General features: G+C 43.1%; 1 protein-coding gene and 1 non-coding gene across 2 annotated transcripts; one reads left to right on the top strand and one right to left on the bottom strand.

Moving 5' to 3' along the window:
• The first annotated feature begins 10,579 nt into the window (after window positions 1-10,579).
• On the top strand, window positions 10,580-10,651 carry TRNAR-CCU (transfer RNA arginine (anticodon CCU)). Its single transcript has one exon. It is a non-coding gene; the product is annotated as a tRNA-Arg (tRNA).
• Window positions 10,652-22,429: 11,778 nt separating this feature from the next.
• TEKT3 (tektin 3) lies at window positions 22,430-57,384 on the bottom strand. The gene is made up of 8 exons (XM_055396609.2): window positions 57,270-57,384; window positions 47,484-48,091; window positions 43,992-44,075; window positions 38,269-38,339; window positions 33,856-33,999; window positions 31,712-31,934; window positions 29,447-29,601; window positions 22,430-22,928 (listed from the first exon to the last, which is right to left on the bottom strand). Exons 2-8 carry the CDS (start codon window positions 48,060-48,062, stop codon window positions 22,712-22,714), a joined length of 1,473 nt encoding a protein of 490 aa, XP_055252584.2. The 5' UTR covers window positions 48,063-48,091; window positions 57,270-57,384; the 3' UTR covers window positions 22,430-22,711.
• Between the last annotated feature and the right edge of the window lie 14,705 nt (window positions 57,385-72,089).

A 72,089-nucleotide genomic window follows, 5' to 3' on the forward strand; every position in this document is an offset into this window, starting at 1 on the left:
AGTGCTTAGAAAAGACCTTTATCCACTGACCGAACAATGCCCAGCTGTTCCCAGATGCCAGACCTGTCCTCGAACCTCTCCATTTCCATTTCAGCAGACATGCGGCAGCATGTTTAAATGATCATTGTTTCCTTGTTCTTCTGGTCCCCCAACATCTCCTTCAGGAAAACAATGGCTAACATGGGGAGACTGTATCTTCAAACCAGGCTATAAAACCTACTTAACAGAGAACATGGCTTCCCTGGTGGCTCAGAGGTTAAAGCGTCTGCCTCCAATGCGGAAGACCCGGGTTTGATCCCTGGGTTGGAAAGATCCCTGGAGAAGGAAATGGCAACCCACTCCAGTACTCTTGCCTGGAGAATCCCACGGATGGAGGAGCCTGGTAGGCAACAGAGAATATAGTTGAAATTCCCTCATGTGGAGGAAACAGGCTTTTGTGCATCAGCCAGGAATGAAAATGTCACTTAAAACTGATTCCATGGGGGAAGATATATCAAGGACAAACAACCAGCTTATGAACTTTTCTTGCCATGATCACTTTGGGTTGTTTCTGGTCAGAGGGTAAATCCCTACCACCCTCCTTGGCCAGAAATAGAAGTCCCTTTGTTTGGTTTTTGCCCAGTATTTTCCAAACAGGCAAGGGTCTTTCTGAACTTTTGATCTTAGTCACATGGTCAGTGCATGACTTGTCTTCCAAGAATCTGCTGCAAGTCACTCCCTTCAAGAAGCCTCTAACACTTTCTGTCTACCATCACATACTTCATATAGAACAGAGCCTTTCTATTCATAAGGAAAACAATCTGAGCATTGGAAAGAACCTATTTTAGTTAACTAGCACCAAAATGCCCACCAGGCTCCTCTGTCCATGGAATTCTCCAGGCAGGAATACTGGAGTGTGGGTAGCCATTTCCTTCTCCAGGGAATCTTCCTGACCCAGGGATCAAACCCACATCTCTTGCATTGCCGGCAGATTCTTTACCTTCAAGCCACCAGGGAAGCCCCAAAACCCCGGTAAGTGTTCACAAAACATAGTTGCTTCCCATTTGGAACTGAATGGTCTTTGGGAGAAGTATACTACCAAAGACCCAAGCACACAGAGGGCAACCTACAGTCCATCAGTATCAATGGTTACTGTCAACAGTCATGTCCTTAGAGGTCTTTCATTTCTTCTCTTCTCCATCATCGCCACTAGCAACTGGATTTTTCTTAAAGTTTTTTCTCACTACACTGAGATAGATTCTTATCAGTCACACCGTGAAGGTAACTGTGCCAGTCACCACCACACCCCTCCCTCCAACCAAGCATCAACTGGTGGTGGAAAGTCAGCTGGTCTCCTCATTAGTTTGGTGACTTGTTCCTGCCCATACATTTCACACTGTGCCCTCAGCCACCCAGGTCACGCTGCACCCGAGCAAAATTAAAGTCATTGCATGTGTAAATAAACTGGTACATCCAGACAATGGAATACTATTGAACACACACAATGAGCTATCCAGCCTTGAAATGACATGGAGGAGGGTAGCTCAATTGGTAAAGAATCCACCTGCAATGCAGGAGACCCCAGTTTGATTCTCAGGTCATGAAGATTCCCTGGAAGAGAGCATGACAACCCACTCTGGTATTCTTGCTTGGAGAATCCCCATGGACAGAGGAGTCTGGTGGGCTACAGTCCATGGGGTCACAAAGAGTTGGACATGACTGAGCAACTAAGCACAGCAAACTTAAATGCATATTATTAAGTAAAAGAAGCCAATCTGAAAAGTCTACCTACTGTATGACTCTGACTACATGACTTTCTGGGAAAGGCAAAACCTTGGAGACAGTCAAAAGATCAGTCGTCAGGACTTTGGGGAGCAGTTAAGAATGAATAGTTAATAGCAGCTAGGGCTTCCCATGTGACTCAGACAATAAAGAATCTGCTTGCAATGCAAAAGACCCAGGTTCAACCCCTGGGTCAGGAAAATCCCCTAGAGAAAGGAATGGCTACCCACTCCAGTATTCTTACTTGGAGATTTCCATGGAGAGAGGAGCCTGGCAGGCTACAGTCCATAGGGTCCCAAAGAGTCAGACATGATTGAGTGACTAACATGGACACTAGGAATGAATAAACAAAGTACAGAAGGTTTCTAGGGCAGTGAAAATACTCTGTATGGTATTGCAATGATGGGTACATGTCATTATACCTTTGTCCAAACCCGTACAATGTACAACACCAAATGAACGCTAAGGTAAACTGTGGACTTTGAATGACTATGATGAGTCCTTGTAGATTCATCAACTGTAATAAACATACCATCTGGTGGGGGACATTGATAATGGGGAGGCTGTGTATGTGGGAAGGCGGGTAAAAGCTGTATGGGAAATTCCTGTACCTTTTTCTCAATTTTCCTGTAAACTTAAAACTTGTCTTTAAAAATAGTCATTAAACTTAGCTTCACAGTGATAAGAGATCAGACTCTGTATGATTTCAATACCTTTAGACCATGAAATTTTTGCACCTTGTTTTATATCCTAGGGTATGTTCCAACATCTCCTAGTTTATAGTCTATGGGAACTTGAATACGATTCATATCCTACTGTTGTATGAAAATTGCATAAATCTTACTTTGAACTGGTTTATGGTGCTGTTCAAGTCTAGTATATCATATTCTGTATATTCATTCTATTAATTTTTGAGCATTTGATATTGAAACTCCAACCAAAAATCTTAAATTATCTACGTAAAACATAATTGTAATATATAGTGGAACTATATATAACTTTGTTCTGTATTTTCCAAGTCTGCTGTAAAAGTGTTATCAGACTTACACAATTTAAAAAATAAAAAAGAAAGGGGGAAAAAAATAGTCATTAAAAAAATCACTGGATGGCACAGGCCTGTGTCCTTACTCAGATACTGCTGACACCACGAATACCAAGTCCAGCTGTTGAGAATCTAATTACACTTTATTGCATTTCTTTCTTTTTTTAATTTCCTTATTGATGTTCTCCTTCTAGGCTCTAGTCTTGGAAGGCTGAGACTTGTCTTACCATTCTTCCATTCCGATGGCTAACTTCAGTCCCTGGCATAACATAGGCACTTTATTAATATTTGTTGAATGCATGAATGAAGGGGTTGTTGAAAAAACATACAAATCTCCAAACCCCTGTGATTCACTAGAAATCTGCACATGAAGGTGGGGATCCCCTATCTATATACACCACACTCTGTCTGTTAAATATTGCTTTGACCTCCTTTACAACTCATTTATTTATGTTACTTCAAACATTTAAAATTTCCAACCTCATGGCTCATCAACTATCCTTTCTGTCACTTGGACTTTGAGATGGGTTTAAGGAAAATAGACTTTGGTACAGTAGAATCGTAGGATGTCTCAAGAATGCTGGGGCAGTGATGAATGTTTTTGAAGGTCTTTATCACGTCAGCATTTATCACCTTTCTCATCATTTTCTGTTTCTTCCTGAAGGCTAATGTGTGCAGAAACTTTGAGAGCTTCCCCATCACAAAGTAGGAACCCTCTTTGTTTTTGAATCTGACTAAAAACCTGGAGCATGTATATGAAGACACACTATTATTTTATTTTATTTTTTTGGCCACACCCTCCAACATGCAGGATCTTAATTCCCCAACCAGGGATTAAACCCATGCCCCATGCACTGGGATCATGGAATCTTAATCCTTGGGCCACCAAGAAGTCCAAAGACACACTATTATTATCATTGTGCTTAGTCACTGAGTCGTGTCCAACTCTTTTCGACCCCATGGACTGTAGCCTGCCAGGCTCCTCTGTCCATGGGGATTCTCCAGGCAAGAATACTGGAGTGAGTTGACAAGCCCTCCTCCAGGGGATCTTCCTAACGCAGGAATCGAACCCAAGTCTCTAGAATTGCAGACGAATTCTTAACCATCTGAGCCACCAGGGAATTATCATTTTATTATTCCCATTTTAAACATGAGGGAAGTGGGGTTTGGAGTATAAAGAAACATCCAAGTCCATTAGAATTGGACTCCCCTGCCACCAGCTCCATCTCAAGTGTCAGCTTTCTCCTGGTTCACTTTATCTCCAAGGGTAAACACTTCATGGTGCTCAGTCTCTCTAACAGTGGATCTGATAACCCTTGATGAGCCACCACCTGGAACAGGCTCAGGATTTTATGTGAACTATTTGGAGGCCTCTGATGGAAGGCTGTGTGGTATGAACATTCAGTCATGTCCAAAACATCTGAGGGACTGAGCTATGTTTATCCAGACCTGGCAGTTCTTGTGTTCAGAACTATTTTCCTGGAGCACACTGGAGGGGCTCGCCTTTGCCAGAGAATGTTCCTATAAGGTTTCTCTCGAGCATCGTCCGTGCTCTGAGGTCCTCCTAGGGTTGTGGGAACATAGTTTTCATCAGATGCTTATAGACACCTTGTTCATTACATGGCCTTCCCAGCACACATGTGGAAATGCCACAGCCATACAGATTCACAGCACATCCACACCAGCTTGCAGACAAGCCCAGGGGTTGTGATGCTGGGTTCTACCGCTCTTTTCTTCACCACGAACTCCAGCCACAGGCCACTTGTGGTCTGAGTCCTAACCCAGCTCTCAGCACGTGTGACCACATGACTTCTGGACAAAATGACGGGCTGTGTGTAGGGGGATCCAGCTCTGAACCAAGGCAGCCACGAGAGGACCCCAGGATGCAGGAGGCATCAATTCTTTCCTGAATGGGATGAGCCATTAGTGAGCTTAAAAAGCAAGCCATTTCTTTCAAGCCGGATGACCTAGTTTTACCTTAGCGTATGAGTCTGGTTCCTTTTTGCTGTGTCGCAAACTTTATGAATAGTTAAATCTAGGCTTTTTCCAGTAACCATGTATGGATATGATGGTTGGACCCTATAAGCATCTGAGCACCAAAGAATTAATGCTTTCTAATTGTGATGCTGATCACTGAGGAAGGCTTTCTTATCTCTCCTTGCTATTCTTTGGAACTCTGCATTCAGATGCTTATATCTTTCCTTTTCTCCTTTGCTTTTCACCTCTCTTCTTTTTACAGCTATTTGTAAGGCCTCCTCAGACAGCCATTTCGCTCTTTTGCATTTCTTTTCCATGGGGATGGTCTTGGTCCCTGTCTCCTGTACAATGTCACGAACCTCCGTCCAGAGTTCATCAGGCACTCTATCAATCAGATCTAGTCCCTTAAATCTATTTCTCACTTCCACTGCATAATCATAAGGGATTTGATTGAGGTCATATCTGAATGGTCTAGTGGTTTTCCCTACTTTCTTCAATTTAAGTCTGAACTTCGCAATAAGGAGTTCATGATCTGAGCCACAGTCAGCTCCTGGTCTTGTTTTCGCTAACTGTATACAGCTTCTCCATCTTTGGTTGCAAAGAATATAATCAATCTGATTTCGGTGTTGACCATCTGGTGATGTCCATGTGAAGAGTCTTCTCTTGTGTTGTTGGAAGAGAGAAATAGAGGAAAACAACAGAATAGGAAAAACAAGAGACCTCTTCAAGAAAATTAGAGATTCCAAGGGAACTTTTCATGCAAAGATGGGCTCGTTAAAGGACAGAAATGGTATGGACCTAACAGAAGCAGAAGATATTAAGAAGAGGTGGCAGGAATACACAGAAGAACTGTACAAAAAAGATCTTCACGACCAAGATAGTCACGATAATGTGATCACTGACCTAGAGCCAGACATCTTGGAATGTGAAGTCAAGTGGGCCTTAGAAAGCATCACTACGAACAAAGCTAGTGGAGGTGATGGAATTCCAGTTGAGCTATTTCAAGTCTTGAAAGATGATGCTGTGAAAGTGCTGCACTCAATATGCCAGCAGATTTGGAAAACTCAGCAGTGGCCACAGGACTGGAAGAGGTCAGTCTTCATTCCAATCCCAAAGAAAGGCAATGCCAAAGAATGCTCAAACTACCGCACAATTGCACTCATCTCACACGCTAGTAAAGTCATGCTCAAAATTCTCCAAGCCAGGCTTCAGCAGTATGTAAACCGTGAACTCCCAGATGTTCAAGCAGGTTTTAGAAAAGGCAGAGGCACCAGAGATCAAATTGCCAACATCCGCTGGATCATGGAGAAAGCAAGAGAGTTTCAGAAAAACATCTATTTCTGCTTCATTGACTATGCCAAAGCCTTTGACTGTGTGGATCACAATAAACTGTGGAACATTCTGAAAGAGATGGGAATCCCAGACCACCTGACCTGCCTCTTGAGAAACCTGTATGCAGGTCAGGAAGCAACAGTTAGAACCGGTCATGGAACAACAGACTGGTTCCAAATAGGAAAAGGTGTACGTCAAGGTTGTATATTGTCACCTTGCTTATTTAACTTATATGCAGAGTACATCATGAGGAACGCTGGGCTGGAAGAAGCACAAGCTGGAATCAAGATTGCTGGGAGAAATATCAATAACCTCAGATATGCAGATGACACTACCCTTATGGCAGAAAGTGAAGAGGAACTCAAAAGCCTCTTGATGAAAGTGAAAGAGGAGAGTGAAAAGGTTGGCTTGAAGCTCAACATTCAGAAAACAAAGATCATGGCATCTGGTCCCATCACTTCATGGGAAATAGATGGAAAAACAGTGGAAACAGTGTCAGACTTTGTTTTTTTGGGCTCCAAAATCACTGCAGATGCTGATTGCAGCCATGAAATTAAAAGACGCTTGCTCCTTGGAAGGAAAGTTATGACCAACCTTGATAGTATATTAAAAAGCAGAGACATTACTTTGCCGACCAAGGTCCGTCTAGTCAAGGCAATGGTTTTTCCCGTGGTCATGTATGGATGTGAGAGTTGGACTGTGAAGAAAGCTGATCGCCGAAGAATCGATGCTTTTGAACTGTGGTGTTGGAGAAGACTCTTGAGAGTCCCTTATACTGCAAGGAGATCCAACCAGTCCATTCTAAAGGAGATCAATCCTGGATGTTCATTGGAGGGACTGATGCTAAAGCTGAAACTGCAATACTTTGGCCACCTCATGCGACGAGTTGACTCACTGGAAAAGACTCTGATGCTGGGAAAGGTTGGGGGCGGGAGGAGAAGGGGACGACGGAGAATGAGATGGCTGGATGGCATCACCGACTCTGTGGACATGGGTTTGAGTGTACTCCGGGAGTTGGTGATGGACAGGGAGGCCTGGCGTGCTGTGATTCATGGGGTCGCGGAGAGTCGGACACGACTGAGCGACTGAACTGAACTGAACTGAACTGAATTGTGATGCTGGAGAAGACTCTTGAGAGTCTCTTGGATGCAAGGAAATCAAGACTGTCAATTCTAAAGGAAATCAACCCTTAGTATTCATTGGAAGGACTGATGCTGAAGCTCCAATACTTTGGTCACCTGATGCAAAGAGCCGACTTATTGGAAAAGACCCTGATGCTGGGAACAATTGAGGGCAGGAGGAGAAGAGGGTGACAGAGGATGAGATGGTTGGATGGCATCACCAACTCAATGGACATGAATTTGAGCAAACTCTGGGAGATAGTGGAGGACAGAGGAGTCTGACATGCTGCAGTCCATGGAGTCACAGAGTCAGACACAACTTAGCAACTGGACAACAATAAACTTTACAGAAACTTGCCTTAAATGTTTGCTCTCTGCTATGCTCTTAGACATCAAAAGAAGTCACTTTCCACCCATTGTGTATTATTTGCCAGGATGGCCCTAACAAAGTACCCCAGAGAAGACGGCCACCTTCTCCTTGTGTCTTCTATGTATGTCAATATCTAAAGTGTCTTCCTCTTATAAGGACTCCAGTCATGCTTGATTAAGGCTCACCTATACGAGTTGACTCACTGGAAAAGACTCTGATGCTGGGAAAGGTTGGGGGCGGGAGGAGAAGGGGACAACAGAGAATGAGATGGCTGGATGGCATCTGGATGACTCTGTGGACATGAGTTTGAGTGAACTCCGGGAGTTGGTGATGGACAGGGAGGCCTGGCGTGCTGTGATTCATGGGGTCGCGGAGAGTCGGACACGACTAAGCGACTGAACTGAACTGAATACGGCCTCACAGTAACTTACCTCTTTAAGAATCCTGTCTCTTTATACATCCCATTCTGATGTACTGGGGTTAAGACTTGAACATGGGAATTTTAGAGAACACACTTCAGCCCATAACACATCCCTACACAGAACAGGGTTGGAGGGCTTGGTCATTAATGAGCAATTCTTCAAAGGGAAGAAAAATTTGAGAGGAGAGAATTGGAGCTTCACTCCTGAACTCCCTTCCCCCCAAAGGAACAGACTTGGGGTTTCTGGGTTCCTTCCTTTTTTCTTTCTGGGTGACACACATATTCAAACCATAGAAGCCAACGAACACTAGTGCCTGAGAGAAGGTCTTTCTCTACTTTTTCATACTTTGATTCACAGAAGAATGGACTTTCTCTCTCCTCCCTATAAACAACTTTTAAAGGGAACCTGGCTGACTTTTCTCTACCACTTCCCAGGGTCCTTCCCCCAGGTAAGAATGGAATCACTGACCCCCCAAACATGAAATTCATTCATGGCACTGGGGTCACTGGGTTCAGATCACTGCTCATCGGGCCACACTGTAGTATTTTCAGGGGATTATATACAAGACCAGCTAGTTATCCTCACTCCTGGGTGAGAGACAGTAGCTGAGGGACTTCCCTGTGGTGGTCCAGTGGTTAAGAACAGACCTTCCAGTGCAGAGGACACGGATTCAATACCTGGTCAGGGAACCAAGATCCCACATACCTAGGGGGCAACTAAGCCCACACACTGCTACTACTGAGCCCATGTGTCCCAGTGAAAGATCCCATGTGCTGCAACTAAGACCCAAAGCAGTCAAATAAACAAATAAATATTATAGATTAGGGGGAAAAAAGGTCAGTGGCTGAGTCAGAAATTTTTGAGGCCTTGCCTCTCTCTCTCTCTCCATTGCCATCTGAGAACGTGGTCCCAGACTTCAATTCTGGGGTAAAAGCCAGGAAGTGAGAGACCCTTGTCTTTGATCCCAAGCTTGAGAACCTTCTTCTAATTACCCACACTTTGCATTGGGATATTGGGCTCTGAACTGGTATACTCAATATGCCATTAAAAAAGGAAGCATGCAAATGAAAACATTTCTCTGTTGTTTAGTAAGACCTGTGTATATAATCAAATAGCAGGAGGAGAGAATGTCCCTCCCAACCTCTTTTCACATCATGATAATTAGAAGGTTAAAGGGAGGATTAATTAAAATAATTGGGACATCTCTTACAATAAAGGCCAAAAAAACCCATAAATTTGTTGGAGGTATTGAGAAGGACATTGTCTGATAGAATGGGGGGATCATATTCTCTGAGGAACCACAAGCTTTGAACTTTTCAGATTGTTTCCATTTCCTGAAAATAAAAACAGAAAGTTTTCTATGTTATCTATCTCTGGGGTACTGAGTGTTGCTTATACCATTTCCACAAGTCAACTTTTACTGAATATATATATCCATCCTGTTCAAGGACATCTACCTAATTCATTTAAGAACTTTGTTTTATTTTCTCTTTGAATTATTCTTTTTCAAAAATTTGTCATTTTTTTTGTTGTTATCACTCTGCTGTTTTAAATCCTCAGTTCACAGAAAAGAATCAATGGCTCCAAAGTGGTTTGTTAAGAATAAGAGTGTATTGAAAATAGTAATGTAAATACTAGAGCTCAAAATAGCATCATAAATATAAATAGGAAAGAGGATTCCAGTCTGGTTCAACTATAGGCTATGAATCTGCATGTGCCAGGGCCGTGATAGGAAAACAGATCTCCTACAAACAACTCCAACTGGAGGGTTGAATGAAAAGTCTGACAAGTGGATTTTTAAATTGGATTTCACTGCATGAAGGAATTTCTATTTCTGCACTGATTTGTCCTGTTCAGAATCTTTGTTAAATAGGAGTATGAAGATTGTGCATCATTTTCCACCAGTGACCTCCTTAATAAACACATTGAGCAATTTTTTTCTAGAATGACCACAAAATACTGCTTTCCAGTCTTCAATGGAATATTTTTCTCTAAGAAGTCTAAAACTTCAAAGCCAACTTTCAAAACCTTCTCCAAAGCATCAACAGGTTGGAGTCAAAATATTTTCCCAATGTTCACAAAACCAATTTCATAGCCTTTGACACATTTGTGCTCAGAGAGGAAGTCAATTGAGCATGTGGAAATCATTAGGGTATTCACTACCCATTTCTAGTTCTCTGCCTCCTGTGTGCCTGACAGCACTGCATCTCCCAGTTGCCTTTGAAGTCTGGCACAGCCACATGACCAGCTTCAGTCTGGAAAAAAGGGTGGATAAACAATTTTCAGGTTCTCTCTAGCCTGCTGCCAGGACAACTTGTCCATGTTCCAGCAGTGGCTGTTTCGCCACCCTGGATCTCAGAGTAAGGATGACGTGCAGCAGTCTTCAGCTGCCTCGTGCCAGTCACAAACTTTGTTGAGTGAGATCAGGAGCCCACTTGTTACTGCAGCATAACTTACCTCAACCTGATTGAAGTGTAGTGATGAGATTTATTCATCAGTAGACACCAGACGGATGATGCCCTGTATTAATAACACCTACCTAATGTGAAGAAATTCCCTGGTGGCTCAGAGGTTAAAGCGTCTGCCTCCTATGCGGGAGACCCAGGTTCAATCCCTGGGTCGGGAAGATCCCCTGGAGAAGGAAATGGTAACCCACTCCAGTATTCTTGCCTGGAGAATCCCATGGACAGAGAAGCCTGGTAGGCTACAGTCTACGGGGTCGCAAAGAGTCGGACACGACTGAGTGACGGAACGGAACGGAATGTGAAGAAAGCTGATCGCCAAAGAATCGATGCTTTTGAACTGTGGTGTTGGAGAAGACTCTTGAGAGTCCCTTATACTGCAAGGAGATCCAACCAGTCCATTCTAGAGGAGATCAATCCTGGATGTTCATTGGAGGGACTGATGCTAAAGCTGAAGCTGCAATACTTTGGCCACCTCATGCAACGAGTTGACTCACTGGAAAAGACTCTGATGCTGGGAAAGGTTGGGGGCGGGAGGAGAAGGGGACGACGGAGAATGAGATGGCTGGATGGCATCACCGACTCTGTGGACATGAGTTTGAGTGAACTCCGGGAGTTGGTGACGGACAGGGAGGCCTGGCGTGCTGTGATTCAGACACGACTGAGCGACTGAACTGAACTGAACTGAACTGAATGTGAAAGAGCAATGTCATGAAGACTGCTGGTAAGGCTTGTGTTTGTTTTTGGTTTGTGGTTGGATAAAACCCTGGTGTACCAACTTTTGAACTCACTTGGAATACGAGTGACCTATCTTCAAGGAAGAAGAAGCTGACGACTTTTTCTGTTGGAAACTTATAGTACAGAAGAGGTATTTATTTCAGTGAGCAATTATTGTGTGAGTCATGGTGAGGATTGGAAAATGTGCATTGGGAACACTAGCTAAGAGCTATGGCGGGAGGAGAAGCTGGTGAAAATAAATGTCGGGATTACCAGTGTGTGTGCTAATCATGATGGAGTAAAGCAGGGAAGACGCTCAAACTGGAAAATTAAATCAAGCGGTGTCCATTCAGCATAGGCCTTTTGACACATGGTGTGAAGGTATCAGCAGGAGGTATAAGATTTTATTCTCTACAATAGACTGTATTGAGTAAAAGGCACTCAAATGAGTATTTGAATTTAGGAATGAACTTTTGGTATTTTTAAAAACATTACTTCATAGCACTGATAATATCTCTTAAGGCCATCTCAGTGATGTCCAGGTCTCTGCACTATATATTTGGAAATTCATGAGGATTTTTCAGGAGATGGACAACTGGTATAAATGAGTAAGTGAGTGACAGTCACTCAGTCGGGTCCAACTCTTTGAGATCCCAGGGACTACAGCCTGCCAGGCTCCTTTGTCCATGGAATTCTCCAGGCAAGAGTACTGGAGTAGGTTGCCATTTCCTTCTCCTGGTATAAATGACTTAATAGCAAAGAATTTGACTCTTTCCCAATACCTGTTGATTTTTTTTTCCATTATCAGAGGAAGAGAGAGATGACATTGTTGGGTAGACAACATTTTAAAACTGCAACCAAAATGACCAAAGTCACAGAATTTGAAAAATTCAAAAACTCAATTCAACCAAAGAGTGAATGAGGAAATGTTCACTGATCCTTCCCAGCTTTTGACTTTCACTTTTATTCTTCTTCTGGATGTTTGAATAGATACAGAGAGTGTATACTTTCATGATACTTAAAAATCTATAGTCATCTAGAATTTATACTAGTTTATCTTACTAAATTAGAATCTAAATTAATTTTTTTGGCAAATTGCTATTTATTGAATGATCCATCCTCCCTCCTACTATTACGGAGCATCAATTTTATTAGATCCACATATATAAGGGCATGATTTTGGACTTTCTGTTTCACTGATCTGTCTGCCTATCTCAGTTTTAATTACTATAATTTTAAAACGCTGCTTCTGTAATAATAAGTAAGAATAGCGGAAAGATTTTTCAGGACATTTAGAGAAGTCTTACCTTACAGTAACTTTAAAATTGTTATCAAGTAACTCATCTCTTTAGAAGATAATATATGCAATCTGACTCCTCCAGTGTGTTTGATTTTCCTCTCTTCATTGGCTTCTTTCTCTATACTTGCAAACGTCAACAACTTTTTTGTATCTTGAAGAAACTTGCACTATCTTGTGTTTTTCTGGATGTTGCATTCCTGCATTGTCCCCAGCAACTCTGGACATCTTCTGGGTGTGGGAGAAAGGAGCCCTTAATGGGAAAAAACCTCAACACATGGTTTTCCTAGAAGCTCTCCCATCTTTCCATTCTGACCACCACAAGTGTATCCTTCCTTCTTCCTCGGTACCTTTCTCTGAGAAGTTCATCAGAAGCTTCTCTGGCCTCTTGCTGCCGATAGATCAAATTGAAATCTCTCAGCCTGGCACTCAGGACCACCAGAGTAAGAGCACAAACTTACTTTGCAGCATCTATACCCACTGCCACCCTAGTTAACATTTGGGCTGAAAGGGTCTGAGTTTCAGTAGCTGTGTGATCTTGGGCCCTTAGCCTCACTCCTTACAAACCCAGAAGTCCACCAGGGAGTGGCTTAGCCAGTGGGATTTTGAGTGTATCAGGCACTAAGAAACCTGCGGGATCGGGAGCCCTGTCTTAAGCACACATGCAGAACACAGCCCATCTTGTAGAGCGGTAGTGTCAACACCTCTAGACTCCTGGAGGTAAACACTGGGGCCCTCCCTTTTTCTTCTGTGTTCTTACAGGTCACCAAGTGGTTCTCTTTTCTCATTGCTCACCCTTTTTTGACCCAACAAAACTATTTTATTTCTTGGCATCCCCACACCTGCAATTACCCTTAATAGATGCTTTATAAAGCTTTGCAAATAAATAGAGACCACATGGTCACAACACAGAGAAAAGATCCCTGAGAGTCAGAAGGTCTGAGCTTCATCTGGATTTGTCCTCTTCCAATTCTGTGGCACTGAACCACTAAATAGCTTTCCTGAGTTCCAGTGCCTTAAATTTTCATTTGAAGTGGTATTAATTTTCTGTGTTTAAGAGTCACATGTGACTGGTGGCTACTCTTTTGGTCAGAGAAGACATATGACATTTCCACCATTGCAGAAACCTCTACTGGACAGTGCTGAGAGTTAATACAGCACAAGAAGAAGATGCTGTGGCTGGCAGACATGTCATAAGATAATCTTTATGGGAAATGCCTAGAATAGAAGCTTCACGGACAGCAGAAACATGGCTGCATTAAATGGAAGAGATGGTCAGTGTCTGTGAGAGGCACTCCAGGGCTTCAGAGGAATTAGATTATCAGAGATTCAGACAAGCAACTGAGAAACCTCACCGGAACCATCTGGGAGTCATCTGAGCTCACTGAGTCATAGGGAGGAAGAGGGGAAAGTGGCCCCACCTCATGTGAGAGTCTGCAGCGTTAAACTCAAGCTATGGCGCGGCTCCCTCAAAGTACTGTGAGGCTTCAAATGGGAAACAGTGGTGTTCAGCTCTTTAAGCTTCTTAATCAATTTAAGAAATTGAGCTTGATGAATGCAAGGAAGTGATTACTGGCCTTAAACAGAAATGTTTTGGTGAAGTAACAGAAATGGAAGCCTGATGGCAGGAGGCAGCGTGAATGGACACAGCCTATCATGAAAAGACTCTTCACAAATGCAATGAATTCTCCGGCTGCAATATCTAATCTCAGAACCAAAGTCCTATGCCTGCATTCTAGCTGTAACAACTACTGGGGGAAAGAATCCTAAAAGATGCCTAAAAATAAAAATCGAATTGATAGAAAGAAAGCCAATATCTTCAGAAACATAGCATCTTAAATTCTTAAGCATTGTGCTTTGAGAAGGATACGAAGAACAGAAAAGTTGGAAGGAAGTTCTGGGAAGAAATCAGATTTATTCCTCTTATAATCTAAAACATAATAACAGTACCTTTTATTTGTATGGTACTTCAGAGTTCAAAAATGGCTTTTAATACATCTTTCTCTGAGTTAAAAAAAGAGAAAGAAATTGAGCTTGAGTTGAAGAGGCAAAAACATGGTGGTTAGCCCAGAGAAAAGAAGACTGGGAGGACACATATGAGATGATACCTTTCCCAACTCAGAAATGTCCTGTTGATGTGTTAATCCTCTGTTCAATTCTCAGGATCCTCTTCAAAAGAGTCCTATAATGTGTTACTTTTAAGAACACCCCTTGGCCAGGTTTTGTTGTACCAGCTGTACTGTACGTTTCTAAGGGGCAACAACCATGACACCACTCCCCTCCAGTCTTCACATCACAACCAGAGCATCTTTCAGGAATTGAGACGATGACCCTCCTTGAGCCACACCCTCCAAGTCACACCCTCCACATCACAAGTAGGGTCAAGATCAAACTCCCACAGCCAGGACCACCTATGAAAATGCAGCGTTCCTTGTTCAAAAATTATTAAGAATTTCAAGATGGTAACAGCAGAGCACTGACCCAAGTATGAGCTCCCCTGAGTCCAAGGTCTTGAGTGACTGTGCAGGTCTCACGCCCATGAAGCCAGCCCTGCCCGTTTGTAATTCCCTTATGTTAGTATTGTCACTTAGTCATGTCTGACTCTGTGATCCCATGGACTGTAGCCCACCAGGCTCCTCTGTCCCTGGGATTCTCTAGGCAAGAATACTGGAGTGGGTTGCCATGCCCTTCTCCAGGGTTTCTTCCTGATCCAGGGATCAAACCCGGGTCTCCTGCATTGCAGGAAGATTGTTTGCTGTCTGAGTCACCAGAGAAGCCCTGTATGTAGCTCCTCAAATGTTCAGGGTCTTTGAAAATGCACTTCTCTGTACCCTTGTGGGCTCTCCCACCCACAGCACATTGCACATTGATTCTGTCCCTTTCAGATAGTTGCTTAAATGTCACAATTTCAAGACAGCCTCCCAACGTTCGATCCCTCTCATAAACTGTCATAATTAGCTTAGTTCTTTGTTAAGAACTAAGGGTTCTTAATTCTTAAATTTGATTGGGTTGCCCGTCAAATTCACTGGGCTGTCACTTCCATGAGGGCAAAGACCATGTCAATCTTGTTCACTGTCTTATTTCCAGAGCTCAATAAGCACAAACACATGGAAGGAACTCAGTAGAAATCCATTGATTGAGTGAATGAATAAAGAATGAATTGCAAATAACCCACATATTTTCTTTTTTTTTGCAAGTGCAATGTGCCACTTACTGAGAGATCTTCAACTTAGCTCTTGAACTTTTGCTATTGATTTCTAACATAATTCCACAGTGATAAGAGAACAGACTCAATGATTTCAATACCTTTAGACCATGAAATTTTTGCACCTTGTTTCTCTTCTTGAACAATAAACACATCTCAAACTTCTCTATGAAGGTAATTACTCATCTGACCAACCAGAACTTAAATGACTTCTGAAATTCTCACTAGGTAGTTCTGCAACAGTAGGTTTGAGGTTTTTGTTGACTCCTCATTTCTAAATTTCATAATTAGAGCCCTTTCTACATTCCCTGACACTGCTATTCCACAATGCTTAGTACCCACTTTATTGATACATTCCTGTGTATCCTCAGCTCCTTGCAAACAAAGAAAAATGTGTCCTTAGCTAAGGGTCTTAAAATCTTCAAGATAAGATGAACAGAAACCAAACCAAGGTGAAAAAGGGAGGGACCTACTTCTAAATTCTCTTTTCTGTCTAGAGGAAGTTAGCTATTTCTGTTGCTATAACTTCAGCTCAGAAGACAGTCCAAAATGCACACATACAGGAAAGAACCTATTTTAGTTAACTAGCACTAAAATGCCAGTAAGTGTCACAAAACACAATCGTTTTTCATTTGCAACTGAACACTCTTTAGGAAAAACATGCTATCAAAGACAGGCACATGGAGGGCAATTCTACAGTCCATCAGTATCAATGGCTATTGCCAACAGGATGCTAGAAGAGCTTGATTCCTAGAACTGAGTACCTTCTGTCAAGCTGTTTGAGATTTTTTTCTTCTATCTGCAAAACGGAATGTATACTCAGATATGGTCCTTAAATTCTATTTAAAGATATACTCAAAGAAGTTTAGATCTAGGACTTTGCAATTCTTCGGTAAAATTAATCCATTGATATTGATGAGATTGATTGTTCAAAATATTATACCCTCATGAATATCTGTTGGGAAAAATAATACGTCAGTCTTAATTTTCTTTAAAACACCACAAGCTTTGATAACGTCTAATTTATTCTAAACAGTCAGAGCTCCCTCCTCATTCTACCATGGTGTCACTGGAGCTGCTTTTTGGTCTTGATGAGCTCTTTAGAAGCTCTTTGCTAAAAGGAATGTTCTGGCAGCAGAAAGGGTCTCTTATTAGCTTCCAGCAAAATGAGTGAACAGCAGGGTCCCCAGGGAACCAGCCATCAATCACAAAACAGAACCCTTCTGATGTCAGAAGAGAAAGATCTGGGCTCAAGGAGAATTCAGAACTGTTAGAACAGAGGCTGCAGAACCTGTGCTGCTGCTTCTCCATCCTGGGCCCCTGCAGGTTAGACTCCCCTTCTGACTGCTAGATTCTTACCTGTATGAGCACACACGTGGCCCCAGGATCCTTCTCAACACTCTGAGTAAGCACAACGATGGTCTATAGCCGGTCCTCAGGATCAGACAGACTTCCCACCCTTGGAGAAGAGGTTAAGTATTGTCTCTTTTCCCCATGAATGCGTGAAGGTATAGGGTTCAGGAAATACCATCATGGCACCCTGCCTGCAACGCTGGTGTGGGTAATCTCAACAATGGTGGGCCCAGCACCACTGGGAACAGCTGAAGGGCCAGGGCTAGAGGAGTGGACACCGACAGGGACAAAGGGGACACATCAGTGAGAACTATTCCATCTCCTCCTGCGCTGGGTCAGCCCTGCACACAAAGGGAAGGACTCCAGCCCCGTTTTCAGGGCAAAACAAAAATTATAACTGAGCACCAGACCCCACATCAGCTATTTACAGCTTGAACTCAAGACTCAAAAATGCCTGGTGAGGTGTTTATGACAACACTCTCCGGGGATATAAACGGAAATTACTAAAATTATAGGTGACTTGGCTATTTAGGGGCAGTTACACACATTTCTAAATCGGAACGATGCTTGGCTGGGTGGAAGCCTTCAACATTCCACAGCCCTTCTTAAAGCCACATAATATTAAAGACGGTTTGAGCCTGAGTACACGAAGCCTAGATCACGTGTTGATATTTGCAGACCTGGGATTCTTACACAAGATCACACTCTGTGAGCCTTGGCTGTTCGTGGGTCCTTGTGTTTGAATTTTTGCCCTGGTGAAGTAGTTGTGACATTTAAACCAGAAACCAAATGTTTATTTGTGGAATTTTGTCTTGCCCACACTTTACCAAAATAACAAGAAAACTAGCCTTTTCCTATGTCTGAACTGCGTCTTCTTCCCATCACATTCTTGTAATCCTGGGAACATATGTTTAAGGAAAAGGACTCCACATTCACACATTCCTCAAAAAAAATACAACAAATTATAATTCATGGAAAAAGTCGGCAAGACTTTTCCCGAAACATACAACAAATAAGAGACATGTGGAATTTATGTTTTTTCTCACCATTGTCTAAAAATGATGACCACCAACACTTGATTGCTCTAATTGCTAAGTATTTGGTGGCACTTATATATCTTCGTTTCCATTAGAAGCAAAAGGAGAATGACGAAACCTACAATTTGATGTCTAAAATGATATACTGGGACTACGAAAATAACACTAGGACAAGCTTATCATGTTTATGTCAATCCTACTAGCATTTTGAGATGTTTTGTGAGGTTGACTAAACCAAGAATTGTTGGAAAAAAAACTTTAGGAAACAGAGAAAGAGAGAGAGAAATAGACTTGGGGTTAGTAGACAGCGGTTAGGACAGAGCAAAGAGAACTCCGGCAGAAAAAGATGCTAATGAGAGAGAGAGAGGTAGGCAGGCAAGATGCAAGTAGTGAGAAACGGGAGAGAAGAGACTTCCTTCCCCCACCCCCACCCCCAGTAATTTCATCTTCCCATCTCAGGATTTCCAGATCAAAGGATTCAAAGCTAGCACGCTCTCTGCTGCTGCTGCTGCTAAGTCGCTTCAGTTGTGTCCGACTCTGTGCGACCCCATAGACAGCAGCCTACCAGGCTCCCCCGTCCCTGGGATTCTCCAGGCAAGAACACTGGAATGGGTTGCCATTTCCTTCTCCTGCTGCTGCTGCTGCTAAGTCACTTCAGTCGTGTCCGACTCTGTGTGACCCCATAGACGGAAGCCTTTTCACTTTTCACTTCCTTCTCCTACATCACATCAAATTGAATTCCAGATGGTTAAGTGAAACTTAAGAAATCATGAAATGAATGAGAAGAAATTATAAGCAAATAATCCTGTGGTGAGAAAGAGATTTCCTGGTATAATTCCAAAAAAATAAATCATAATGGAGACATCTACATAGTTCACCCTCTGAACATGAAAAACTATAAGCAAAATGTAAACACAAGTGGCATATAAAGAATATATGTTCTGTATATGTATGGCTGAGTCTCTTCGCTGTTCACCTGAAACTACCACAACATTGTTAATTACCTATACTCCAATACAAAATAAAAAGTTTAAAGTTTTTAAAAAAAGACTATATATTCTTGGGAATTCTCTGGTGGTCCAGTGGTTAGGACTCAGCATTTTCACTGCCTGGGGCCCAGGTTCTAAGATCCTACAAACCGCGGAGCAAGTGCAGCCAAAAAAAAAAAAAAGAATATATGTTCAGTAAGTAGGATGAAAGTGTGTGTCACATGATATACAGGGAACTCTTAAAAACAAATGAAGAAAAGATAAATTCTTGGGGGAAACAGGCAAATAACAAGGACAAGCAATTGACCAAAGAAAGTCAGTTCAGTTCAGTTCAGTTCAGTCGCTCAGTCGTGTCCGACTCTCCGCGACCTCATGAATCACAGCACGCCAGGCCTCCCTGTCCATCACCAACTCCCGGAGTTCACTGACTCTCATGTCCACAGAGTCGGTGATGCCATCCAGCCATCTCATTCTCTGTCGTCCCATTCTCCTCTCGCCCCCAACCTTTCCCAGCATCAGAGTCTTTTCCAGTGAGTCAACTTGTCGCATGAGGTGGCCAAAGTATTGCAGTTTCAGCTTTAGCATCAGTCCTTCCAATGAACGCCCAGGATTGATCTCCTTTTGGATCTCCTTGCAGTCCAAGGGACTCTCAAGAGTCTTCTCCAATACCACAGTTCAAAAGCATCAAAGAAAGTCAAGGACCCAGTAAACAATGTCCTATGTCATGATTTTCCAAAGATGAGATGTGAAAGCAATAGGACCAGTTTTCTGTGATGGGGAAGACACAGAAAGTCAGGCCCTCTCATGGGCTGGTGGTAAGGGATGCTAAGTAACACATATTCTCAGGAACACCATTTGACAAAATACCGTAAAAGCCTTTTCCCAATGTGTGCCTGAGTTCTGATGTAATGATTACATATCTAGGAACTTATCTTAAGGAAAATATTAAAGATGTTTGCATCTTTGCAGACATTTCGCTAACAAGATTCAGTCATGGCTACATTTTTATAAAGAAAAGTTCCTTTTATAAAGAGGAATTCCCTGGAGGTCCAGTGGTTTAGGACTCCATGCTTTCACTGCCAAGGGCACAGGTTCAATCCCATCCCTACTCAGGGAACTAAGATCCTACAAGCTGCACAGTGGAACAAAAGAGGGGAAAAAAAAGTTATTAAAAAATAAATTAAAAAAGAAGAGTCAGCCACAATAAAAATATCCAATAATGGGGGATAGGACATAAGGCATTCTAAAAACTCAAGACAATGGAATATTAAAAAGCCATCAAAATGATGCTGTGGAAAGGGATTAAATGACATGGAAAGAGTATACATCTTCAAGTAGAAAAAGTATCAATGAGTTGAGGTGAGCAAGGCTCCAGGGATGGAGTCAGTCACAAAGTAAATTTCAGCTTTATAAGGGCTACTTTATTCGGAATTCCATTTCTGAATGAAAAATGTGCACAAAATCACAGAAACAAAATATATGTATATCGAAGCATCTAGTTAGTTTAGAAGTATTGGAGATTTTTATTTTCCTTTTTTGCTCATCTGTACTTTCTCTTTTTTATCAAAGTATAGTTGACTTACAGAATTATATTAGCTTCAGGTGTATGACAGTGATTCAATATTTTTACAGATTATAATCCCTTTAAAGTTACTACAACATAAAGGCTGTTATTTCCCTGTGCTTATGTATTTTATACATAATAGTTTGTACCTCTTAATCCCCTACCCTTCTCTTGCTCCCCCCGCTTTGCCCACTTGTAACCACTAGTTTATTCTCTGTGAGTCTGCTTCTGTTTTATTAATTTCATTATCTGTCTTATTTTTCAGATTCCACATATAAGTGATAACATCGTGAAATAAATCAGCCATAGAAAGGTAAGTATTCTGTTATCTCTTGTCTGTATTTTCTGACATTTCCACGAGTGGTATTTATTGTTTTTACAGACACTAAGGCAAAGTTTTAAAAAATGATGCTGTGTATTAACACCTAATGACAGAAACCCATTTGAATAAGGAAATGAGATTACCAATCAGCAGCATCATCCAAAATGTTATTAACCATGTATTTAAATATAAGCATTACATATTATACATACTTGTAAACAAATACAAACATTGCATATTACCTGTATATGCAAATAAATTTTATATGCACATATATTGTAATAGAAAAAGGACTGGAAACATGTACCATAAAATGCTAACGAGCTTCAGTGATTATTTCTGGGTGTTGTGAAAATAAGCAATTTTCAGGGATTCTGTGTGTTTTCCATATTTTCCAAAATAGGTGTTCAGCAAATGTTTTTCATAATAATAAACAAAAATAAATAAACTTTTTGTAATAAACAAAAAGTTTTTTTAAAAAAATACACAACCCCTGAGATAAGATGGGACCTCCTACAATGTAAGTGATGTCGCATTTACCTGTCCATCCAGCATCAGCACCTTTTTGTCACCTTTTTGGACCCTCCGCACTCACAGGTGAGGTGAATAAGTCCTGCTGATTTATTGCACCACGTTTGGCATTTCTCCTCTCTTGGTTTACACAGCCATCTCTCTAATTCAGACTCTCCTTGCCCAGTCATGGCTTTCACAAGGACATGTCCCCATCCAGAGATGTCCACTGTTCCTCCAACGACATGGAATTGAAACCCTCCCCCAACATTTCCAGGCGTCTCACCCAGCCTATTTCTTCATACACACCCTCCATTAGGAATCACTGCCAAACTGTCTCCTTCAGTTCAGTTCAGTCGCTCAGTCGTGTCCGACTCTCCGTGACCCCATGAATCACAGCACGGCCAGGCCTCCCTGTCCATCACCAACTCCCGGAGTTCACTCAAACTCATGTCTGTGGGGACAGAGATCCTGTCCTGGCAGGTGGGTTTTGAGAGAAGGAGAAAGGTTTCTGGGAAGGTGGTTGTCCGGGTTCTTGGAGCAAAAAGGAAGCTGGAAAAACAGAGTGCATTTGGACATCAGCTGAAACTGTCTCCTTCAGTTCAGTTCAGTTCAGTTCAGTCGCTCAGTCGTGTCCGACTCTCCGCGACCCCATGAATCACAGCACGCCAGGCCTCCCTGTCCATCACCAACTCCCAGAGTTCACTCAAACTCATGACCACAGAGTCGGTGATGCCATCCAGCCATCTCATTCTCGGTCGTCCCCTTCTCCTCCCGCCCCCAACCTTTCCCTGTCTCCTTACTATTGTCCAAATGCACTCTGTTTTTCCAGCTTCCTTTTTGCTCCAAGAACCCGGACAACCACCTTCCCAGAAACCTTTCTCCTTCTCTCAAAACCCACCTGCCAGGACAGGATCTCTGTCCCCACGGCCTTAGAGGAAATACACTTCTCCTTTCCAGCCCATTCATGTTTCACAGACTAACAGGAATAATACAAATAAATGTTCTTACCTAGTCTGATACATTGCATTTCTCTAGCCCAGAAGCCTAGTAAATCATAGAGAATTAAGGTTTGGATGCAAAGAAAGGGTTCTCCAAGACAGGACCCCAGTATGTGTCTATAAATACGATCCTTTAATAAGTAAACAGATCATCCCTTGCATAAGTGCGGGCGCAGAGCCCTGGTCCCGCCTGGTCCCAGGAGCAGCACGTCTGGTCCTGGGAGAGCCCCTAGCAGAAGCCCACCAGGCGCAGGGTGCTGGGGAAGTTTCTGCGCATGCTCATGCACTTGTCCTGGTCGATATACAGGGAATTGGCCTTGACTGCCAGGTCGTGCTCCAGCGTGGCCTTAGTGTGGGCCAGCGACTGCAGCGTGTCCTCGGCATCCCTCAGGCGCTGCTGCAGGGTCTGGATGGTGTCGTCCACCTCGTACACCTCATTCACCAGCCTGCATGGGGAAGAAGCGCCAGTTAGGTGAGCAGAGGTCAGGCTGGTTATTGCTCCACCGAGGGCATGTGTGCTTACTGCATTCCCACCAATCACCCCAACCTCAGAACTGCTTCACGTCGCACGGGAAACAGCATCGGTACGCAGTTGCATGAGACCAGGAGCGTTCCTGTGGTCCATAACCAGATCCAAAAGGTTGGGAGACACCAGCAAGTTTTCATGCTCGCACTGGTCATACATTCACACATATTGAACGCTATATTTTTTTAAAAAGGCCAACTTTTAAACATTTGATTTTCTTTTAAATAATAAAGATTTGGGGAAATCGAAACAGCTTAATTTTCATACATTGATGTTATCATTAAAAATGGTTTGCATAGTTAGGAAGAGGGGGACACCCGATTGTATTCAGTGGCTAGAATTCAGTCCAATCTGTTAACTATGGGGGAGGGGTTAGTTAATGGGGCACTTCTCCAACAATGATGCCCCTCCCCCCACCAACTCCCCAGAGTTCCAGAGTAAAACCAGAAATGTCAAAAACCCAAGAGAACATGAAAATGACAATGCATGAAATCAGCTACATGAGCCAAGAAACAACTTGCAGGTCTGATTGTGCTGCTGATGAAAAACATGACACATTTTCCTTAAGACTGAAAGGAAAAAGACATGATTTTATATTAAAAAAAAAAAAATCTAGCATCTCCCTCTCAAATTATTTTAATCCATATTCTTTTCATTTTCATTTCTTTAGTTATCAGTGAACCTTTCTTCAATGTCTATCGGGCATTTGCAATTCTGCAAAAACAATTTGGCAGATGTTTTCCCTAATTTGTTTTTTACTTTTAATTAGCTTATGATATTTTTGTTAAAAGTAAGATTTCAATTTTTAGCAAGCTGTTTTTCTTTGTGATTTCTTCTATTGTGTTTATATTTAGAAGCCTTTTCTCTTCCCAAAGAACAATTAAGCACTGGCTCCTTTACAGTCTGATCTGGCCAATAATATCCAAAGGATATGACCACATGGTCAATCAAGAGAAAGAATACGAAACAGGTTACAAAATGACAATAATAATGATAATTAATTTATTGACTGCATTAGTTTATGTGTGTGTATACATGCATGCACGCTCAGTCATTCAGTTGTGTCTGACTCTGTGGCTCCATGAACTGTAGCCCACCAGGCTCCTCTGTCCATGGAATTTTTCAGGCAAGAATACTGGAGCAGGTTGCCATTTCCTCCTTCAGGGGATCTTCCCAACCCAGGGATCAAACCCACGTCTCCTGTGTCTAGTGAAGTGGCAGATGGATTCTGTACCACTGAGCCACCTGGGAAGCCAGTGAAAACACCAACTCCAAATTCATCAAATTTTGACCAGCGATTCAAAGCTAAAGTTTTCCTTATTTGGAGGTTCATTTATCAGGAGACTGGAGTGCATGAAATTAACTAAAATGTACCATAATCTAAAGAGAAGAGTGACAGTGAACAAATAGGGATGGGGACATCCCTGGAGCTAGAAAATTATCTCATTATCATAAAAAAATATTTAGACCATGTTTAAGTCGTTATACCAAGGCCATCTTATAGCTCCACAGAACTTTGCAACTGAAAAATAAATGTGAGAGGTCAGTTCCTTGTTTTACAGTTGAAGAAACTAAACCCCAGGGACTGATGAACTGCCCTCCCTGAAGGCACACATCCATGTTTATACACAGCATGGTCATCCAGGAAGATGGAAGGAAATCAGGGGCCTTGACAACCATAATAAAGAACTGGGTCCCATTTCCTGCCCAACCCCTTAGCACCCAGAAGCAGAGAGCAGAGAAGTTGGCCTCTGCACTCTCTCCTACTCGTGAATTTGAACAAAGTGAAGAGTTTGACACAGAAGGATAAAGGAATGATTTCTTCACTGTGTTAACTTGTGTTGAATATTATTATGTGAGAACAAGAGGAAATAACATCAATGTCTGATAATAACAGACACCAAAGCCGGATGATGGGGTACTACACAGCCATACCTTTTATAAAAGAATTTGTTCTTGCCTTGGGATTGATTCCCTGGTGGCTCAGTGGGTAAAGAATCAGCTTGCAATGCAGGAGATGTGGGTTCAATCCCTGGGTGGGGAAGATTCCCTGGAGGAGGGCATGGCAACCCTTGTCCAGAAACCTATGGACAGAGGAGCCTGTCGGGCTACAGTCCATGGGGTCCCAAAGAGTTGGACATGACTGAAGTGACTGAGCACGCATGCACATGGGCAAAGAGACTCAGAATATAATGTTGGTTGAAAACATTAAGCTATTTGGGAGCCTCCTGCAGCCAGCCCCAGCTTGGGGGGCACTGCAAAGCACCCCCAAAAGGCTCATGGAGACAACGACAAGTCTGTGCACACCCACACTGTGACTTCATCTCAGAACCTGACCTGTTTTCTTATGTTGCAATGGGGGAGGGGAGGAATTAAACTTTGGTGCCAAAATTTCCTTTGGTCTAAAATCAGTAAATGCAGCATCTGAGAACAGAGCTAAAAGCATATTTTGTTGTTGTTGTTGTTAAGGTCAAGTTGGATTTAAAAAGTTAAGTTTCTTTTTTGAAGATCCCAGGGTTTACAATACCACTAGCAAAGAAACAGTTCTTCAGAGAGACTGTTGGATACGGCGGGTGGTAGGATTTACGAGGGCCCGTTGTTTATAATCACACTGGCCTGCTTCTCGTCTCGCATCCTTCACTGAACCGTTTTCACTGCTTCAAAAGGAACCCTGAACCCGAAGGTAGGGACAGAGCAGGATTATATGAGTCTTTACTCCTCCAAGCCAAATATGTTAGTCTAGTGGGAAATTTATCTGTGAGAGATCTTCTGAAGAAAGACACATTAAAATATCAATTTCTTAAAAGGAATACAGTTTCTTAAAAAGATACTTAGAATGCAGGCAGTTAGCATCCTTGTTTTCCTATTGCTGTGTGAAAGCAGCGCAGAGGTATTACGCCTCCCTCAACTTGCGCCATTACAAATACATTTTTCCTCCTCTTTCAAGGCCACGTTCCCCTCTCAGTTTCCTTATTTTTTTGGCAGATGGCAGAGAGCCATTCCTCTGGAAACACTCCTTCTGGGGGAAATCACAGAACTGAAAAACAGTTTGCATTCAAATACAAATAAAACTACCATCGTTTGAAAAAAAAAAAAATCAAGATGAAGTACAGCAGAGCCTGGTCTGGCTTGCCACCAAGGATGCCAAGAATGTTTAGAATTGCTCTTGAAAGAACCCATTTAGAAAAACTTCAAATGCAAAGCAAAGTCTTGAAATGAAAACAGCACTTCTTCTCTGTCCCCACTCCCCTGAGTTCACGGTTCTTATGTTTTCTTCATCCAGACAGCCAAAGGCTGCTTTCAGAATGCTCAATTGAAAAAGAAAAATAATCCCCTCCCGTCAATAATCATCCTCAATTCCACGGTTGTTCCTCTAGGACCATATTTTTGGCAGTGATATTTTAACAAGAAATCTTTATAGAAACAAAAGCAGGTTTTGTCCTGAAGTTGGTAAAGGAGCAGAGGAAATAGACACACGGCAGGGTCGCCAGGAAGTAAAGGGGAAAAAAAAGCAAATTCTGTTCAGCCAGGAAGGAGGAGAAAAGATGAAAATGCATTCCGCATCGTAGAAGTGGCTGTAAACACCTCACCATGACCCAAAACCCTTCCAGGAAGCAACCCTGTGCTGGTCTGATGGCAGCCTGTACAATTTCTCTCTCCTTGCCTCTACTATCGATGACTTTGCAGAAATTGTCGGAGCATGAAACTGCAGCTCAGCTTTTCCTAAAAATATTTGCATAAAACCACAATTCATGATGTAATCTAACTGGCCAAATGGGTGTGACCCCACTCACTACCAGGTTTCTGTAATAAACAGACATTTCCAACTGGCTGCCTCCGGAGTAGAGGCCCACTTATCCTCCGAGATGGGCTGTGTGTGAGTAGGGGTTCTGTGGAACCCACTTGGAGAAAGGTGGCCTGGGTGGGTGGCCTCCTCCAAGGGATGGCCGAACGACAGCTCCACTGAGAAACACAGCTGCTGCGGGAGATGAAAGCCAGTGGCAGGTGGTCTAGAGCATGTCTCTCGGCATCCAACACAGACAACATGCATGCTGCCCGTGGAGGGGGCTCTGCAGTGATGCTTCCTCTGTGACCCGCAGGTTCATCTTCTTCTCCAAGAGCCAGACGTAGCCTGTGCTCGAATAAGCCATCCCATGGCGCATCCAGAAGCCAGAGGAGCTCAGGCCCAGGATGGGGGTTGCCAGGGGCCCCACCCAATGACAGAGAAGCAGAAGCAAATCGCTGGGCTGGCTGAATGGAGCTCAGCAGCAGACAGACAAGGATTCTAACTATCCTCCCAGCAGGTGCCAGCTAGGCCACGTCACTCAGCTCACGTCTGCCTCAGTTTCCTTATTTATAAGGTGAAGATCATACAGGAGGTGAAGTATGCAGGACAGCGCCCAACACAGAATAAGATCAATAAATGACAACGGCTCTGGTGATTGTCGGGCTTCCCTGGTGGCTTAGACAGTAAAGTACCTGCCTGCAATGCAGGAGACCCAGGTTCAATCCCTGGGTCGGGAAGATCCCCTGGAGAAAGAAATGGCGACTCACTCAAGTATTCTTGTCTGGAGAATTCCATGGACAGAGGAGCCTGGTGGGCTACAGTCCAGGGGGTTGCAAAGAGTGGGACTTGACTGGGTGACTAACACTTTAATGGTGATTGTCAGCATCACCACCTTTATCATCTTCATCATTTTCAGCCTCACAAAGACCCCCCATTGGACATATGTATACCTATGGCTGATTCACATTGATGTTTGACAGAAAACAAAATTCTATAAAGCAATTATCCTTCAATTAAAAAATAAATTAAAAAAAGACACCCCCCCTTTCCTTTCCTCTGGGGAACACACAGCCTCACCCCCCTGCTTGTTCCCTGGGTAAGAGCTCAGAGTCCTTTTGTCCCTAGACAGAAGGGAACTCTATCATGGAGCAGGGCAGATGACAAGCCAAGAGGCCTCTCCTCTCTGCCCAAATTCAAGTGCTGCCCCATCGCTCCTCCAGTTGCTATAAATTTGACTTGCTTCTACACAAATTGTTCCAAGACCTAAGCAGAGCCATGATGAAATCCAGAAAGAGGCAGACAGGCTGGTACTGAGAAATTGGAAATGAAGCCAGAATGGCGGTGAGGGTGGCCAAGTCCACATGAGGCCATCTAAAAGGAATCTTCCAGGTTAAAATGATAAGAATAAAATACACCTAGTGTCCAGACACACGTGGGAGATGCTTGATGAAGACCAGCTGCTTTCAACTTCTACTGAGAACAAGAGCAAACTGAAATGAGCCGAGATGAGCTGTCGGGGTTTAGGGAATCCTAAGGATGCTCTGAAGGACCAGAGCAGGTATTAGCTGCCCAAAGAGGTGAAAGAGAGCAGCAGTGAGAGCAGACAGGTAGGGTCTGGGGAGCTGGTGCCCAAAGTCCCTTTTCTGATGAGTTCGGGGGACTGAGAAGCTCACAGTGGCCAACCTCTGAGCTGCTTCCAAGATAGGAATCTGGAAACCCCAGAGACTCCAGGGAGGTGTAAAGGAACCCAGTGCCTCCTCCATCTGCTGAAGGAGGCTAAATGTTTGTTAACCCTTTTTTGTATGTAGTGTTGATGTCATTTCCTTTTTTCTCTAACCATGGTAAAATATACATAACACAGAATTTACCCTCCCAGCTCTTAAGTCCATGGCATTAGTACCTTCACAATCTTGTGCATCCATCACCATCTTCTACACTTGGAGAACTTATCATCCCAAGCTGCAAATACTAACACCATTACTGACACTTTAAAGAAGGCTCCTGTCAAAGCTATGGTCTTCCAAGTAGTCATGTATGGATATAAGAGTTGGACCATAAAGAAGGCTAGACACTGAAGAATTGATGCTTTTGAACTGTGGTGTTGAAGAGGACTCTTAGAGTTCCTTGGACTGCAAGGAGATCAAATCAGTCAATCCTAAGGGAAATCAACCCTGAATACTCATTGGAAGGACTGATACTGAAGCTGAATCTCCAACATTTTGGCCACCTGATGTAAACAGCCAACTCACTGGAAAATATCCTGATGTTGGGAAAGATTGAAGGCAAAAGGAGAAGAGGGTGGCCGAGGACGAGCTGGTTGGATAGCATCACCAATTCAATGGACATGAACTTGAAACCTCCAGGGGATGGTGAGGGACAGGGATGCATGCCACGCTGCAGTTCATGGGGTCACAGAAAGTCAGACATGATTTAGTGACTGAACAACAATGACAACAAAAAGGGCTTCAGCTCCAAGACCATCACTAGGTTCCCCCACCTCCCCGAGTTGGCGGACACGCCTTTGAAAGGAGCTCAGAGCTGCAGGCAGGCTGGGGACTTCCCCAGAGGAGGCCAAGCGGACCCAAGAGGCGCCCCCCCCGCCATCACCATGACCCCAGGCTGGTCCTCCCCATCTCTTGCCACCCACTCACCGCAGCTGAGCCATGTCTCTGCAGAGTTCTATGTTGGGTCTCCTGGTCCGCTCATCCAGACGGGTCTGAGCCACCTTCAGGAAGGCAGACTTCTCCACGATGGCCTTCTTGATGGACTCAATAGTCATCTCTGTCTGGAAAATCTCCTGCAGGGTCTGTACCAGGAGAAGCAAACGCCCGAGGCTTTGGTGCCAAGCCACCAACAACCTGCTTCCCACCCTGTGCATCTGGGACCCACACTCCTCCTCTGCTGGGAACAGGGGTTCTCTGGGGGCCTCCTCCTTTCAGTGCCATCTGGGACCTGTGGTGGTGGTACGGCACCTGTTCGCACCCTCCGGAGAGCATCCTCCAGACGCAGCGTGTGAGCACTGATGCCACAGAAATGGGCAAATGCTGCAAACCCGAGCTCGCTGTCCTCCTTTCCCCAGATCACCGGCTGTTACATTGACTAGTGCACATTTGTACATGACCCAGAGACAAGGGGGGGCCAGGAACTTTGAGGGCACCCACTTCCCTCCCAAATTTTTGTGCCCTTAAGTCTTTATCTTCCTGCTGTCTTTTCTCACTAATCTCAAAAAGGTTTTCCTGCCAGTGGAGGATTTGCCTTGAAGCAAGTCAAGGTCAAGCTTTGGGGTACCTCCATGGAAGGGAGGAGCACTGGCGGTCTGGTAAGCCCGAATTTATATTCATTTTGCCTTAGCAAAGGTTGCCCCAGTTACCTAAACCTGAATCCCTCCCCACCTGGGAAGCCCTTGAAGAGGTAATGAAGTTAAAATGAGGTCATTAGGGTTGGTCCTAATCTAGTCCGACTGGTGTCCTTATAAAAAGAAGAGACTGAGTCAGACATGCAAGCAGGGGAGACCAAATGATGATGCTGGGACAGGGTGACCATCTACAAGTCTAAGAGAGAGGACTTGGAAGAAACCAACCCTACTGATAACTTGACCTCAGACTTCAGCCTCCAAGACTGAGAAAATAAATGTCTGTCGTTTAAGCCACCCTGTCTGAGTGCTTTGTTATGGCAGCCTGAGCAAATTTAATACAGCGGTAAATAAAAATTTGTTGAACAAAGGGACTCCATCATGTCACTTTCTAAAACGTCTTTAGATGGTCTCTCACTGGCCAGGGGACCTTGCCTTTAGATGACCTCTCACTTCCCTTTAGATGCCCAGGGAATTGTAACCCTTCCCATCAATGAGATCCACGGTCTGGCTCCACCTAGTTTCCAAGCTTCTCTTTCAGGACACACACTGTCCATGCCAGCCAGACCAGGCTCTTTACAGACCTGACTCAACCCCTGATCTGCTACCTCTCGAGGCTTTGTTCGTGATGCTGCCCCACCTGAATGTTCGCTTCTTCCTCCAAACCCTGAAAACAATTTCTTTATTGGCTATTTGGCAACCACCACTTATAATTTTCTATTGTTTTTAATTGTGTGTGAGCTTTTCAAGTTACACACACCTTCTCTACAAATATAAGCTTCCTGGAACAAAAACTACCTTTCATCCATTTCTCTGCCCTTCACCGAAGTAGAAGCTGTCTGGCCCAAATGTTTGTGGCCCAAAGAATTCACCATGAGAAGGGAAGGTAAATTCCTGCAGCCTGGGAAGAATGTCTCCCTCATTCAAATAGTACCTCCTTAGAGAAACACAGCCAACAGTGTAAGGTTCTTAAAAAGAGAAACAGAAAACTATATGCAGCATAATCCACAGAAATAATAAGGGTTCCAAGCCCGATACCAGGTAATACAAGAGCCCCTTGTTTATCTTGAAACCCACGAATTCTGCCTAAATCCTTCATTTTATTGTCCTTATAAAACAAAAGCACTTTAAAATGTTCAATATCAGAAACATCTTGAACCACCTAATAGTTTCCTGTGTTTTTTGATTTTATATCCCAGAAAAAAAGAGGGCTGAAATAATTTAACAGAAAACATCCCTACCATATGTTCTAATAATTAATTCACTTGCTAGTTACATAGAGTAATTCATCAAACTTTAATAATAATATTTTTGTAACTGTTAAATACTAGGAGCCTTTCATGATATAGTACATCTTTGTGTTCCCCAAACCAGTGGATTCCAACTTCATGCTGACACCTGGCTACCTGGCTAACATAAATGGTGCGCTTCGTACAGGTTCTCATTTTCTTTAGTCTGTATGGCCAGGAAGTTGTGTGCCTTATGGTGGAGATCTGTGGTCCCAGGGCCCCTGCCCTATCTCTCCAGGTCAGCCGCAGGGCCCACCCCCCAGAGCCAGGCTTACCTTTGCCAGGTGAGTCTGAATCTTATTTTTAGCATCTGCAGTTTCAGCGATGCGGTTGGTGAAAGCCAAGTTCACCTTGTTGAATTGATTCCACATCTCGTTGGCCGTCACCACCAGGAGGTTTTGGATGTCGTCTCTCAGTTTCGCAGAGGCGGCTCGCTCACTCTGGGAGCGAAGAATGTTGTCGTCGGTAAATTTGGCCCAGGACTCGGGCACTGAGACCCTGAAGAGAAAGGAAACAGATCCAGACAACGGAAACAATGATGAATCAGCCTAGACAGTCTGCAGGCAACCGTCCATCCGGCGAAAGGAAAAAAAACAAAACAAAAACCAAGTTGCTTGATTCTGATTTTATTGCATGAAGTGTAAACATCAGCGCAAAGCACCTTTTAAACCTGTCTTAATTGTTCCTTGTTTCACTGCTTACTCTGGAAAGCCACAGCATATATTAAGTTCACTACCAATGTAGGGGGAGAAAGGATTGCTGAAGGGTGTGAGTATGTCCATTCATTAGAAAGGTGTCTCACCAGCCCCATAAGTGACACGAAAAACTGTTCAACCTCAGGACTAATCAAAGAAGTACTGCTGAAAACAGCTTACCAATAACCCTTTGTCAGAACAGCAAAGAGCTAAGAGAACGATTACTTTCCGGTGAGCATGTTTAGAAACAGATTCGCTCATATCCTGCAGATGTATGTGTTAGTCGCTCAGTTGTGTCAGACGCTTTGCGACCCCATGGACTGTAGCCCACCAGGATCCTCTGTCCTTGGGATTTCCCAGGCAAGAATACTGGAGTGGGTTTGCCATTTCCTCCTCCAGAGGATCTGCCCGACTCAGGGGTTATGCATCTCCTGCACTGGTAGGCATTCTTTATCGTCTAAGCCAGCAGGGAAGCCCTATCCTGCAGGTAGGAATGTTGAATTGCTACAGGCCTCGTGGAGAGCAATGTGAACTGAGTCTCTCAAATGTCATAACCCAGAAATTCCACTTCTAATTGACATGTAACATTACATCAGTTTCCAATGTGCAACATAATGATTTGATTTATGGATATATTGCAAAATGCCAACCACAGTAAATCTAACTAACATCCAGCATCACACACAGTTACAAATCTTTTCCTTAGGCTGAGAATTTTTAAGATCTCTTCCTGGTGGCTCAGACAGTAAAGAATCTGCCTGCAATGCAGGAGACCCAGGTTCGATCCAGGGATCAGGAAGATCCCCTGAAGGAGGGCATGGCAATCCACTCCAGTATTCTTGCCAGGAGAATTCCATGGACAGAGGTACCTGGCAGGCTACAGTCCATGGGGTCGCAAGAGTCAGACAGAACTGAGTGACTGAGCACACACACAAAGAAAGGTAGCACAGGGTTATCAAGATGCAGACAGACAGGTCCTCTCATAGAGAAAAGACCATCCATCCCAGATCACATCCAGGGGCCTGGCAAAGAAACCATGGACAGGGCAAGTCTAACAAAGAGTGGAAATGAAGTATTCAACGTTCAGCTGTTGTTCAGCTTGTACTCCTATCACCTCACACCCCCCATTCAGGGTATCTAACATACTGGTAACATTTTATTTTCTTTATGCTTAATTGTGTTTTCTAGGTTTTCTGCCTCAAGCAGGTGCTATTTTCATAATCAGGATTATAAACAACAAATAATTATTTTACAAAAGATCACAGGATGCAAGTGGCCACAGAACACGTGAACTTACTGAGGACCTGTCCATAGCAGGTGAGTCTTACCCTTCTGCATCCTCCCATGATTTCCAACTTACCTGTACGCTGCCTCCTTTGGAAAGCTGCTGCTGCTGCTAAGTCACTTCAGTCGTGTCCGACTCTGTGTGACCCCATTGACGGAAGCCCACCAGGCTCCCCTGTCCCTGGGATTCTCCAGGCAAGAACACTGGAGTGGGTTGCCATTTCCTTCTCCAATGTGTGAAAGCGAAAAGTGAAAGTGAAGTCACTCAGTCGTGTCCGACCCTGAGTGACCCCACGGACTGCAGCCTACCAGGCTCCTCCATCCATGGGATTTTCTAGGCAAGAGTACTGGAGTGGCTTGCCATTGCCTTCTCCGCCTTTGGAAAGCAGAGAGAATTAATTCAGTGGTGTGGAAATCACAGGCAGCCTGTGCCTACTTACGTGGCATCCACCCTCTCCACTCCACGGAAGTAGCTGATGCCTTCCGACGTATTTCGCAGATGGTGGCATTTATCATCAATCCTGTAAGCCGACTGCTTGTCACTCAGGTCCTTCTCCAGCTCGTGCTGGGCAGCTCTGTTGGCTCTAAAAGGCAGGAAGAGACAGAGCTTCAGGCTTAGGAAACAGTGTCACACAAGGAAGCATGACTGCCCTTCTGGGTGGGGAACCACCCCTACCCCCCACCCTATACTCATCCCCACACCCACTCCCTCCCATGACCTCCCACGAAAGTCTGCTCCTTCACACAATGTCCAACTTCTCCATTAAAAGGAGCTTCCCCTGCAACCTAGACGTCCATCAACAGATGAATGGATAAAGTTGTGGTACATGTATGTGTGGAATATTACTCCATGAAAAGGAATGAATTTGAGTCAGTTGAACTGAGATGGATGAAACCCAAAGTCTGTTATACAGAGTGAAGTCAAGTCAGAGAGAGAAAAACAAATATTGTATATTAAGGCATATATATGGAATGTAGAAAAAACGGCACTGATGAACCTATTTGCAGGGCAGGAATAGAGAGACAGACAGACAGAACAGACTTGCGGACAAAGCAGGAGGAGGAGAGAGGGTGGGACGAATTGAGCATATGTAAAATAGAGAGCAAGTGGGAAACTGCTGTACAGTACAGGGAGCTCTGTGACAACCTAGAGAGGTGGGAATGGGTGGGAGGTGGAAGGGAGGTTCAAGAGGGAGGGGACATATGTATACCTACGGCTGATTCACATTACTGAATGGCAGAAACCAACACAACATTGTAAAGCAATTATCCTCTAATTAAAAAAAAAAAGGAGCTTCCCCTGGAGATGTCCATACATACGAGGGATGAGAACTCTGTCCAGACTGCCCCTGCTATGGGCAGAAGATGTGTGGACACAGAGAACTGGGTATCTGCAGCCCCTCAGGCTGGCCCCCATCTTCCTAACACACAAACCGTCCCAGACAGGACACAGGTTTGGAGCAATCTGTCCACATGTGTGCTTCCCTTTCCTTCTTCCTTTTCCTCTTCTACATCTTAACCCCTTGACCTTCTATTCCTGGAGAGCAATCCCCTGTGAAGTTATTAGGAATTCAGAGTCAGCCTCCTTCAATCTGTAAATGACCTCAGTTTGTGGTCACCCCAGGTCTGAGAGGTTTGCCAGGAGATAGAAACCAACAGTCAAAATGAACCTCCCTGGCAGGAGCCAGTGTGCAGAAAGAGATCAGGAATTGCGGTACCTAAGCTCATGCTCCAGCGGCCACCCTCCTGGGAAGGAGGAGCCATTGGTGAGCTCTGAGATGCTACAATCAGAGAGTACCTACTCAGCACCCAGGAAGCAAACTGGACAAAGCCAAGGTCTCCTCCCTAGAGGAGCATACATCCTACTGCAAGGCTACAGGCAGTCCCCATAAGAATAGGCAAATCCTGTGGCCTGTTAGCAGAACAATTCAGAAAACAAAGCAGGACAAGGGAGCCAGGAATGTGAGTGATGATTTTAAACAGGATAGTCAGGGTAGGACTCCTAGAGGAGGTGGTGCTTCACCCAAGACTTGCAGAGGGAGAACCAGACCAGACAAAGCCTTACTGGCCATTGGAGGGAGTCAGGTTTTTCTCTTAGGTGGAATGAGAGACCACTGACTTACATTCTTAAAGGATCATTCTGATGTGGGGTTGACAACAGACTTCAGGGGACAGAGAGGTCCCATTAGCAGACACATGCAGTCACCCAGGTGAGAGACGGTGGCAGCTTAGACCAACAGGGCGGCAGTGAAGGAGGTGAGAAAGGCTTAGATTCTGGAGATGCTTTAAAGATTAAACCAGGGGAATCTCCTAGGAGATCAGACATCGGTAAAAAATAAAAAATAAAACCTGATGTTGAGCCACTGGAATAGCAGGAAGCTCTCAGTGGAGGTGGGCAAAATTGAGGGTGGGTTGGGGAGAAGAACACAGAAGGTCTTGCTTAATGTCTGAGTGTCTATTAAACATCCAAGTGGAGATACGAAGTGGGCTGTTGGAACTGGGGAGAAAGTTCTGAGCTAGAGTAAAAATTGAGGAGGCAATCGCATAAATCTCATACAGAGAGCACCTGAAAGAAACGAAGAACTGGATAATCCGAGTCATTTCTGAATTCTGGTCTCAGCACAGAAAAGCCACCCAGGAAAACCTGCATGGGACTGAACCAGCTGATTCCTAACTTGGCCTGTGCCTTTGGGTACTTCACCAGACCGGTCAGAGCTCTTAAGTTTGTGGTTTGTAAAGTAGAAATGAGGGTAGCGGCATGCAGGTCATCTGCATTTTGTCAGTTCTAAGTCAGTGCATCCGTGTACACAGGATGAGAGAAGAGGGAGCTGCCTTCCTGCTGTTTCCCGAGTCCAGTCTCTCGCCTCAGGCTACTGGGTTGAATCTCTGGGACTCGAAGACCTTCCTCATCTGTGGTCTGGGACCAAGATGCTCCCCAGGCTTCCTCTCTTGGGCTGACACCCTTGACCTCCTCTGACCTGACTTCAGAAACCTCCTTAGGAAGGTCTTCTCTCCATCTACCACCCTAGCGCCCAAGATGGGAGAGATATATGCTGCCATGTTGGTTTCTAATGAGACTCCATTCTCAGCTGAGATCCTCGCTGGTTTCCTTGTTTCTTCCTTCATCATTCCTCCCAAGACAAGTAGAGTTGAAACCCCTCTCCCATTGCCTCTACTAGACCAAGTCCAGTAACCATGTTAGGGATCCCAGCCCCTATCTCCTGGATGGAGAAACCATCCCAGGAAATTAGGTGGGCATTCTGGCCACTGTGTATTAAAGAACAGAGGATATGGAAGATGGGTGGCAGATTTTAGATTATTTAAAAAAATGAAGATTAGGAACTGGACCAGAAGAAAACAGAACAATCACTGGAACCACACTCAACTGATTCTGCAATTTCCAAGGAGCAGAAACCAGAAATTAATATCACAGCTGTTGTGTCTTGCATTTATAGCTTAAGTGAACTGACCACTTACTTAACCAAGCCATGGGCAGTCAGCCATCCACAACCAGTCCTTAGCTATTTCTGAATTAAAGAGCCCTTTCAATCACAGCTTGAGAGACACCTTAACCATCTGAACCTGACTGACCTTCACAGCATCCATCCTGAAGGTCAGCAGACTGAGAAAAACCACCACTTTCAGAGCACCTGTTCCCTTGGCTACATCACACATCACTGCTGATAACATCAGTACAGGCAGAATGATGTTCCCTTTGTGTGACACATTCTACACTACTTCTTTCTATGGCCATCACCAAATGCATGTTGATCTTTCTAGTCCTTTCAGCCAGGATTTTTTCTATGCTGACAGTTGTTATCATGGCTTTGAACCCTCCTTTGACTATTATTCTTTGCCCTCAACCTCCACTATAAATGTTAAGTACCTACTATCTACTATAGAGCCAGACAGAGGAGCCTGGTGGGCTACAGTCCATGTGGTTGCAAAGAGTTGGACACAACTGAGCGACTGAACTGAACTAAACTATTATTGCCAAGAGAAGAATTTGTATTTGGTTACAGAGGAGGATGGGTGAATGATTGCAATGCCATGGATGCAGTGAATGCAAAGACGTCATCACAGCACCAAGGACCAGGTCCCAGGGTTGCCAGGAATCCAGAGAAGGCTGAGTTTTTAAGGAGGAGTATGGGCTTCCCTGGTGGCTCAGAGGTTAAAGCGTCTGCCCCCAATGCGGGAGACCCGGGTTCGATCCCTGGGTCGGAAAGATCCCCTGGAGAAGGAAACGGTTTACACTCCAGTATTCTTGCCTGGAGAATCCCATGGACGGAGAAGCCTGGTAGGCTACAGTCCACGGGGTGGCAAAACAATCGGACATGACTGAGCGACGGAACAGAAGAGTAAATGTGAAAGTGAAAGTAACTCTCAGCCGCGTCTGACTCTGTGCGACCCCATGGACTACAGCCTGCCAGGCTCCTCCGTCCATGGGATTCTCCAGGCAAGAATACTCCACTGGGTAGCCAGTGCCTTCTCCAGGGGTAAATATAAAAGTGTCACAATTCATCGCTTTTCCAACTGTTGATCTGAACATGTACAAGTCAATCTCTTATCAAAAAATAAAGTCTTCTGAGTTAAAAGAAACCTTGGTCATATTTCAATTTAGGACAAAAATCCTTTCTAAACCATTGCAAAAAAATATTTCTTAAAATAAAAATGTAAGGCAAATATTCCAAGTATTTATCTTAATCTCTAAATAAAAATATGTATGTGCATATGGATGTGTGTCCATGTATAAAAAATCCTTACACAAGAAGCTAAGAGAAATCTGATTGGGAGGCATGGAAGTATAGCTTCATGATAGATTTTTAATTGTATAGAGAAGTTAAAGTTCTTACGCCAGTTGGGCAATGGCCTTGTCCAAATACAGCTTCATCCTTTCTTGACAACACAGAATAATATCAACTTCCTACTCAATTGAAAGAAAAGGAACATTAATGTTTTGATTATTGAACATAATGTTCAAAGTCAACAATGTAACAAAACACCAATGAAGGAAAACTTTGTTCCTGGGAGAATTGTAACATAAAATAAAATAATTTGATACCCCCTTATTTACCTATATGCCCCTACGACACTGCTGTCTCAATAGTAGACTGAAATTCATCCTTTACAGGGTTATAGGGAAATTATATTATGGAACAAGTTGGGACGGGGTAAAATTTTAGGAGTTTTCTTTATCTTTTATTGCTGGTCTTTAATTAAATCAATGGATCAATTAATCAAATTCTGGTGATACACAAGGTTGAACTGAATGCATGGCTTCTTCTGTACTAAGTACTCTTCCAAGAAAAGCAAGTCTGGGAGGGAAAAGGATAGTCTAAAAGGCAGTTCTCTCTGACAGAGCATGTGACTTTCAAATCACCCAGTTTTATGTTCCAGATAGAGCCCAACCTCCACCCTGGGAGGCCAGCCCTCCCCTCGTCCAGCCTCTGCCCACAGCCCAGCTCCTATACTGGTATAAAAAGCTGCACTATCCACACCATCTGCTTGGCCACACACGTGGTACTTTGATGCTGCTAGAATGTATACACTGTTGACATATGTTGTAGCAGAGATTGTTTCAATATTTACTTCCCTTTGAACTTCATATTCACATATCAGAACCCTAAATAGCACCAAGAAGACATTTAAGAAGTGCACATAAGCACTGTTGCCACTTTTTCAAGTGAAAAATGATCACACCATCCTATTGAACAATGAACTCCTAAACACTCTCCTGTGACATAAAACAATACTGTGATGAACAGCCTCAAAAATATTTAGACACTACTAATGGGGATGCCTTTTTTCAAGGTTTTGACAAATGCAGCCAAGTTTCCCTTCAGAAAAGTTATCCCTAGTTATTAATCTAACAATAAATGAAGGTGAATTTCCTCACCTCACACACCCAGTGGACACTATGATTGTTCTCAATCTTTGCTGACGTGACAAGCTCCCCACATAAAAGCACACTTGTCCAGATTTGCATTTTAATATTATGACTATGTATTGGTTCTTGATTTGACTTGCTTCTTTTGTGAACCACCTGTTCATGTGCTTGTATACCTTTTCTCTTATGTTTATTTATAAATATTCTTATATTTAAATTCAATCTTTTCCCATCATATGTCATAAGTATAACATATGTATCATAAAGTATTTTTTTACCAGTTTGGTCCTTGCCTTTGTATTTTGTGTGTGGTGTTTTTGATACAGACATTTAAAGTTCCCCCTTTGGTTTTCTGCCTTCATTAATTTGATTTTAAAGTCCTCTTCTCTTCAATGTTAATTATTACTCAACGATATAATCTTCTTATTCTTTCATTGCTTAATTGGTGAACATAAAAATATTATGCCCAGAGCTTATTTCAGTGATAAGCCTCCTGCCTGATCCTCCAATACTCTGAATGATTGGAGTAATGAAAAGCTAAATTCCCACAACATGTGACCAAGTTCCCCTGCTCTTACAGGCACCAACGATTTCCCACATGTTCTCATCATGGGTTGTACATATCTTTGATTTTTAGTACTATTCAGTCTTCATCTTTCTGGCCTGGTGTGTGTGTGTAGCTAGTTCACAGAGGTGTTGACAAAGGGTCCATGGAATACTCCTTCAGTTCAGTTCAGTTCAGTCGCTCAGTCATGACCGACTCTCCGCGACCCCATGAATCACAGCATACCAGGCCTCCCTGTCCATCACCAACTCCCGGAGTTCACTCAAACTCATGTCTACAGAGTCGGTGATGCCATCCAGCCATCTCATTCTCTGTCGTCCCCTTCTCCCACCCCCAACCTTTCCCAGCATCAGAGTCTTTTCCAGTGAGTCAACTCTTCGCATGAGGTGGCCAAAGTATTGCAGTTTCAGCTTTAGCATCAGTCCTTCCAATGAACACCCAGGACTGATCTCCTTTAGAATGGACTGGTTGGATCTCCTTGCAGTACAAGGGACTCTCAAGAGTCTTCTCCAACACCACAGTTCAAAAGCATCGATTCTTCGGCGATCAGCTTTCTTCACAGACCAACTCTCACATCCATACATGACCACAGGAAAAACCATAGCCTTGACTAGACGGACCTTTGTTGGCAAAGTAATGTCTCTGCTTTTTATTAGAAAACACTTAAAACCCAAAATCTCAGTGAGCTTTTATGCTGTGTGTACACAATGCACACAGAGGGAATTCCTGGAAGTTCAAGTGGAAAAAAACTACATTTAATGAGACACTTGCTGTAAGATCCTTCAGCAGTATTTTTTACATCTGAATTTAAATAATGTCATATGGTGAACGTCATGGTTGGAGGTAGAAGGCTTCGTGGGGATAGGGAATGCCTGAAACCAAAGACTTTTGGAACCTGTTCCCCAACGCTAACACCTACTAATCCGTACTCATACATGGGCCTCCAGGAAATGCTCCCAATGGAAGAAAATGCAGGTCAAATGCCTTATCCCCTTAACCACCCATGAAAAGAAAGTTTACAGAAGATGGTGGACACAGAGAGAGGGCAGAAGTGTGAGAAGAGCCCAAATGTAATCAGATCAATAGCTACTGCCCGACACCCAGGGAAGCAAACAGAGATCATGGCAGGAAACTCAAGAACAGCATACTAGGAGCCTGGCAAGTGGGCCTACTCCCTCTGGATCCTGAACTTGGGGAGGAACAATAAACCTCATGAATAAAAGGGTCACGGTGACTGCTCTGCATTTCTCAGAGTCTCAGTGATCAGAGTGAATATGTCATGGCTTAAGATGGAAAGAGAACAAGGAGACGCATCCAGGCATTTGAAGAATCTCGAATGAATCCTACTCTTTGAGCAGGTGAAACCTTTGCGAGGCATCAAGTTACGATTCTCCTCTTGGGAGCTATATATAGTCTTGGGATGGGGAGAGGGGTTGGGGGATAGAACAGAGACTTAACAGCCTTTGGCTTCCCCTCACCTCAAGCAAAACCCCGCCATGTTGCCTCACACTCCTGGGTCTTGGGTGGGATAGTGGTTAAAGACACTTTGGCATCAGATAGCCCAGCTCCAAGGCTGGCTTTGCAGATGCTGGGACCAAAGGCAAGTTATAAACTAAGGGAGATAACACTTACCTCTCTAGGCTGCAGGGTAGATAATTACATACCTCACAAGTGAAAAGCTCTCAATAAGGCGTGGACCTTACAACCCAACATAGGTCATAGAGCGTGACTTAGAACTTGATCCTCAGGCACAATGTGGGCTCCGCCCTATTCTCAGCTGAGGGACATCGGCCAGGTCACAAGAACCCTGAATGCTGACCACACATGTGGCTGTGTGCTGACTCGGCTATACCCTGAACTGTGGACATACAGTCATTTCTGGGACCTCACTGTTAAACCCAGACCCTGCTTCTAGCAGAGTATCGTTCTATGTATCCATGTTAACTGAGCCTTTTTAAGTTTGGGGAAAGTGGCTCATCTAACACACTCTTAACAGACAGAAGAGGTTACTAAAATCAAACTTTAAAAATCAAACTGTAAGTCCAATTATATCTGGAATCCGGATGATGACAAATATCACCTATAGGAGTAGACACTCCATTTCTTTGTGGGGTTGTTTTGTTTGGTTTGGGATTTTTTGTTGTTGTTGTTGTTGGGATTTTTGTTTTGTGGAATCTTAGTTCCCCAATCAGGAATCAAACTCATGCCCCCTGCAGTGGAAGTATGGAGTCTTAACCACTGGACCACCAGGGTTTCTATATACAGTGTTTTGTAATGATGATACTCTCAAATTCTCATGTATCCTTGAGATTGGGATGCAGAAGGTGTTTCCTTAGAGATCTGCACTCTCAGTATTTGCTCCTCCATCACTTGAAGCTGACCCATCACCCAGTTAGTTGTGAGGGGGCTATAGTCCCCCAACCTATTTAGAGGTGGAAATCCCAAATAGGGAAGGCATATCTTGCTACTGGCGGTGAGATCCCAGCCAGACATTCTTTCCATACTGGCATCAAGGTTCTATTCAATACTGTCTCGGAGCAGAATCCTCCTGGGACTGAGTCATAGAACCAGTAACAGACCCCTCAATAGGAAGGGAAGGCAGAAGGCACCAGGGTCCAAGAACAGTTCACTTTCAGGCTTCATGAATGTGAACGAAAAAATGAGTTACCAACGGACATATGTTTGGCCCTTGGGGATGCAGAATGAATGCCTAATAGAGTATGCAAGCTGAAAACCAGAAACGGGGAAGAGTACCAGGTACATAAGAGCTGAAACCTTTAAGGAATGGCAGAGACCTTGTGAGAGAGAGCCCAGGAGGTAAGGTCAGAGAATGGAGAACAAAATCATCTTTAGTTGGTGGAAGGTGGAATAGAGCCTAATGGGAGAACCAGCAGCATACATCAGATATAACTATAAGCTCCTGGATGGCAATTTCGCTGCATGTCAAAAGCTCTACAAATGCATGCACCCTCTGACAAATCAATTACATTTTCAAAAATGTATTCTAAGGAAATAATCAGAAATACATAGTTATTAATACCATGCCTGTATAAGGGCAAGGGCCACTTGGAAATCTCTGTACCTTCCCCTCTATTTGGCTGTGAACCTAAAAATGTGCTAAAACATTGTCTTAAAAAGTAGCACTGCCTTTCCAAATCTACTTTTAAGAATAAACACCACTGAGCCTGTATCCCACCAAAAAAAGCACTGTTCATAGACATAGTACAAGTCTAATCTCGAAGATATGTTTGTGTGTCTTCAGACCGGGTGACATCTACCTAAGCATGATTACAAAAAAGACCAAAACACTCTAAAATGAATAGTCATTCCTAACTGAACTTTGAGTGATTTTTATCTTTTCTTTTTTTATCTTATTTATCTATTTTTATATTTATTGCATTTTTCAAATTCCCTCAGGAAATATCTATTATTTTTATAACCCACCCAAAATATATCTTATAATAAAAATAACACACTCCTACTGTATAGCACAGGGAACTATATTCAATATCTTGTAAAAAACCATAATAGAAAAGAATATGAAAATGAATATGTACATGTGTATATTTTATACACACACACAGACACTCATATATGAATCACTCTGCTGTACACCAGAAGCTAACAAAGTGAAAGTTGCTCAGTCCTGTCTGACTCTTTGCGACCCCATGGACTATATAGTACATGGAATTCTCCAAGCCAGAAATACTGGAGTGGGTAGCCTTTCGCTCCTTCAGGGCATCTTCCCAAACCAGAGACTGAACCCAGGTCTCCCGCATTGCTGGCAGATTCTTTACCAGCTGAGCCACAAGGGAAGCACAAGAATACTGGAGTGGGTAGCCAATCCCTTCTCCAGCGGATCTTCCCAACCCAGGAATCGAACCGGGGTCCTCTGCATTGCAGGTGAATTCTTTACCAACTGAGTTATCAGGGAAGCCCGTTGTAAATCAACTACATTTCAATAAAAAAATTAAATGTATTTTTTTCTAAATGCTATAAATATCTGATAAACTCCTTACTTATAGATGTCTTTATGTAACATCATTTTTGTTTCTATACATTAAATGGTAAATGCACATTTGCAAGTAAGTTTCTTGTTATTGAAGGATTTTCCCCATATTTACCGTCAGCAGCTCTTTTTCCACTTCATCATGAACTAGATCAATTCCCATTCTCTTCTCTCGATGAAACAGACATTCTCGGGCTACCTACAGACACAGAAATAACGGGAAACACTAATATGAACTGACTAAAATCAGTGACTAGCGCTTCTAATAACCTATTTCTAAGAAAAGTCAGTAAATACTCTCAATACCAACTTTTCAAGCCATTTTGTTGGAAACCAAACAAGAAACTCACTGTGACAACTAAATGAATCCGTACTGCTAGTGAAAAGGTAAAGAGTTTGAACAATTACTGATTTGGAAAGTTGACAAAATGAAGCAGATGGTGTCCTACTTAATCCCTACAGATCATCTGAGAAAATTATTTGGCATTAATTCCTTCTAGAGAATAGTTCAATAACCCAAATCATAGTCTTCAAGATATTATTTCTAAATATTTTCTACTGAGAAGTGAGTGGAATAAACAAGTGATTATTTAAAGACACCAAAATATAGCCAAAAATCCAGGGGATTATTAGGTACCATTTATTGCTTTTCTAATTATAAAAATAATACATTTTAATCATTAAATAGAAAAAAAGAGAAAAGTTGAAATTTTTATTCATACTCTTATCACCATTCTGTTTTTAACAAAACAGAAGTTATAATGCCCTCATAATTTTACATTTTAGGATTGATATTAAATAGTAGGCCTGAAATAGTCTTTGAGACATAGTATGTTAATGGCTCCAATAGAAAACAGCTTAGGTAGCCAACAATTAAATTATGTATGAAAGAACGTTATGCGTTAAAATACTGTTTTTCAAAGAGTATTTCATGATGTGGGATGACTATACAATGTTAAAATTTTTTAAAACATAAAACATAATAGTATGTATACCATAATCTGGCTATATCATTGAACAAAATCTTGGCATGAATCTCTAATTTTTTAATAGTACAAAGTACACTTACTAGAAGATGAATTAATGGGTTGAAGGAAACTCTGATTTTAATGTGTATTACAAAATTGCTTTCCAGCAAGTTTCTACTCATCCATAGTCTACTAACAATATACGGAGTATCTGTCTTCTGCATTTTTGCTGACCCTATACATCATCAGTTTTCATTTTTGCAAATTTGAATGAGTCAAAGAAGTTTACTTCATGCCTTAGCTTGCATTTGTTTAGCTTGCATGTTTATCATTGAGTTTTAATATTTTTTCTTACATACAGTGGATCATCGGTATATCCTCTTTTGAGATGTATCTGTCATGTGACTAATTCTCATTTTAATTAGGGTCTTCTGCTACTGTGCTGATTGTAAATGTTTAAACACACAAGATATCTGGACCAAAAAAACTGCAGAAAAGAAATTTAAATTATACCCATCTTATGGAAATCAGTCATCACTGAAAGGAATGGTAAGGTAAGAAATTTAATCTCCTCTGGAATTAAGCTGAAACTCCAATACTTTGGCCACCTCATGCGACGAGTTAACTCACTGGAAAAGAGTCTGATGCTAGGAGGGATTGGGGGTGGGAGGAGACGGGGACGACAGAGAGTGAGATGGCTGGATGGCATCACCGACTCGATGGACATGAGTTTGAGTGAACTCCGGGAGTTGGTGATGGACAGGGAGGCCTGGCGTGCTGTGATTCATGGGGTCGGACACGACTGAGCAACTGAACTGAACTGAAGTGGCTGTCATTTTAAGGGTTCATTAAAGTGGGAGTGGGGAGGGATGTAAAACAGACCAGAAATCCTCAAAATGATCCAGATCTCAGAGAAAGTACGGAAGGACTTCTGATCCCCAAAAATCAATTCATGATAAGTTAATTTAAAGCGATCTCATTAGTGTTCTATAGACCTCTCTCAGGGTTTCTGCGGTTCTGTGTATTTGTGTGCACTTGTGTTCAGTGGGGAGGAGGCACAATGAGAAGTTACAGTGTCGGGGAGGGGTCTCCAGCAAACCCTCCAACCCACTAGATTTCCAGCTCCTCAATACTCTAATCTCTTCTACTACAGATGCCATAAAATAAGACCTACTGGAAATGCTTATCACTTGGAAAATGAGTTATACAAACATGGAGTAAAATGGTGTTAGCCTTGCCCATCCACATACATACAACTTCTCAAATAATTTGTCATTTGCACATCTTCAAAGACAAAATGTTTTCTTTCAATGGTAGTGCACAGAATGGGGTCGGGGTAAGTGGGGGGAGCAACATACATTCAGAGGGTTAGCGGTAATTAGCTCTTCACTCAGAAGCCTAATCAGAGGCCAGTAACCAGATGAAAGGCTGCCTCCAAGACCACAACTGGCTCAACCTCCATCCCATTTCTCTATTTAATCAAACTCATTCCATCTCCTAAGAAGGTCTCATTTGATCATTTCACTGTGCCCCAAAGCAGAATCACCACATGCACACAGAAGGCATTTCATGACATAGGCTAAAAGAACAGCTTATCTTTTTTCTTTCAAACAATGTTTAGGTTAGACCAGGGACAGAAATGACCAAGCAGACTACTTAAGAGATGAGAAAATGGCATTTTCACCATAAAATACTGTGTGTCCTAAGAATGTCACTTTTTCATACTGTTCATGGGGTTCTCGTGGCAAGAATACTGAAGTGGTTTGCCATTCCCTTCTCCAGTGGACCACGTTCTGTCAGAACTCTCCACCATGTTTGGTGGGAGAGCTAGACTACATGTATGTATGGATGGATGTGAGATAAAGTAATGTATGGATGTGAGAGTTAGACTATAAAGAAAGCTGAGCACTGAAGAATTGATGCTTTGGAACTGTGGTGTTGGAGAAGACTCTTGAGAGTCCCTTGGATGGCAAGGAGATCAAACCAGTCAATCCTAAAGGAAATCAGTCCTGAACATTCATTGGAAGGACTGATGCTGAAGATGAAACTCCAATACTTTGGCCACCTATTGTAAAGAACTGACTCATTGGAAAAGACCCTGATGCTGGGAAAGATTGAAGGCAGGAGGAAAAGGGGACAACAGAGGATGAGATGGCTGGATGGCATCACCAACTCAATGGACCTGTATTTGACCAAGCTCCAGGAGTTGGTGATGGACAGGGAAGCCTAGCGTGCTGTAGTCCATGGGGTCACAAAAAGTCAGACACAGCTGAATGACTGAACTGAAGAATGTTGCTGCATGAATGTAGCCTGCGAGCAGAATTTTCTTTTTTTTTTGGCTGTGCCACTGGGCTTGCAGGAAGAGATCTTTGTTCTCCAACCATGGATTTTACCTCAGCAGTGAAAATACAGAGTCCTAACCACTGGACACCAGAGAATTCCCAAATTCTTTCTACTTAAATGGCTGTTCTGAAAAATGTGTGAAAAATAGCAGTGGTTTTATCATCAATGAAACTTGTTACAGATATATTGATAGGGGCTTGGCTCCTACAGGTTAAGTGAAATATACTGCAATAGATAAAAGATCTTGACAATTCAATGACTGGGTTATAATCCTTTTAATAAAGTCTTATATTTACCTGAAGAGGGGCTTCTGTCTCCATTAAAGCCCTCTCCAATCTTTTCTTAATGTCAGTTAGTTCATTTGTCTCTCCAATCATTGCATCCAACTCATGAATGATTTCAGATTTCCAAAACCCTATGTCGTTGACTCGTTCTCCCAAATTTTGGGTGGAGTCTGCCTGGGTTTTTCTCGTTTGTTGGTATTTGTCTTGAATCAAGCGAGATGTGTCCACCCTTAGTCTCTCTGAATTGTGTCGGGAAGTGTTGGACTCTTGAAAGTTGGTTAGGTTGGACCTGTACCAATCATCAGGCGTATACCTGGTGAAGAGGGTGGTTCTGTTGGAGACAAAAGGTAGCATGGTGCTCTCGGACACCCTCTGAGATCTGGTGCAGTACGGGTCCAAGGTTGGCCAGTTGGAGGCTGCTTTGTAGTATGTGCTTGGTCTCCAAGGCAGACTCAGGCTATGGGTCAAATTGTAGTGGGGGAAGCGATCCCTGTAGCTTGAAGCCATGGTACTGATGGCTGGTAGGAAATTCGTTGGTGTCGGTCTAGGATGGGCATAAGTTGCTGTTAAGGTAGAACCTAGAAGCTCCATGATGCTCAAACACTATTTGCAAATCTCTCCTGTTTAAAAGAGGTCAGGGGGAGGCAAAAATAGATAGTCACATAAATTAACTTAGGCAAGAACTTACACATAGAAGGTCACATTTGGCTTACTATAAGTAGCAGTGATAACGCATTAGATATTTGTTTTAATTTGATGTCCACCTTTACTAGTGACAACATACCCTAATTTTTTTTGAACTCTGTATCTCTAGACTGTATTCAAATCACATTTTTGTAGATTGGCCATTTGAGTTTTTGAAATATTATCCCTTGGACTGCAAGGATATCCAACCAGTCCATTCTAAAGGAGATCAATCCTGGGGGTTCATTGGAAGGACTGATGCTAAAGCTGAAACTCCAATACTTTGGCTACCTCATGCGACGAGTTGACTCACTGGAAAAGACTCTGATGCTGGGAAGGATTGGGGGCGGGAGGAGAAGGGGACGACAGAGAATGAGATGGCTGGATGGCATCACCGACTCTATGCACATGAGTTTGAGTGAACTCCGGGAGTTGGTGATGGACAGGGAGGCCTGGCGTGCTGTGATTCATGGGGTCGCAAAGAGTCGGACACGACTGAGCGACTGAACTGAACTGAACATTGTCTTGTAACAGATTCAAATCAAGAGCCTGAACCATGCTTTTTAACAAGCTGGGTTCAAATCTCGGCTGAGCTCTTTACTAGCTGTGACACCTTGTGCAAGTGATTTACCGTCTCAGTGCCTCATCTCTAAATTGGGAATAATCATAGCAATCACTGCTTTGGATTGCTATAAGCAGTATTAACAGCAAGGGGCTGCTGCTGCTGCTGCTGCTAAGTCACTTCAGTCATGTCCGACTCTGTGCGACCCCATAGATGGTAGCCCACCAGGCTCCGCTGTCTCTGGGATTCTCCAGGCTACTTGGTAGTATTCCCCCGCCCCAGCCCACATCAAGCTTCCTAAATAAACATGCAATCAGAGTAGCAATGGCAAGTATGCAAACACAGTTCAAGGAAGTACCCTGATACCTTTTCCTGGCAACTTGCCACCTCCAATATACACAGAAATGTAACTCAGCCCCTGCAGGGCTATGAGGATTGAGGAGGTCGAGGCTGAGTGTTTGGAATACTTAGCACAGTTCTGGGCACAAAGTAAATACTCAATAAATGTTAACTTTAAAAATCACTAGTGTAGAGGAATAAACAAAGTAAAAGATGAATATCCATTCTTTCCCATCAAAAAACTACTCCTCAGAAGTATACATTGTGAATAGTTCATTAATAGTTTTATCTTTCCAGATTTTTCCTTTTCTTATACTAACACATATACTATTTTCAAATCTACATACATCTCCCTAACATACATACGCACAGGGCTTTTTAATACAAAAACTGAATCATCTTAATCATTATATGTATCATTCCAATAACATGCATTTTTTAAAATAAATGTATTTTGGATCTCTCTCCTTATTAAAACATATAGACGCACTTCATCCTTTTGGGGGGCTTCCCAGGTACTGCTAGTGGTAAAGACCCATCTGCCAATGCAGGAGATGTAAGAGAGACAGGTTCAATCCTTAGGTCAGAAAGATCCCCTGGAGGAGGGCATGGCAGTCCATTCCAGTGTTCTTGCCTGGAGGATCCCATGGTCAGAGGAACCTGGAGGGCTACAGTCCATAGGGTCGCAAAGAGTAGGACACAACTGAAGTGACTTAGCACACCCTTTTTTACCAGCTGAAAAGTATTCTACTGTCTGGAATTTGAGGTCACTGTCAGTCCACAAAGCCAAGGATGTCACAGACTATGATATACATTTCAGCATCTAAATGTCACTCTACTTGGAGGTCATGTCTATGGACTCTTTTACTGAAAATAAAAATTAATATCAGATCCAATTTTGTAGTCTGCTCAAAAAAAAAAAAAACAGACAAACAAAACAAAAACAAGTTCAACAATTCTTTAAATAGCTGTTTTGACACCATTGGTACCCAAACCACAAAATGATCTATTTGTCGAACTGTGGCTGAATCAAAATCCACTCGGACCACATGTGATGAAACAGCTGCCCACTGCCATAGGTGGTGTCCTCCACGACACTAGCTCCCTGACTATTTCCTAATTCTCCCCTCCCTCAGCCCCCGAATGCCTTATACTGGCCAAGCTTAGGTTACATTACAACAGAAAAAACAAAAGCCTTAACAACCACTTGCCATTGTGAATCTCTGTTTGAAACATACTGCTTTTTGAAAAAGCAAATTCAAAGTAACTTGAGACCTTAGGGTCCTCATGGCTACTTTTAGTTTCAACCTCTTCCTCAAGTCCCATATAGAAATAAACTGGTCAGTTTTCTTTGCACCAGAAGCTTCAAGTAAAGACTGGACCACTCTTGATTGACTTTTTTTAATTACTGACAACAATGAATCAAAAGTTAATGTCACACTTGGTTCTTCAACCATGGAATTCCAGGTGTAGAATTACTGCATACATTTAATCAGCACCTATGATGTTGAATCTTAAGGCATTTCAATCCATGTTTGTCAAATATTGAACCATGAGTCATCCACTCCAAAGGGTGATATGTGAAAGGCTGAGGTTCACAAGCCAGATAAGACCTATGAATTGATAAAATCGATACGGCTTGTAAAAGCATCCAGTGATATTTTTAAGTTAGAGATGGGATATAATTTAAAACCTGGAATCTGAAGTATAAACTCAGTTGTTTAAAACGTTCCCAGATATAGAGCTCCTCACATATGGCAGTAAGTTTCACGTGAGAGACAATATTCTCTCTCTATTCCATACTCCAGTATTCCATATTCTAACTCCAGTAGGCCATCTTATCAGTCATGACTGTGCTCAACTGCTCAGTCGTGGCTGACTTTTTGTGACCCCATGAACTCTGACCTGACAGGCTCCTCTGCCCATGGAATTTTCCAGGCAAGAATACTGGTGTGGGTTGCTGTTTCCTATTCCAGGGGATCTTCCTGACTCCAGGGATCGAATCCATGACTCTTGTGTCTCCTGCATTGGCAGGTGGATTCTTTACCACTCCACCACCTGGGAAGCCCTGTAAGTCATTTCAGTTCAGTTCAGTCGCTCAGTCGTGTCCGACTCTCCACGACCCCATGAATCACAGCATGCCAGGCCTCCCTGTCCATCACCAACTCCCGGAGTTCACTGAAACTCATGTCCATCGAGTCGGTGATGCCATCCAGCCATCCCACTCTCTGTCGTCCCCTTCTCCTCCCACCCGCAATCTTTCCCAGCATCAGAGTCTTTTCCAGTGAGTCAACTCTTCACGTGAGGTGGTCAAAGTATTGGAGTTTCAGCTTTAGCATCAGTCCCTCCAATGAACACTCAGGATTGATCTCCTTTAGAATGAACTGGTTAGGAAGACCTAATAAAAGACAGCAGCATGGTAATTTTTTTCCCCACATTGGCCAAGAAAATTAAGAATGTCATGGCCCCTAAAATACTTAACTCAAAATAGATTTCTGCCTTCAACCAGGATAGAGCAATAAAAAGTAGACTTAGCCTCTTCCAACTAAAAAACTAGACAAAATATATGCAGCAACTGTTTTCAGGCAGCACAGGACTCCAATCCCTGAGAGAAGAGAAACAAATATGGTGAGCCCTCTGATCACCCGGAGGCAATTTCCAGGCCATGGGGAAAACAGATGAAAACCAAACACAGCCTGGAAGCTCTGACCTCAATTTGTGAGTTTAGGAGGAGGCCAGAATTTGGAAAGTCTGAGACAGCTGGAAGTTGTGATGCAGGATTCTGGAACAAAATGATTTATGCAGAAACAGAGCTCCATAAATCTATGTACAGTCCACTTGAGTCTTTGCTGAGTAATAGACTGTACAGACATCAAGAGACATTCCACAGACCTTAGCAAAGAACAATGGCAGTGTTGTTAGCTGAACAATTCCTAGAGCCAGAGAAAGCACAGAGACATTTTGAACCCAGAACAGTTGGAATAGAGACCTGTTAGTGATCACCTGGTGGAGAAGGCAATGGCAAGCCACTCCAGTACTATTGCCTAGAAAATCCCATGGATGGAGGAGCCTGGTAGGCTGCAGTCCGTGGGGTCGCTAAGGGTCGGACACGACTGAGCGACTTCACTTTCACTTTTCACTTTCCACTTTCACACATTGGAGAAGGAAATGGCAACCCACTCCAGTGTTCTTGCCTGGAGAATCCCAGGGACGGGGGAGCCTGGTGGGCTTCCATCTATGGGGTCACACAGAGTCGGACACGACTGAAGTGACTTAGCAGCAGCAGCAGCAGCAGTGATCACCTGGAGCATTCGGTGGAGACCCCAGAGAGGTCACACATTAGAATGGGACTGACCTATCTCTAGAATGAAGGTACTAAAGACTCTAGCAAGGCTTGAATACAGGCCTCAAAGAACTGAAGCTAACCCACAAGTGAAGTGTCTGACAACAACAAGATACTGAAACATACAATATCACAATGTCCAGCACCCAATCAAAAACATCCAGACATGCCAAGAGGCAGAAAAATGTGACCCACAAATAGGAGAAAAATCAGTCAACAGAAGCAGGCATAAAAATGGAGGAGATGTAATGGAGATAGAAAACTATGTACAAATATTTAAAGAAAGATGAGAACATAATAGAGATATGGAAAACTTAAAAAAGAACCAAATGAAACTTTAAGGATAACGTGAAATAGGTCACCAATCCAGGTTTGATGCATGAGACAGGGTGCTCAGGGCTGGTGCACTGGGATGACCCAGAGGGATGGGATGGGGAGGGAAGTGGGTGGGGGGTTCAGGATGGGGAACACATGTACACCCATGGCTGATTCATGTCAATGTATGACAAAAAAACACTATAATATTGTGAAGTAATTAGCCTCCAATTAAAGTAAATAAAATTTTTAAAAAAAAGAAACTTTAAGGATAAAACATACAATATATATTTTCACAATTTCACTGGATTGGATTAATTGCAGAATAGACACCAGAGAAGTAAAGATTAGTGAGCTTAAATCTAACCAAACCAAATCACAGAGTTTTTTAATTAATTGAAAAAAATGAAAAGGGGCTTAGTAAACTACGGTATATCAAGTGGTCTAATATCATGTACTCGGAATGTCATATTAGGAAGAGAGGAGACAAAATATCTAAAGAAATAATGGCAGCAATTTTTCCAAATTTGGTGAAAACCATAAACCCCTAGGCCTAAGGAGCTCCACACACTCCAAGAGGATAAGTACATGCCTGTTTGTCTGCACACACCCCACCACTACCACCAGCTCCTCAAGACTCATCTTAATAAAAGTGCTGAAGGTCCACAATAAAGAGAAAAAGTTTAAATCAGAGGAAAAACACATTAGGTAGGCAAGAAAAAAAACAAGTGAAGAATTCTTCTCAGAAGCTCTGCAAGCCAGAAGACCATCAAACAACCTCTTTAAAGGACTGGAAGAAACTGTAATCCTAGAATTCTATTCCAGTGAAAGTATCCTTCAAAGATGAAGCTGAAAATAAACGTTTTTCTTAGTAAAAGAACAAAAGCCAAGAAAATTCAGCAGCAGCAGAACTGCAGTAAGAGACTTGGTAAAGGAAATTCTTCAGGCAAAAGGAGATTATACCAGATGGAAACTTGGATCTGCCCAAAGGAATGAAGTGTCAGAAATGTTAAGTATGTGTGCTAATAGGAAAAAAAAAAAAACCCTTTTCTAACTTTTAAATTTCTTTAGAAGATGGTTGTTCAAAGTAAAAATAATAAAAAATGTACTGTGAAGTTTATTATTAAAAAACAAAAGTTGTATGATAATAATAGCACAAATGATGGGAGAACTGAAATGGAAAAGTACTACTGTAAGGTCTTAGGATTGAATGGAATAATGTTATTTAAACGTATACTGCAATAAGTCAAAAATGCCTACTGTAAACTTTAGAGCAGCAGTTCTCAAAACATGATCCAGGAAACCATAGGCTTGCTTCAGACCTCCTCTGGGGTGACAAGGTCAAAATTATTTTTATAGAAAATACCCAGATGCAATTTGCCTTATTCATTCTTGTTCTCTCACAAATGTACACTAGAGGTTCCCAGAGGTGACATGATAAGTCCTAGCATGACAGACAATACAGAAATAGATATGAGAGCTAGATAAGAGAAGTTTTAAAACTTTACCAAAAATGTAAAACACCACCACTCTTCTCACTAAATTTGTTTCAGAAAACATGGTTTTTCAATGGAAAGCGTTATTTAGGCTACTATCGAAGAGGCTTTCGTCGTTTTTTAAAGAGTTAGTATTTTTAATTTCTCAGTTTTAATTTCTAATAAGTATCAACAGTGTAATTAAATTAAAGCTCTACAGGATATGTTCTCTGACCATATCAGAGTTAAACTAGAAATCAATAGTAGAAAGGTATTTGGAAAATCTTCAGAAAGTAGGAAACTAAACAACACACTTCTAAATACCCTTTGGGTCAATGAAGAAATCACACAGGAAATAGAAAATATCTTGAACTGAATGAGAATAAAAAACAGAACATATCCAATTTATGAAATGCAGCTAAGTGTATTTTGAGTGAGACTTTTAGCTTTAAATGCTTATACTGGAAAATAATGAGCTAAAATCAATGATCTACACTTTCATCATAATGGCTAGCAAAAAAAAAAAAAGAGAGAGAAAGCAAAGTAAACACAAAGTAGAAGTAATAAAAAGTCAATGAAATAGAAAATGAACAAATTTTTGGAAAGCAATGAAATCTTAACAGTAAAATTGATAAACCTCTTGCAAGACTGACCCAGATTTTAAAAAGGAGAAGACAAAATACTACCAGAAATGAACGAGGGAATACTACTAAAGACCTTGCAAACATTAGAAAGTTAATAAGGTGCTATTACTAACAACCTTATGCCAAGGAATTTGACAACAGAGAGGAAACAGACACAATTCTTTAAAGACACATCCAACCAAAATAAACTGGAAGAAAAAGGTAACCTGAATAGCTGTATAGGAATTAAAGAAATTGAATATGTAACTTAAAATCTTTCTTCAAAGAAAACTGCAGGCCCAAATGGGTCCAATGATAAATTCTACCAAAGTTCTAAGGAATAATATCAGTTTTTAAAAGCCCATCACTTACTTGGGTGATGTGCCTTTCACAATATTTAAATTATTTTCTAAATTCTAACTCAGCTTTTTCCCAAGAGGCCATGAGCAGCACATACTAAGATCATTAACTGATGCTATAAATATCTCATATTTGTAAGCAAACTAAACAAATTCTTTGGGAAGATGACTGAAAATAGCTGTGGAAAAATTCATCCCCTAAATCATGCAATTGTTTTTTATTTTTTGCCTTTAGTCATGACCAAAAGGCATTTTAAGAAATAAGACCTGTTACAAAGTCAAATACAGTATTTGACTGTATTCATTGAAGGTGGGGTCAATAGTTATTTACATACTGGAAAAATGCTATAACAGTCTTCTACAAATATTAACATGCTAAAATATAATTAATCACACAGAGATTGTAAGTCCAGGAAAGCTCTATTTAAAACCCAAAAAGTGGCCTCAAGTTGGAGAAAAACATTAGCACATTTAGGCAAGGCTTTAAGATCATAAATATTTTAATGTATAAAAACCTATAAATTATAGTCTACAGAAGGCATGACAAGGACAGAAACTTTCCATGAATTGTTTCACACCTTGTCTCAGATCAGTGGCCAGCACAGACTTGAAAGAATCACACAAAACCTCTGTTCCTTTGGCCATATGTATTTAATTCCAATTTCAAGCTGAAACAGAAATAAAACACTGCCCCTAACACATTAATAAGTACCAGACTTGAAGAAATTATATCATATTTCAATGTTTAAGTAATTGCTCCCTATGCATATATTAAATAAGAATGCAGGAAAAGTTTAATAACTCTTTCTTCTAAAATAAAATCTTGGTAAGAAACTCTCTTCATTGCTTGTGAGAGTATAAATCACTACACATTGAAGAACTACACATAGGGCAGTATCTATTAAAGTGGAAAATGCACATTCTGTAAAAACCGAAATTCAATATATAATATATATACACACACAAATACAAAACCCCAAGTTTGTCTACAATTAGAATGTACAAGAATATGCTTCTAGCAGTTTTTTAAAGGGAAGAGTCCGAAAGTCCATCAACAGGAGTACGCATGCGTAATTTGTGGTAAATTCATGCCAGAGTTATCACACAACAGTTAAAAGCAATGACCTAGAGCATGCATAGAATGATATCATTATATAACTGTTCAAAAGGACACTATATGTTGGTTTCTGGATAAATACCTAAGGAGTAAAAGTATAAAAATATGCAGAGTATAAATAAACACTATATTCTGGTAGGTGGGGAAGGAGAAAAAGGACATGAAATTCCCAAGGGACACATACACGGCCTCTTCCCTGTCTGTAACAGCTGTTTGGTTTTTTGTTTGTTTGTTTTTTTAAACAAGGCATACATGCATGCTTGAACACTTTATTTTGTGAAATATTTTCTTTTAAAAAGAAAAAGAAGATTTTATCAAAACACTTGGCCTATAAGTCAAACAATTTGCTTGCTTTTTTCACAACAGTCAAATGAGTAATTTTACCCATTTCTAAAATGTTTATTTACCTACACCTACACAAGAATCCAGGGAGAAAACAGGGACTTGGTGTAAACTGTCAAAATACAAGTGAGCACGTCATAGCCAGAGCTAAACAGAAAAGGCCATGGACAGTGAGCAACTGCCAAAATCTGAATTTCAGCACCTCTTTGACAGGCCAGGTGATTGGTTGTCCAGCCCTCCCCTTGGCTGCATTATGAAGACCTGGGTAAGGAATCCGAGAGAACAAGGACCAGGGTTGGGGCACGGCACAGGTAACAGGTGTAAGATATTATACTTAGAGCCTGGGGTTCTGACGCCCCCTTCCTGGTTCTGCATTTAGAAATAACTTCTCAATCCTTGAAAAGCATCAGAAATATGCATTAGGAAGGCTTAGGGGACTGGATAACGGTGCCTGTGCGTTTGTATGGTTTTTATTTGGAAGGGTGGGAGGAGAGAAGTGAAGATGGACGGGGAGGTGAGAATTCCAGGGTTTCCAAGACCTCACCCCGAATTCGGAGCCCAGACGTTGGAGCCCGAATCGGGGCGGGGGCGCTGTAGGGGTCGTCCCAGCGGCAGTCAGGAGCCCACGGGATCACTCACCTGTCAGGGGTGCCGGGCAAGGGGCAGGGAAGCGGGCGGTGGGTGGGAGTGGTCGCAGCGGGAGGGGTAGCAGCCCCACCACCTACAACCCTCTGAGGCTCGGAGGACCGGCCCCGCCCTGGCCCCGCCTCTCCCGCCTGTGACGTCAACGCCCACGAACCACTCAACGGCCGCCGCTGCGGGCATGCCGAGGCAGCCGATTGGCCGGTGGAGAGAAAGAGGCGGGTGGTGGGAGCTGGAGGGAGGAGGGAAACCCGGCGGGCTAGTGATGATTGCCATGGACGCTCTGACGCCTGGTAACCACGGCTCCCGGGAGACCTCGAGGCGAGAGGGGTGAAGGGGTAAGGGATTCCCCGCCAGATGTTGGTGGTCCATTGTAGGAATGCTGACAGGCACCCACATTTCCACCTGCTTCGCTCTATGAAGGGATTATCCAGCGAGCTTTCCGCACTTCCTCACTCTCAGGAATGATTTGGAGCTTCTGTAAATAGGAATCCTCTCTGTTTGGATAGGTCTGGGCCACGTGTCTTACTTATATCAGTGTTCATGCACCTTCCACTACATACTCAAGCTTGGAAAAGTTCATTGACTTAGGCAAGGACAAACCAAGTCTAGGCTCCCAGACCCTTACCAGTGCCCTGCCAGCGTCATCCTATTTTCCCATATTCAGTTCAGTTCAGTTCAGTTCAGTCGCTCCGTTGTGTCCGACTCTTTGCAACCCCATGAACCACAGAACGCCAGGCCTCCCTGTCCAACACCAACTCCCGGAGTCCACCCAAACCCATGTCCATTGATTCGGTGATGCCATCCAACCATCTCATCCTCTGCCGTCCCCTTCTCCTCCTGCCCTCAATCTTTCCCAGCATCAGGGTCTTTTCCTTCCCATACTCCTTACCAGCAACTCTTTCTATATCTGGCATAAAAAGCAATTACCCTGAGCTACCCTTTTCACTGGGATTCCCTTGTGGTTCAACTGGTAAAGAATCTGCCTGCAATGCGGGAGACTTGTGTTCGATCCCTGGGTTGGGAAGATCCCCTGGAGAAAGAAAAGGCTACCCACTCCAGTATTCTGGCCTGGAGAATTCCATAGACTGTATAGTCCATGGGGTTGCAAAGAGTCAGACATGACTAAATGACTTTCACTTCACCCTTTTTACTGGGGCTTCCCAGGTGGCTCAGTGATCAAGAGTCCACCTGCCAATGCAGGACACACAGGAGACTCGGGTTCGATCCCTGGGTCAGGAAGATCCCCGAAGGAGGAAATGGCAACCTACTTCAGTATTCTTGCCTGGAGAACCCCATGGACAGAGGAGCCTCAGTTCAGTTCAGTTCAGTTCAGTCACCAGGCCTCTCTGTCCATCACCAACTCTCAGAGTCTACTCAAGCTCATGTCCATTGAGGTGGTGATGCCATCCAACAATCCCTCTGTCGTCTCCTCCTCCTGCCTTCAATCTTTCCCAGCATCAGGGTCTTTTCAAATGAGTCAGTTCTTCATATCAGGTGCCCAAAGTATTGAAGTTTCAGTTTCAGCATCAGTCCTTCCAATGAATATTCAGGACTGATTTCCTTTAGGATGGACTGGTTGGATCTCCTTGCAGTCCAAGGGACTCTCAAGAGTCTTCTCCAACACCACAGTTCAAAAGCATCATTTCTTTGGTGCTCAGCTTTCTTTATAGTCCAACTCTCACATCCATACATGACCACTGGAAAAACCGTAGCTTTGACTAGATGGACCTTTGTTAGCAAAGCAATGTCTCTGCTCTTTAATATGCTGTAGGTTGGTCATAACTTTTCTTCCAAGGAGCAAGCGTCTTTTAATTTCATGGCTGCAGTCACTATCTGCAGTGATTTTGGAGCCAAAAAATAGTCTGTCACTGTTTCCACCATTTCCCCATCTATTTGCCGTTAAGTGATGGGACTGGATGCTATGATCTTAGTTTTCTGAATGTTGAGCTTTAAGCTAACTTTTTCACTCTCCTCTTTCATCAAGAGGCTCTTTAGTTCTTCTTCGCTTTCTGCCATAAGGGTGGTGTCATCTGCATATCTGAGGTTATTGATATTTCTCCTGGCAATCTTGATTCCAGCCTGTGTTTCATCCAGCCCAGTGTTTCTCATGATGTACTCTGCATATAAGTTAAATAAGCAGGGTGACAATATACAGCCTTGACGTACTCCTTTCCCTATTGAGAACCAGTCTGTTGTTCCCTCCCCACTTCTAACTGTTGTTTCCTGACCTGCATACAGATTTCTCAAAAGGCAGATCAGGTGGTCTGATAGTCCCATCTCTTTAAGAATTTTCCACACTTTATTGTGATCCACACAGTCAAAGGCTTTGGCATAGTCAATAAAGCAGAAGTAGATGCTTCTCTGGAACTCTCTAGCTTTTTTGATAATCCAGAGGATGTTGGCAATTTGATCTCTGGTTCCTCTGCCTTTTCTAAACCCAGCTTGAATATCTGGAAGCTCATGGTTCAAGTACTATTAAAGCCTGGCTTGGAGAATTTTGAGCATTACTTTACCACTGTGTGAGATGAGTGCAATTGTGCGGTAGTTTGAGCATTCTTTGGCATTGCCTTTCTTCAGGATTGGAATGAAAACTGACCTTTTCCAGTCCTGTGGCCACTGCTGGCTTTTCCAAATTTGCTGGCATATTGAGTGCATCACTTTCACAGCATCATCTTTTAGGACTTGAAATAGCTCATCTGGAATTCCATCACCTCCATTAGCTTTGTTTATAGCGATGCTTCCTCAGGTCCACTTGACTTCACATTCCAGGATGTCTGGCTCTAAGTCAGTGATCACACCATCATGATTATCTGGGTCGTGAAGTTCTTTTTTGTACAGTTCTTTTGTGTATTCTTGCCACCTCTTCTTAAAATCTTCTGCTTCTGTTAACTCCATACTATTTCTGTTCTTTATTGTGCCCATCTTTGCATCAAATGTTTCCTTCAGTTCAGTATCTCTAATTTTCTTGAAGAGATCTCTAGTCTTTCCCATTCTATTGCTTTCCTATATTTCTTTGCAGTGATCACTGAAGAAGGTTTTCTTATCTCTCCTTATTATTCTTTGGAATTCTGCATTCAAATGGGTATATCTTTCCTTTTCTCCTTTGCAGAGGAGCCTGGCGGGCTACATGGTATCACAGAGTCGGACATAACTGGGCACACAAGCACCCTTTCTATTGCTTTTCCCATGCGCAGTGTGTTGCATTTTGTACTAATCCTCAGAATTCTGGATGGGCCTTTCTGATGCCTCAGGCTGTGGATGAAGTCATCACCACCAGCCAAAAGGCCTGCAGCAGTTGTGAAACAGACTTCAGTTCAGTTCAGTTCAATCACTCAGTCGTGTCCGACTCTTTGCGACCCCATGAATCACAGCATGCCAGGCCTCCCTGTCTATCACCAACTCCCGGAGTTCACTCAAACTCATGTCCATCTAGTTGGTTAACTGCCTGCAAACTCATTTGAGATAATACCCAACCTTTGTGCCTGCACATAACAAAATGCCCTGTATCACTGCTAATTGAATATCAAAATCAATGTCTGATTTTAAAATAAATAGGAAAAATGATAGCAGATTCCATCTTTTGCATGATACTTTGAGTCACGAAAATTTAAAACTTCCTAATTATTGGTCAACTCTGATCTCCACAGAAATAACTGGATGATTTCTTAAAATAACTTAGAAACCCTCCCTCCAAAAAATTGTTCCATGATTATCAAGTCTTTGCCAGAATTAAGGGGTTAGTTATCTCACTCTTTAGCTTTATTTTACAATGGACACCTTCTAACTGCGTATTTTTCTCTGTTTATAAAGAGAATAAACCTAAACAACCTGCATTCTGTGATTCAACCTCACTCTTCTCAGCAGCTCCAGAAACTCGGGCATGTATCTATTCCTTTTCATCCGTGTGTCTGCAGCATGTGGCTTAGTCCAGCCACAAAGGAGGTGTTTTGTTTTGTTTTGTTGGTAAAGTGAAAGGATGTGTGTGATGATTAGCAATAGAAAATCATCAAAGGTATGGAGGAGAAGCAATAAAGCAGATTGAGCTTGTTTTTTAACTTTGCTCAAGGAACACACTGCTTGAGGCCCTCTCTACCTCTGACTTCCTTAATCTGCTATGTTTCATCCCCTCAGCCCCATAACCACCCAGCCTCCTCACCTGTCTCTCTGGAGCTTCCCATCACTCAGCCCATTACTCTTTCTCAAAGATGCTATCAGTCAGAGACATCCTTGGAGGTCCAGTGGTTAAAATTCCACCCTTCACGGGGATGGCAGAGAATGAGATGGCTGGATGGCATCACCGACTCGATGGACATGAGTTTGAGTGAACTCCGGGAGTTGGTGATGGACAGGGAGGCCTGGAGTGCTGTGGTTCATGGGGTCGCAAAGAGTCGGACACGACTGAGCGACTGAACTGACTGACTGACTGACTGATGCTTGGGAGTTAAGGGAACTGAGATCCTGCCTGCCACACTTCAAGGCCAAAGAAAATTTTTTTTAATTTTTTTAATTTAAAAAAGATGCTATCAGTTCCTTCCCAGCTCTACTTCCCCATCAGAAACAACTTGTGGTCCCTCCGTCTTCAAACCTGGATCCCCACCGTTGTCTCCACCCCCATGACTGGCTTGCCCTTGGCCTGCTCCTCTGTTCCTCCTCTCAAACCCTGAGGTGAGTGTTGCTTTAGATTTGCTGCTACTGGACATCAGTGCCATTTCTGTTTGGTCTAAGATCTGATGCTATTTGAAATCTGTTGACTCAGTTTTCACTAATTCATGAAGGATAATTGCCCTAAAACTCCCATTTCACCCCTGTTTGCCCAAAACTCGTGGTGAATGAAAAGTTTAGCCTCCATTTCTGTGAAGGGCTGTTCATCACCCTCTATACATCACTCTTCTCTCACTCACACCCTCATCATTAGAGAAAAGTGAAAGTGTTTGTCACTCAGTCGTATCCAACTCTTTGCAATCCCGTGGGCTGCAGCCCACCAGGCTCCTCCATCCACGGAATTCTACAGGCAAGAATACTGGAATGGGTTGCCATGCCCTCCTCCAGGGGATCTTCCCAACCCAGGGACTGAACCTGAGTCTCCAGCATTGCAGGCAGATTCTTTACCACTGAGCCACCAAGGAAACCCTCATCCAATGAGAAAGAAGATTTTTCACAGAAGCACACTGCCTTCCTCCACTCAGACGTCTGAAATATTTCCAGCGTCTTTCACTTCTCTCCCTCCCTCAGGACCTTCCCTTCCACCTTCCAACACAATCCAACCATGGCTGGTACTGAAGTAAGCCCCTGGGCATTCCTGCTTCTCTGAGCTATTGACCTACACTGCCCTTCCTTGCCTTGTCAAATCCTTAAATAAATGATCTATGCACATGGCCTCTACATGGATTCCTGCCTGATCTCACGACTATTCCAGTCCATGGGCTCACGGTCCATGTCTAGTGGTCAGAATCTATGTCTACATGCCTAGTTCAGCCTGGTTTGACACACTGCATGCAGGAAAGCCAGCTGTCACAAACCTCCACTGGAACTTTCCTGGACTGTGAGCTCCTTAATCTATAATTGGGTATGGGATCCCAATGGACTTCAAGAACAGAATATAACACTAATATTTACAGAAAAGCACTTTCAGTTCAGTTCAGTTCAGTTCAGTCACTCAGTCATGCCCGACTCTTTGCGACCCCCTGAATCACAGCACGCCAGGCCTCCCTGTTCGTCACCAACTCCCGGAGTTCACTCAAACTCATGTCCATCGAGTCAATGATGCCATCCAGCCATCTCACTCTCTGTCGTCCCCTTCTCCTCCTGCCCCCAATCCCTCCCAGCATCAGAGTCTTTTCCAGTGAGTCAACTGTTTGCATGAGGTGGCCAAAGTATTGGATTTTCAGCTTTATCATCAGTCCTATGGAGGGTTTATTGGCAACTTGAGTGTGTGATGCATTCACTGAGAATTTTATCTTCTACAACAACAGAAAGGTAATAACAGTTGTCACTGTTATGTTTTGCTTATGTTACTAGGTTATCTATAGGGGTGTGTTTTACCATCAGCTTTTTTCACTGAATGACTGTTTTCAATGTCATGAAATTTCCGGGCACACCTTGTTGGGAATATTTCCAGAGAGCCAAGGTACACTGATTCCATCAAGTTTAGATATCATATTCTAGCTCCCTCACTTAGCAAGTGAGGAACTGTGTCCTAGAGGCTCAGTGGCATGCCCAGGGTCACATTTTTGTGCTGCTTTAGGATCAAGTAGAAAACAGTGGATGCCACAGGTCCCTTGCTCATTGTGTTCCCATCCTCTGTGATCTCATTGTTGTATGTTTTCACATATTGCCTGTCCCTGTACTGGGAGGACAGGAACAATATTCTTCAATGGTTCCTTAATCACAGGAACCATTTTGAAGCACTCCCTCTGTGCCAGCTTCATACACATCCTCTATGACGTTCATCATAACCCCATAAAATTGACGATATGATCCCCCTTTGGCCGGGACTTACCAAGGTTGAATAAGTTGACCAAGGTCACATTAGCCAAGAGGTCTTAGAGTTAGAGTCTAATCTAGGTCTGTCTGACCCCAAACCCCACAGTCTTTCCTCTACATCCAACGACTGTATTGCTTCTCATATATTCTCCTTTCTAGCCTCAGCATACCATCAAGCTTGGTGTGTGTGTGTGTGTGTGTGCGCGTGCATAAGCACTCAAGCGTGTCCAACTCTTTGCAACCCCATGGACTATATACAGCCCACCGGGCTCCTCTGTCCATTGGATTTCCCAGGTAAGAATACTGGAGTGGATTGCCATTTCCTTCTCCAGAGGATCTTCCTGACCCAGGGCTCAAACTCACCTCTCTTGTGTCACCTGCATTGGCAGACAGATTCTTTACCACTGCATGTCTCTTGAGAGAATGAATGAGTGCTTGGAAAAAGAAGGACCAGCTTCTCTCCCCTACTCTTACTGATGACGTAGTCTTGGGCAAACCCCGAAAACACCCCAGGTCTGTTGTATCTCTCCACAGAATGGGGCTAATGATGCCTCATGTGTCTGAAAGGAAGAGTATTAATCCTATGCTCTGTTGAAATTCTTCCCAGAAAATAGATTGAAATTCAGATGCTCACTTACAAATGGTTCTGGAAAAGCTAAGGGTACTTAGCTCATCTAAGGGGAATGGCAGCCACTCCAACTGGGCCAGTAGGACTACCTACCCATCTCCCTAAAAGAAATGAAACTCAAGGGATAAGCAACCCAGATTGGAGTTATCAAGGGAGGTACACTATAGAGTATTAATCAGCAGCTGAGATGGCTAGACAGTTTATTTATCTCCATAACCTAAAGTCTGATATGATCTGGGATGCCTCTAAAATTCAAAGTTCCATTTAGAAGGTCCTGGTATTTGTTGGCAGGCCAACATCATCAATTAATCATCATCAACAACAAAGATGACTCATTTTAAGTGCTATAGGGAAGGTCCTGGCCATCTAAAGGAAGAGACAAAGGCACAAACAAGACAGTTGGGGTGGGGGGACCTTTCCATTTAAAGTTGTTCAAAGTCATACAATGGTAAAGGTTAGGTTGTTGATTATACTTCATGCTATGTATGAACAAGCAGAGGACTATATCAAGGCTACTCAAAAGATCTGACATTTTAAGAGCTGAAGCCATTTTGTAATATTCTTGCAAAGTTTCTGCAGAGACTGAATTATTTTTTAAATGTGACTATTACAAACAAAGAGACTAATAGGTCTGAGTAAGCTGGTTTTTAAGCAGCGATACACCATTTTTCATCTAGATGAGCCTTTATCAGTTAAGAAAAATTAGCTTCTAAGTAAGTTCATTTGTATCATTTTTTTAGAGTCCACATATAAGGGATGTCATAACAATATTTCCCTATCTGACTTACTTCACTGAGTATGACACTCTCTAGGTCCGTATGACATCCTTTATGTGTGGACTCTAAAGAGACATGATACAAATAAACTTATTCACAAAACAGAAACAGACTCACAGACCTTTAGAATGAGTTTATGGTTGCCAAGAGTATGGATGGGGGGACGGGATAGTTAGGGTGTTTGGGATGGACATGTACCCACTGCTATACTTAAACGGATAACCAACAAGGACCTACCATATAACACAGGGAACTCTGCTCAATGTTATGTGGCAGCCTGGATGGGAAGAGAGTTTGGAGAATGGATACATGTATATGTGTGGCTGAGTCCCTTCACCGTTAACTGAAACTATCACAACATTGTTTGTTAATTGGCTATACCCCAAAACAAAATAAAAAGTTCAAAAAAAAAGAAAAATTAGCTTCTGAACTCAGCTACCACTGGGAGGTTTTAAACTTTAGTGAAAGCGATAGGCCATGTCAACAGAGACAGTTAGTGTCTCGAATTTACTGGACCAAGATCATGGAAGCTATCAGAGTGTTTTTTAACACTGGACACACAAGGCAGTGAACTAAGTAACTGACTGTAGTTTGGTTTATACTGGCTCACAAGAGCCCATTGGTAAGTTCCCAGGAATTCTGTAAGCCTGTTGTTTTATAGTCATTATTAAAAACTAAATTATATCAATGTATAATTAAATAAATTGTATTGAGACAATGGCAACAAATACTCAAAGTATCACTTTCTAATTCTTTTACAGCACTGTACTATTTTTCATCCTCTTCAGTTTATTTTCTTTCTTTATCTCTTTTTTTTCAATCTGGCTGCTCCACACAGCTTGTAGAATATTACTTCCCCAACCAAGGATTGAACATGACCCTCAGCACTGAAAGCTCCAGGTCCTAACCACTGGACCACCAGGGAAATCCCCTCTTGAGTTTATTTTCATCTGTTGCCCTGTTACGGTAGAAAATCAATACATAATGACAATATCCATTCCCATTTTTAAGTTCAGTGATATCATATTGGTAAATTGGAATTGACCATGATGGGAGTATTTAAACCATGAAAATCATTAAAAGCTATAAATCAAGGATGGATTTATTGTTTTCTTGATTGTCTAGACTCAAGAACGTCATAAAGAAAATGCTATAATACTGATGAAACTTAAGAAAAGTCTTGTGTCTGTAGCCCTACATTGTGACAAATAAAAAATGAAGCTACATTCTTCTTACTGAAGGCAAACATCTGATTCAGCAAAGAAGCAGTTCATTTTATTAAGTGAAATTTCAGGATACATCTCCAGTTTTGTCTTATTCATTAACATAAAGGAAAATATCAATCAACGGTCAAGTTGAAACTCTTGTTCATCATTGCAGAGCTGGCTAGAGATAGAAGAGTGTAGAAAAATCAATAAAAGTGTGTCGTGAAAATCAGTTGGCTGTGTGGAACTTACAATCCAGAGCCCTGTGATTTTTGTGATTATTTATAACTTGTAAGTTATTAATATCTATCTTTGTATAGTAAAATGTGTAGTAAACTTATGTGTTTATATATACAGACATTTTCCCAAGATAACCAGCTGTTATATGTTTACATCAGTGGAAGTGGGCCCCTGTGCTTATCCTTAAAGAGATTATCATCTGGCTGGACCCAAGCAAAACCCCTGTGGTGCAGGCTCCAGGGTGGTGAGAAGTGTTAGAAAGGAATTCAATCTGGAGTTAGGACAGGGCAAAGCAGCAGTCATCCAGGGACTCCTGGAAGTTTGGTTCACAGGTCACATGGAAAATCATGTAGCTCTTTAGACTGAGAAGTGTGTGGAAATAAAAATGGAGCTGGATATACATAGACATGCTATATGTGTATGAGATATTTGAAATGGCATTTCACAGTGACTTAATAGGAAAGTTAATTTATTTTTGTTGATGTGATTGAAAATAGTTTATCGCTTGTTTGTAAACTAGAAATAGGCAGAGTATGGTTGGTGGTGATTGTGGTCTGCCTGGTGTTGGCCTTTGTCTGATTTCTGTCCACCAGTCAATCGCTTCTGCTGAGGTCATACTGTGGACAAAGTTACCAGAAAACTGCAGGTGCCTACTACAACCTGCACCTAGTTTCCACTTGGATTTGCTGTTGTCATAGTCAGGCCATAGAGGAAAGACTTTTCAGCTGATAGCATCAGCCATGACCTCAGAGCCAGGGGAACAAAGCCTCTCCAGAGAGTTATTTGGGAGGCTGTAGAGGTGCTATTGGTGCTCCAATCCCCCCAACCTCGGACCCTTTGACCATTCTCGAGCACAGGTGTCTGGTGGGCTTCCCCTCCAGCAGTGGACTCTACCTCTCCCTGAAGAAGGATCTCCAGAATCTAGCTTGCCTGCACCAGAAAAGATGGGAAGGCATGCATCAGGCCAGTCCTTAACCAAAGACCAAGTTCAAGAGTGGAAACAGCCCAGCTGAGACAATGCTGAGATGTGACATATGCCATCCCCAGGGCTCCCCTGTAGGTTTGAACCAAAGTCACCTCCCACTCCCACCACCAGGGACTTTCCCTGCTATCACACTCCTGCTTCTCCTGACTTCCCTTCCAGACCCACTGCTTTGTTTCTCCACCAACTTTCCCACAGGAACATCCTCTGATCAATCACTTTCACATGAATCCTCAGAGGAACTCAAGCTAAGACAATGGCCACGTTCCGCGTCATGTGGTCCTCACCTCCATCTAGCACCCGTGGCCACAGCTGACTGGCCACAGGTGGGCACAGGTGGCCTTTCTGCAGTCTGGCCAGCATGCTGAGGAGATGTCACCCAGGCTGCTCTAAGCAGATCCAGTCTCTTAGGAAGTCTGATCTTGAGTCATCAAGAGAGTAGCCTAGTCATCACATTCTATGTTGCAAAACTCTGGTCGAGAATCATACACTTGGCCTGTCTGGGAACCACCAGATACCCTGTCATTGGAACCTTATTGTCTCCTTGGTGACTTTCCAGTTTCCAAACAATCTTCCATTTCCAAGAGATTTCTTACTTCTGCACGTCCCCTTCTTCATATCCTGCTGGTAATCATTGTCTCTATTTCTCAAAGAGCCTAAAAGACAAGCAAGGAATCACCTCTGTTGGACCCAATTTCCTGGCCACTCATTGTCAAATTCTTAGGGAAAGGGTCCTGAAAACTACCGCGGAGACTGTAATGATTCAGCAGAAGCAACGTGAGGTCAAATCAGTATTCATATCACTCAAGTAGTGAAGATGGAAGGAAATTGTATGCAATATGGAAAAGCTGGAAGAGGCAGATGAAGTTGTACAAGCAATACACACAGTAGTTACCTGCACAGGGTACTGGTACTGGGTCACCTGCCACCTGGCCTGACACCACCAGGGAGTCTCCAGTGACCCCTTTGCCAATACTGCTGCCAAAGCCGCGGTGCTGGCAGAGGTTGTGCTGGAGAAGAGGGCCCTGGATCAAGATGCCATTTTTGTTTTAATTTTAATTCATTATATAATACTAATATCACAGTATGTAATAATAATATTACAATGTTATTATTATGTAACAACATCACATTATGTAATAATAATATCATTGGAAAAGACCCTGGTGCTGGGAAAGATTGAAGACAGGAGGAGAAGGGGACAACAAAGGGTGAGATGGTTGGATGGTATCATAGATTCAATGGACATGAGTTTGAGCAAACTCCAGGAAACAGTGAAGGACAGGGAAGCCTGGTGTGCTGCAGTCCATGGGGTTGTAAAGAGTCGGACAAGACAGAGATAGAACAACAACAATAATAATAATAATAATCTGTTTTACAAGTTAAATGTATGAGAATGTATGAAATAGAAATGGTAGGAAAAACATAAACGTGGGTCAGGAACATGAATTTTTTTCCCCAAACCAAGGGCCGAAGGAAGGTGTGTCACCTGCAAGGCGCAAAAAGGAGGCAGAGAAGGTGCCAGGACAGCATGTGTTTGTCCCCATGTCTACTCCAGGAAGGAGTTGAGGCGAGCCCTCTGCCCTGGTCTGGAACTGGGGGGTTAGCTTGGTCAGTGGGAGATGCTGGCTTGAGAGAAAAAAACGCCATCTGGTTACCTACACAGAGCTGGTCCCCTGGTGACCACAGGGTGGTTTTGCCATAAAAGGAATTGGGTTGAAGCAGAAGTAGAAGAAGCAGCTGGCTCCTCTTTATCTTCTATGCCCCTTCTCTCCCGAGGTGAGGCTCTCAACATAAGGAGGAGAGAGATAGCAAAAAGAAAGAACGGGAAGGCTATAAACCAGGAAACCCTATAAATCAGGGATGCTGCGGCCTTTGGCTTGGAGGTGCTTTCTGAGTCTCTGACTGCTTTTTGCTCAAGAAAGCACGTGAGTTCTAGGGATCAGTGGAGACTGAGGCGCATTGTCCAGGCCTGCTCCAGGTTTGCCCTCTAACTAGATTTAAAAAGGAACTTCTGACCTAACCTGCCTCACCAGGGCCCCTAAAGAGGCAGGAGCTCAGGGCAGACATCTTTGTTCAGAAATGGAAGTTGAACCGTCCTCAGGGTAACCTGTCAGGTGGGGTGCAGAGAAGAGAAATGCCAGCTTCAATCCTCCATATCGAAGATGGAAGACCAGCCCTCTGCAGACTCCTGCAAACAAACAGGATTTGTGCTTGCCTGGAATCCACGCCCACCCCATGCTTCCCCGGAATGCTCATAAAAATACTAACTGCTTCACATAGGCCAATAATTAGCTCACCAGTCACAGCACAGGGACGCTGTGGCTCTGGGAGAACATTCCCCAGTGAGGAACAGGCCATATCGGAACTTCCCTCAGAGCTCTTAGAATGTAGATTTCAGGACCTCATCCCCAGAGGACCTGATTCAGTAAGTCTAGGGTGGGGCCTGGAAATCCAGGCAAACATTGTAACAAAGAAGGGCTTTACTTGGATTTGAGCAACAATACCAGATTTTATGTTTGTTCAGATAGCCCTTTCTTTAATCTTTATAAAAATATCTGGGGATTCTTAAAGGTGAAGAAGGCACGACCCATGGCTCATCCCGTGAAGGGACGCAACTCTGCAGAGGCCCCGCTGTTGACAGCAGTGGTTCCCTTATGACATGCTCAATGGGTCAGCACCCGGCACGCAGGCAGTGTGGCTACCAGGGTGCCTCCTTCAGCAGCCAGGTCAACGTCAGGCCCCTGGCCTCCAGCCTTGGCCAGCTTCCACTGTGTAACTGCAGAATACACGTTTTCCTTCTCTCCTTGAGCCTTGATGTAGAAAGGGTGAGGTAACGCTGCTCAGGACTCCTATCTGCCAGGCATCCCTAAAGATCACAGCATCACCTGCAGCGACTGCCCACGTCCCCTCCTGGTACCTGCCCCAGCCAGGAGCTGCGTGCTCCAGCAGTAGGTCTTTCTGTCTGAGGTGGACCCATGATGTGTTGGAAAGGACGTGGGCTCAGTGATGAGACAGACTCGGGCTACAGTTTCGTTTCTGCCTCTTCTGGTCCAAGATGATGAATAAGCCATTTAAATCTCACTGGTTTCAACTACACCTTCTCAAGTGCACACGGAACATTCTCCTGGATTGACCCCATGCTCAGCCACAAGGCGAGCCTTGGTAAAATTTAAGAAAATTGAAATTCATATTAAGCATCTTTTCTGATCACAAAGCCATGAGATTAGAAATAAACTCTAAAAAACACAAACACGTGGCAGCTAAACAATATGCAACTCAACAACCATGGGATCCCTGAAGAAATCAAAGAGGAAATAAAAGAATACCTAGAAACAAACAAAAACGAAAGCACAACGGTCCACAACTTCTGGAATGCAGTAAACCTCACTGGTTTCCTGTCTGCAACATTGGGATAGTCATCCCAACTCCCCAGCTTCTTACTCGAGTTCACTGAGAACACAGGTGGAAGAGTCCCTGCCTCCCGGCCACAGAACTGGCTCATTCCCATGGAACAAGAGAGGGGTGCCTGGGGGGCGGGTTTGGGAAACTACACAGCCCCAGGCGGCTATTTTCTCCCCGCTGGAAAGGGAGCCTCTCACGACAGAACCGCAACAGGACAGGATATAATTACAGGTGGCTGTAACTCAGCCACAACCTGGGACAGTTCACGAGCTCTTCCAGAAAATGACCAAGGGCTTCTTGAAAGGTGACAACTATTTTTAAATAACTAGACTGGGAAGTGGGGGAGTTTTTTTTTTCCTTTCCTCTCAGCTTAAGACAGATGGGCTCAAAGACTAATTTAGATCGGGGTTTATTATGAGACCTGGGGCTAATTTTTTTCCCCTAGTTCTACATCCCTAGAGTTCCTATGCTTTTCAAGCACAAGCCTAGAAATAATCATGGAAATGGATTCCCTGATTCCTGTCACACACACTCAGGAGTCTCTCCCTGGAGTCTCTCCCTGGAGTCTCTGAGGGAGCCAAGAAGCAATGGCAGAGGATGGAGGCAGGTGAGGACACCCCCACTCCGAGGATGCAGCCCGGAAGCACGGAGCCAAGGGGAGCACAGGAAAGAGTCTTAGCTGGGTCTGGGGCATCGTCTGAGATGCAACCCAGTTTTCTTCTCCAGCCCAGTGGAGACCACCGGACCTCTGGAGGTACTGGAACCCTTTCCAAGGGGCAGGTAGGCCCTCCAACCATTTCAGAGCTTCCACTCCTGTACATGTTCATTTCTACAGCCTACCCAGCCTCAGGGAGAAGGGTTCAGAAACCCTCCTCATGGGTTCCCATCTCTATCACAAACAGTCTTCTCTCTGACTTTCAGGAGTGTGTTCCCTCGGGTGTAAAACATCCCAGGATGTCCAACTGGGGGACACTTCAGAGACTTGTTAACAGGTTCAGAAAGTGTATCACTCTGATAATTAGGTAGTGGATTCTGTTGCCAGTTTGGGGGTTTCCAATCAGCTTCCTACGAAATGGAAAAGAAGATCTAAACAGC

The sequence above is a fragment of the Moschus berezovskii genome, chromosome 20 (genome assembly GCF_049115385.1).
Source record: "Moschus berezovskii isolate FMDL1 chromosome 20, NW_MosBer_1.0, whole genome shotgun sequence".
NCBI lineage: Eukaryota > Metazoa > Chordata > Mammalia > Artiodactyla > Moschidae > Moschus > Moschus berezovskii.

Excerpts from the sequence above, each read along its gene's own strand:
- TEKT3 (XM_055396609.2), bottom strand. The coding sequence starts at position 48,062 with ATGGAGCTTCTAGGTTCTACCTTAACAGCAACTTATGCCCATCCTAGA. Across the intron at positions 34,000-38,268 it reads AAGGCCATTGCCCAACTGGC|AGCCAACAGAGCTGCCCAGC; the intron begins GTAAGAACTTTA and ends CCTGCCTTTTAG. Across the intron at positions 22,929-29,446 it reads AGAGACATGGCTCAGCTGCG|GCTGGTGAATGAGGTGTACG; the intron begins GTGAGTGGGTGG and ends TTCCCCATGCAG.